The 72,089-nt window shown below is 41.0% G+C and overlaps 4 protein-coding genes and 1 pseudogene across 4 annotated transcripts; 1 reads left to right on the forward strand and 4 right to left on the reverse strand.

Moving 5' to 3' along the window:
* Positions 1–335: 335 nt before the first annotated feature.
* LOC101678025 (olfactory receptor 51D1) lies at positions 336–1,310 on the reverse strand. Its single transcript, XM_004768200.2, has one exon. It carries the CDS (start codon positions 1,308–1,310, stop codon positions 336–338), a length of 975 nt encoding a protein of 324 aa, XP_004768257.1.
* Positions 1,311–19,231: 17,921 nt separating this feature from the next.
* On the reverse strand, positions 19,232–20,763 carry LOC101677721 (annotated as a pseudogene).
* Positions 20,764–25,910: 5,147 nt separating this feature from the next.
* Positions 25,911–37,931, forward strand: TRIM68 (tripartite motif containing 68). Its single transcript, XM_004768198.3, has 7 exons — positions 25,911–25,988; positions 28,802–29,275; positions 30,904–30,999; positions 31,838–32,098; positions 32,486–32,508; positions 33,075–33,175; positions 33,373–37,931. Exons 2-7 carry the CDS (start codon positions 28,850–28,852, stop codon positions 33,921–33,923), a joined length of 1,458 nt encoding a protein of 485 aa, XP_004768255.2. The 5' UTR covers positions 25,911–25,988; positions 28,802–28,849; the 3' UTR covers positions 33,924–37,931.
* Positions 37,932–38,900: 969 nt separating this feature from the next.
* LOC101677445 (olfactory receptor 52I2-like) lies at positions 38,901–39,981 on the reverse strand. Its single transcript, XM_004768199.3, has one exon. It carries the CDS (start codon positions 39,873–39,875, stop codon positions 38,901–38,903), a length of 975 nt encoding a protein of 324 aa, XP_004768256.1. The 5' UTR covers positions 39,876–39,981.
* A 13,198-nt stretch (positions 39,982–53,179) lies between these two features.
* Positions 53,180–53,650, reverse strand: LOC106007365 (60S ribosomal protein L23a-like). Its single transcript, XM_045071381.1, has one exon. It carries the CDS (start codon positions 53,648–53,650, stop codon positions 53,180–53,182), a length of 471 nt encoding a protein of 156 aa, XP_044927316.1.
* Between the last annotated feature and the right edge of the window lie 18,439 nt (positions 53,651–72,089).

Consider the following 72,089-nt stretch of genomic DNA (forward strand, 5'->3'; position numbering starts at 1 on the left):
CAGGGAGCATAGCAAACTGACAGTGCCAGCCACTGCCTCTCAGGCTCTACCTCCATGTTAGCAGCAAGGCCACATTTGTCCAGCCTACCCCACTAATGACTTAGTACTGACCCATTCTTGCTAATGTAGGAGCCTTCTGATGAGAAACCTTTGCTTGGGGCTGTTCCTTTGGCCTAGCCAAAACTTTCTCAAATCCACAGTTCTGTATTGACACATTCCAGATATCTGGAAACAGACAGCCCAGTAGGTTGGCTGCTCCAATCACTAAGACTTTCACAAGGTCATAATCCTCTCAGCTTTGGCAGGGATTGAAGGCACTAGGGAGGTTATTCTGCTCACCTACCACCCTGTGAGAACATATGGAGAATCCGTGAACGGATCTCCTTGGTCTTGGCTCCATAAACAACAGGGTTGACCACAGGTGGTAGTAGTAGATAGATATTAGCCATAATCACGTGGAGCAGGGAAGTAGGGCCCCCCAACCTGTGTACCACTGATAGCCCAATGAGGGGCACGTAGAAGACCAGTACAGCACAGAGATGGGAGACACAGGTGTTGAAAGCCTTGAGTGCTGCCCCCCGAGAAGACAGCTCCAACACAGTCTTCAGGATGAGAATGTAGGAGAGACCAATGAAGAGGGAGTCCACACCCATCACTGAGAGAATAATGAAGAGTCCATACACTACATTGACTATGGTGTCAGTACAGGACAATTTCATGATATCTTGGTGCAAACAGAAGGAGTGTGTGACGGTACGTGTTTGGCAGTATGACAACCGCTTCAGGAGGAAGGGAAGTGGGAAGAAGAAAACAAATCCTCTGGTCAGAGCAGCTAGTCCAATCTTAGCCACAGTAGGCCCCGTAAGCACAGAAGCATGCCGCAGTGGATGGCAGATGGCCACAAAACGGTCAAAAGCCATGGCCAGCAGGACAGCTGACTCCATGGCTGACAGAGCATGGATGAGGAACATCTGGGCCAGACAAATATTGAATCCTATTTCCTGGATGCCTGTTAAGAAGAGGCTGGCCATCTTAGGCATGGTGACAGAAGACAGGACTAGGTCAGTGGTGGAAAGCATAGCCAGGAAAAGGTACATGGGCTCATGCAGGCGCCTTTCCACACGGATGATGAGGACAATGGCCAGGTTGCCCAGGGTGGCCAAAGCATACATAAAACACAGTGGAAAAGCCAGCCAAAAGTGTATGTTGGGCCCCAAGCCAGGGATGCCCACCAGTAGGAAATATGCTGGGTGTACCAGAGTTCCATTTGGAGTGGCTATGACAGGAACCAAGCACTGAGGCTTCTGCATTCCAAGACCAGGGTCTATGAAGGGGAAAAGGAGAAACACCATTTAGTCATGGTTCAGAGGAGACTAAGGACTTACCAGGAAAGAGTACCGGAGTCGTGATGACAGTAGCAAACAGAAGATTAAGTACTTATAATTCTGAACTCCAGTCTCTCTGTGCTCTGTGTCCCCTTATACACATTTCCTAGAGGTCCCATTAATCTCAGTGTGTGACAATCCACTCAGAAAATATGCAACAGCTCTTCTTTCCAGAGCTAAAGCTGTGGACAAGGCACTGCTCTTAAGCACTTCTCCAACATAGTGGACCTGCCCAGAATGTTCCACACTGACCCCAGCTCTGCTGGTGCATATAAGGTTAAAGTTCATTTGGGTCCCAAGCCTAAGGCTCAGTCTGTGATTACTTTTAAGTTCCACTCTAATCTGATTTAGGGCAAAAAGCAGGGGTTCGGTCTGGTATGGGGTTTCAAGAGACAAGTTTGTGTTTAAGCCTGAAGAGCATTTCCCAAACTTACCTGATAGATTCATTTGAAGTAATTATTGAAAACCCTATACCCAAAGTCTGATTCCAGGCCCAGATAATCAGAATTTCCAGGACAGGGGGGTCCAGGATTCTGGTTAAAAAGAGTAATTCCCTTTCTCCCCAGGTGATTTTTGTTTTTAATCAGGGAAATTTGTGAAAAGCAGTTCTGGTGTTCTGGGAGGTAGAGAGATGGGGGTGAAGAAAGATTATAATTTCTAGCCCCCAATGAAGAATAGAACAGAATTTTTCATCAGATCTCTGGAAAGTTGCATGAGAGTCAGTCCCAGACTGTGGCTTGGCTGCGGTGTGACATGGAAAGGACATACACCTGAGATATGGAGAGAAAAGCAGTCCATACTGAAGCTGGTACTTTGTGATATCCACAGGCATGCCCCCCTTCCACCACCACTCTCCCTGGGGATCATATAACCACCAGGCTCAACTTCCTTTGGCTCACATACACTCTTTTCTAAGCTTCTGTCCTGAGATCCAACCCTATAAGCTGCTGCCTCTTTGTACTTCTTCTTGGATAGCCTATGCACCTCACACTTATCTTACCCCAAAAGGAACCCCTTCCAAATGGTACCACCCACTCATCCAAGTCATCCAGGTCAGGGCAGTTTCTTCCCAACCTCATTATATTATCCACTCTGCTCTGATTATGAAAGGAGCTTCCTAATTCACCTCCTTGCCTCCAAACCCACATATTTCAGTGCAACTTCTGCATCACTGTTATCTAAACAGCAAAACTAGACATGTCAGGCTCCTGTCTAGCAAGTTACTGTTGACTCCCATAGTGCTCAAAGTTGAAACCGTGTGGTCTGCATTCAAGGTCCTTCATAAGGTGGTTCATACGTAACTTTAAAGCCCAGCTTCTCAGTTTCCTTTTTCATTATGGATCACCCACCACCGCTACCACCACCACACATCTATTTGTCCCCCACATGTAATTTCCCTGGATAAATTCATTTCCCTTGCCTTGTTTCTTAGGTGAAGGGTAGGAGGCTGGAACTGGGGAGTCCTTCCTGGCTCAAGGGATAAACATAGTTTGGAATGGACCTCACAACATTTGAAGAAACTCCTCTTTGGCTGATTGCTGAACAAGGTCTGGGATCCCAGGCACTGTAGTCTGGAAGTGCATTCGCAGACAGACTTCTCCAAGAAACCAAGAGAACAGAGCAGAGGCCAGGTTTCCTCCTGCAGTGCTTCCTGCCTGGATATGTGGCCAAGACTCCCTGTCGAGTCTACCCTCCCCACCCTTCCCTTTCCCTCTCCAGGGCTGAGCCTGGCTCACTCAACAACAGAGCCTCTGCCCAAAGCCAGAGCAAGTTTATAACTTCTTCCCGACCCTAGGGAGTGAGAGGATAATGAAGAGTAAATTAGCCTGGGCTCCCTGGGACCTACACTCCACTCAGGCACTCCTACTCAAAGTGGCTGTGCTGTTACTTGTTCTAAGTTTCAGAAGACTAGAGGAAGGCGAGTGCCATCGGGCGGAGAGAAGAGGGATGACCTGCTGGAAGAAAAGGAGCCCTGAATGGAGGTGTGGGTGTGTACTAGAAAGTGCACAGCCATGGATACTTCAAATCACACTCCCAAAGGCATTATCCAAGCGGATCCCGACTGTGCTCCTTGACAGCCTAATGCTTCTTGATGCTGCCCCCTTATGGTCATGCCAGAAACCTGCAGCTTCATGGTAACCAGGCCACAACTCTAAGGATGCCCAAGGACCTAACTCAGTGGTCTTGAATTTGAACTCCTTCCATTGCAGTATGCTGCCCCTTGGCTCACCATCCCTCTCGGGCCAACTCTTTCCTCCTTAAGCCATTAATCATAGCTCACCTGTCACACCAGAAATGGGACAGTGTACACAGGCTATTTAAATGTGGGGCTCTGTCAGGAAACAGTTGTGTCCAAATTGGAGTACAACCACTTGCTCATGGTGTGACCACCTTTAGCCTTCATGTGAAAAATAAAATGAGATATTTGCAATTCTCCAGTGAATGTCTGTGTTCATTATTATTACTCAAAACAACTGGAAGAACAAAAGAAATAAGAAATTCAGTTGAGATAGTGCTACAACAACCAGAGGAAGAAAGCACATTGGGGAGGAAGAATGGACAGTAGTACAGAAGGCAGCTGAGAGATCAAGCACTATCAGGACTGAAAATAAAAGATCACTTGTTACCTTGAGAAAGTCATATGGGAAAAGAATCTTGAATTCAGCAAGTGAGGAGTAAGGGGGTTGGGAAGAAAGGGAGAAAGTGGATGTAGACAACTCCTGGAGTAAGTCTGCATGTGAAGAGAAGGAATGAAATGGGAACTATGTGAAACACTGATAGCTCTAAGGAGTTTTTAAATGTGTATTTGACCTACAGGAGATTGAACACAAGTGTATGGACTTGGTAGGGAAGCTCCCTCCTCTTAACATTCCTGGTGGGGATCTTTAAGGCTATGACCCTTCAGCCTCTATAAAGTAACCATGAGAAATCTTACCTGTGCTCATAGCTTCTTTACCAAAACAGGCCTGACTAATATTCTGAACTGCATATTTTCTACTGGAAATCACCATTTTGGTGTTCCTCAGGCACCTCAAACTCAGTGCCTCCAGCTAAGCACATTATCTCTGATCCCCAGTCTATGTCTATGCCCCCAATCTATGTTTTCTGTTGCCTGTCACAAAATGACTCTGTTACCCAGTAGTAACCACTCCATTTTAGGTATTGCTTCTACAAGAAAACCTCTCCAGTAAGAAAATGTTCTCTTGGGTGCGTGAGTGGCTCAGTCAGTAAAGTGTCTGCCTTTGGCTCAGGTCATGATTCCATGGTCCTGGGATCGAACCCCAGATCAGGGTCCCTGCTTCTCCCTCTCCCAACTCCCCCCCTGCTTATGTACGTGGGTGCACACTATCTCTGTCTCTCTCTCTCTAAAAAAAATAAACAAAATCTTTAAAAAAGAATGTTCTCTTATTTCCAAGGGTATCCAAATTCCATTTGTAGATGAATAATGCCATTGTCTTTCATTAGAATATACTAACGGATGTGTCAATACAAAGCCACAAACACCCACCATGAAAGGAAAGCATGGTTTTACCTGAAGATAAAAATGATTTCTTGTATTAACAACCTGTAATAAGGCAAGAGAAAGAAAGGTATGCTATGAGATTTAGAAAAAAAATTAGTAATTATTTGTGAATTAATGATTTTATATATATAAAAATCCAAAAGAATCCATTGATAAGTAACTTAAATTAATAAGAAAATATATAAATTCTGAATACTGATCATTTGAATTAATAAGTAAATATATAAAGGTTGGTAAATACAAAGTCAATATACAAAATTCTACCATATTTCTTTATAAAATACACATGATTTTTTTTAAAACATTTACAATGGCATAGAAAAATCACATGTCTAAGAGTAAATCTAACAAAGGATACAGAGGACCTTCTATACAGAAAAGCATCTTTAAAAGAAGGCATCTTTAAGAGAAACTGAAGAATAAAACAGAAGAAAAAACTATGTTCTTTTATAGGAAAACTCAAAAATGTGAAAAATTTAATTTTCTCCCCAAAATTTTTCTTGAAGAATGGAACCAACATGAGGAAATGTGATATATCAAATAGCAAGACATTATAAAGCTACAGCAATTATAAAAGTGTGATATTGGTGCCCAGACAACTGGGCCAATGAACAGAAATAAAATCCCATTTAAGGCCAGTTGGGTTTTTTGTTTGTGTTTTTGTTTTTTAAGATTTATTTCTTTATTCAAGAGAGTACAGGAAAGCACAAAACCCAGAGTGGGGTTAGAGGGAGGGGGAGAATTTCAAGCCAGCTCTGCACTGAGTGCAGAGCCCAACACGGGGCTCAACTGCAGGATATGGAGATCATGACCTGAGCCTAAATCAAGAGTCAGACACTTAACTAACTGTGCCACCCAGGCACCCCAACAACCAGTTATTATATGACAATGGTAGCACAACAGAGCAATGAGAAAAGGATATTTTTAATAAATGATACTGGAACTGCTGAATATCTATAGGGAAAAAATGAAATTTGAGCTCAAACTCATATCACTCACAAGTATGAATCCTTCATAAGTTATAAGTAGAACTATAAAAAGCAAAGCAATTAAACTTTCCAAAGTAATACAAAAGAGTATTTCCATGGCCTCAGGTAAATACTGATTTTTTAATGCCGGCTAATTCATTCATGAATATTTATTTGTATGTGACAGCCACTCATATAATTGATGAAAATATATCAGTGAACAGAACAAATAAATGCTTTTGTGGAGCTAACATACTACCCACTATGACTTAGCATTACTTTATAGATATATCTGTCTAAATGTATGCCAAATAGTCTTCTTTCCTTAGATCTCAGAAATCTTATCTGAAATTATCTAGGTATGGAGCTTTCATTTTATGAGTGAGCAAGCATCTTAAGACTTCGGTCTTTATAGAATTTTTTTCCTAGCTATTTCTTTGATTATTGATTTCATTCCATCTCCATGCTGCCTTTCTTTCCTTCTGGAATGTCTATATTTGCCCCCATGTCTCTTCTCTTTTCTTTCTCAAGTCTATGTATTCACTGAAAAACAAAGAACTATGCATGATCAATTTGAGAGATATTTCCCAAAACACTGTGCCAAAAGACAATGGCTATTCTGTTTCTATTCACTTTCTCTCTCTCTCTCTCTCTCTCTCTCTCTCTTTAATTTACACCTTGGAGTTTCAGGGGTTTAAGAAAATGTTCCCATCTCTTCTCTTTCTTGGTTCAAAACAACCAAACATTCCCCACAAAATTTGCACACTATACTTTGTTGTTATGATTTCTAATAATTTGCTATTGTTTGCACATTGCATTTCTTCTGTAGTCATCTTCTTGTTTTAAGACAATAGGATATTATCACCTCTCATTAATGTTATGCTTTCATCTTTTAAGTTTTTCTCACTGCTTCCCTGTTTTTTACTGGGTTATTTGGTTTGATTTCTCATGTCTGTTCTCTTTTTTTTTCAAACTCTGATATTCTTCCACATTCCTAGCTTTCTATTCCTGGTTATGAATGATGTTTTGACAAATCACTCTTCATAGCTGACATATATTCTCATAACGTTCTGCATTTTCAGTGAATGTAGATTGGGTTTCTTTCTAGGAGGGTTATGAGGAACATCTCAGGTGATCTGGCCACCAATAGTCTAAGACCCATAGAGACATGAGTCAGAGTTCTTTCCACAGGTGCCAAATACTGGAGGCTCTGAAGTGAGGGACTCCTTGTATGGTTTCATGACAGCTTTCCCTCTATCTTATTCTCAATAGATTCACAGGATTAACAAATGTGAGAATGAATTTTTCTCTCTTTTGCATGACAAGACTGTAAATTCTTGATAAATTTTATCCTCTTAGTTGAACTTCTGGACACACGAAATTAGAAAGCAGAAATCAAAGTTAAGTTTCCATATTCCCCAAACCTTCCTGGATGCAGGGTTGTGGAGCCAGGAAATCACCTTGGAAGGCAGGAAACTTTTTCATTAGATCAGATGGTAAGAATGGAATAACTCTAAGTAGGCTAAGAATGAATTAATCCCAAAGTCAGTTTTGATTTAGTGAGGTCATTTTAGGTCTCTAGGATGTTTCTACTATGAATTAGCAAACAGCATTACATACAATTCCCCAAATTTTGGTTGTTTTCTTCTTTAAGCTATATCCAGGATTAAGGTAGGACTAACTTTTAAGGAACTGTGTATCTTGTCCAAAATCTGTCTCTGGGCATTGTCTATGTATCAAAAATCACATTTGGTTTCATTCATTAGTTAAGCCCTGATCAAAGCTATTGATTTCAGAGACCTGGAATGTAGTTCCAAGATTAATAAATGTCATTAATAAGCAGATAAGAAGCAGCCTCATTTTAAATTCCTGGAGGGCAAGAGGTGTGAATAAAATCATTATAAATCCTCAAGTCAATAAATAATTAAAGGAAATCTATAACAGGAATGTCATTGCTTTGGTAATCAGATTGGCATAGAAACCACAGTGGCAGTTATATGCTCATCTCAGCAGGTAAAATAATGATGGTATATATATTAACGATGAGATAGAGGGATACCTGTGAACTTTAGAAGTGATCATAGACAAAGTAAGGATGTGTCATAATTTGAAGGAGGAGAGGATCCTCCTTTGGAATTGAGTTGAAAAAGCAAGTGAGGGAACCCTAGGAAACATTCTGATCTGGTAAATGCATTGTTTCTACAAGTGGTAGAGAAAATATAGAGTTAATGTTAGAAGTTTTTTGGTTTTTTTTTTAATGCTGAACTTGCTTGAACTGACAGGGGAAAAAGGGGGGGAATAGAGTCATATCTTACTAACCAGGAAGAGGTAACAACATTTACAGACGTTCTGGAAAATATAAGAGCTCAATGAGAAAAAGTAAGAATACAGGAAGACATAGCTAGACCAAGATAGGCCATTCTGGGCTCCTGAAGACTTAAGCTCTGGAAGAAAACAGCAGCTCTGGTTCAGGAATGAGCTGGTCATGAATATGCATATGAATATAAACAATAATGGGGAACCACACAAGAAAGTCAAACTCACAAATCTAAGGAAGTCCAGCAGCACATTAGCCACTTTGGTGAGAGCTGGAGTCCTTGTAATCCTACAGTAGCTACAGAGAAATACCAAAAAATAAATAAATTAATAAAAGCAGTTAATCAGGATTGTGGAAAATGTTGGGTCTTAACCTTTGACTGAAATTTTTTTTTGTTGAATGTCATGCATCCTGCTCAAAAGAAAGTAGATGTTGTATCCTCAGAAAAAGCATACTCTCCATTCTGCAGCTGGGATGCTTGGAAAGTATGGGGACAAAGGAGATAGGAAAATATAGTAGTTTTATAATACACATAATAAAACCTAAGGGAAGAATGGAACATTGAAAATTCCTAAATTGAGAAGTTTTTAATAAACCATTCTCAAAAGAAAATTGTTTAAGTAAGTGAGTGAGTGTTTGTTTGTTTCATGTTGTGTGAAAATCATAGCATCACTCTTCTAACTTCTTAATTAGGGACAATCCTGAGTCTGGTTGTATACACCAAACAATGGGCACTGATTGACAAAAAACAATTTCAAAAACGTGAAATCATCAATCCTTTGTTTTTCCTTTTTGACCCCTCCATAGATGACATTATATTTCTCTGTAAGGACTATGGCTGGTGATGGCAACATTCATGTGAACATCCTTTGACCAAAAAAAATGCTATTATACAATGTGGTGGCCACATTTTGCTCTGAAAACTTATGTGTGTTTTCTGATTTTTATGAATGTAGAGTTGGTATATGTAGTGGATATTTGTCATTCACTGTAGCCACTCAGCATTTGGATTGGTCTTCCTCTTTGAGGAATTTTCCTCCTTATGATTCTACATCCTTCCAAGATGGAAGCCATAAACTCAACTTCCTGGCTATATAATCAATTTTTCTACCATGATAAAAACTCCAAAATCACAGGGGCTTACAACAAACATTTTTCATTCATCTGTCATGTCCTCAGCTGCAGGTAGACTATTGGGACTCTGATCCATAGGTCTTCTCATTTAGGACCCTAGCTGAAGGAGAAGCTCTTCTTTGAGACTTGTCTTTACAGTAGCAGAGGGAAAATATGAAGAAGTGGTGCAAGCATGTCTCATCAATCTTCTGTAGGAAACTGAAACACACCCTTACCTCTCATTCCAATGATCCAAGACAGTCATATAGCCAAGTCTGATAATGGCCTGGGGAAGTATTCTCCACCTATATAGAGGCACTCTGGGTCATAAGGCCATGGATGGGGTTGCATATTGCCCTTACAAGAAAATCAATGGGAACAATAATCCAATCTACTACCATGGGTGAAAACATATGATCTAGTGCTGTCAATCATGTAAACTTGCAAGAAGCAGACATGGAAGCTAAGAACATAAAAAAGCAGATGCTACATTAAATTGTGCTGGTAAAAATCATTAATAGAAGACTCAATCTTTGGGAGGAGTTAAGATGGCGGAGGAGTAGCAGGCTGAAATGACATCAGGTAGCAGGAGATCAGCTAAACGGTTTATCAAACCATTCTGAAAACCTACAAATCCAACAGGAGATTGTAGAGAAGAAGAGCAGCAATTCTTTTTTTTTTTTTAAAGATTTTATTTATTTGACGAGAGAGATCACAAGTAGGCAGAGAGGCAGGCAGAGAGAGAGAGAGAGGAGGAAGCAGGCTCCCCGCTAAGCAGAGAGCCTGATGCAGGACTCGATCCCAGGACCCTGAGATCATGACCTGAGCCGAAGGCAGCGGCTTAACCCACTGAGCCACCCAGGCGCCCCAAGAGCAGCAATTCTAAAAACAGAAAATTGACCACTTTCTGAAAGGTAGGACCTGCAAAGAAGTGAATCCAAAGTGATGGGAAGATAGACTGCAGGGTGAGGGGCCAGCTCCTGGCAAGCCGTGGAGCAACAGGGCACAAAATCAGAACTTTTAAAAGTCTGCTCCACTGAAGGACATTACTCCAGAGGCTAAGCAGAGGTGGATCCCTCTGGGGACAGTGTGGTATCAGGTCCAGAAGGATCACACAAGGATTGGGGGTGTCTGAGTGTAGCAGAGCTCACAGGTATTAGAGCGGGGAAGCCGGCTACAGAGACAGAGCTGAGGAGTGAGCTCTCAACTCGGGGTTACCTTAAACTGTGATCTGTGGCACAGTCAGACCACTGCTCTTTGAGCAGGGATTCCACAAGTGGCAGATCCAGGGAGACCACCCTGGAAGAGTGGCAGGGATCTGCTGGGTTTGGAGACTCCAGGTAGGGCTGTGTGCCAGAGACAGAGATGCTCAGTCACAGGCTGGGTGAGCTTGGCATGCACAGGGATATGGGAGTGATAGAGCACTCTTCTCGGAGGGTGCACTGAGGAGTAGGGCCCTGAGCTCTTGGCTCCTCAGGGCTGGAGATTTGGAGGCCGCCATTGTCATTCCTGGCCTCCAGAACTCTACAGAAAGCGTTCAGGGAACAAAAGCTCCCAAGAGGAACTGAGCAGATTACTTAGCTCGGCCCCTGGCAAGGGCAGTGCAATTCCACCTCGGGCAAAGACACTTGAGAATCACTTCAACAGGCCCCTCCCCTAGAAGATCAGCAAGAAATCCAGCCAAGACCAAGCTCACTTATCAAGGAGAATAGCAGAATTCCAATGGAGGAGAAAGCAAAGCATGGAATTCATGGCTTTCTCCCCATGATTATTTAGTCTTGCAAAGTTAATTGTTTTTTATTTTTATTTTTTTCTTATTCTAATTTTTTTAACTTTACTCTTTCTTCTTTTAATGTTTTTAACTAGTTTATCTTAACAATACCTTTCATTTAAAAAAATCTTTTTGAACCTTCATTATTATAGTCATATTTTATCCTTCATTGTATCTAACCTTATTTTTTGTACACACATAGGGTTTTTTCTTCTAAAAAATTTTGGGATACAACTTCTTCTAATATAACAAAATATACCTTAAATCTAGCACAGGGCTTTGTTCTAGTCTCCAGCCTAAGCAAATTATCTCCACTTTCTTCTTTCTTTTCCCAGCCAACTTATCAACTCCTTTTTTAGAATTTTTTAAAAATTCTCATCCTTACAGTCAGAATATGACTTCCCGTCATTGTGTTTACCCATATTTTGTGTGTGTGTGTGTGTGTTTTTCTTCCTTTAAAATTTTTGGAGGTAGTTTCTTCTAAGAGGACAAAATACTCCCAAAATTAAGTGAGTGGCTCTGTTCTATTCACCAGTCTAATATATAAATTTTCTTTTTCTTTTTTTTTTCCTTTTTTAAAATTTTTTTTAACTTCTTTTTATCCCCTTTGTTCCCCCCATCATATGGGGTCTCTTATGACTTGGTTAATGCACATTTTTCTGGGGTCTTTGACACCCTTTTTGTGTTTTATTCTCTTCTTCATATATTCTTATCTGGGAAAAAATGACAAGGCAGAAAAACTTACCACCAAAAAAAAAAAAAAAAAGATGCAATACCAAAGGCTAAGGACCTAACCAATACAGACATTGGTAACATGTCAGATCTAGAGTTCAGAATGACAATTCTCAAGGTGCTAGCTGGGCTCAAAAAAGGCATGGAAGATATTAGAGAAACCCTGTCTGGAGAAATAAAAGATATTTCTGGAAAAGAACTAAAATCTAACCAAGCTGGAATCAACACAGCTATTAATGAAGTGAAATAAAAAATGGAGGTTCTTACTGCTAGGATAAATGAGGCAGAAGAGAGAATTAGTGATATAGAAGACCAAGTGACAGATAATAAAGAAGCTGAGCAAAAGAGAGATGAACAACTACTGGACCACGAGGGGAGAATTCAAGAGATAAGTGATACCATAAGACGAAACAACATTAGAATAATTGGAATTCCAGAATGCTACTTCCTGACAATGCACAAGAGAATAATGAGGCACAAACAAGTCACCTGCAAGAGAAAGGAAGCAGGGGACAACAGTAGGAAAGACTGTTGACCTGAACAACTCCTCAGTCCCATATTTATTAGATATAGACAGTAATCACCAAAAAAGCTGAAGAAGGCTAACTATTAAACATATGCCTTGTAGATAAGCAAGAAGGCAGGCAAAATATATCTGGTCAAGCAGTATAAAGTTTACAGTTGAGAAAGCACATTCAAAGGGCTCATCTAATTAGCCACAGGTGCTCTCAGGGGAATGGGAAATAATGGAAAAATGAAGCAGGGGGTAAGGGGGAAAATAACGGAAAAATGAAGCAGGCAGCATTCCACCCTGAGTGGGCTGGGTGTTCCTAGCTGCTTGGCTTCCATGAAGCAGGGGGCATTCTGCCCTGAGTGATCCAGGCACCCCCACCTGCTTGGCTTTAAGAACGTATATCATGGGGCACCTGGGTGGCTCAATGGTTTAAGCCTCTGCCTTCAACTCAGGTCATGATCTCGGGGTCCTGGGATCGAGCCCCACATTGGGCTCTCTGCTCAGCGGGGAGCCTGCTTCCCCCTCTCTCTCTGCTGCCTCTCTGCCTACTTGTGATCTCTATCAAATAAATAAATAAAAATCTCTTAAAAAAAAAAAAAAAAAGAACATGTATTGTCCTCTCCCCCAGAGGCCTGTTGCCAGTATATGTTTTTTTAAGGCTATATCTAAATGTGCTTGGTAAATAGTATAATTTCTCATGAGTTATACTTTAAGTAACACATTGTTCTGAGGGACAGTTACACAGAAAAAGAAGAAAGAGAGGGGAGCAGAAGGTATATTGGAGCGAATTATTGTAGAGAATTTCCCTAATATGGAGAAGGGAACAAGCATCAAAATCCAGGAGGCACAGAGAACCCCCCTCAAATTCAATAAAAATAGGTCCACACCCCCCCAAATTCAATAAAAATAGGTCCACACCCCATCATCTAATAGCAAAATTTACAAGTCTTAGCAACAAAGAGAAAATCCTAAAAGCAGCCCAGGACAAGAAGTCTGTAACATACAATGGTAAAAATATTAGATTGGCAACAGACTTATCCACAGAGACCTGGCAGACCAGAAAGAATTGTCATGATATATTCAGAGCACTAAATGATAAAAACATGCAGCCAAGAATACTATATCCAGCTAGGCTATCATTGAAAATAAAAAGGAGAGATAAAAAGCTTCCAGGACAAACAAAAACTGAAAGAATTTGTAAACACCAAATCAGCTCTACAGGAAATATTGAAAGGGGTCCTCTAAGCAACAAGAAACCCTAAAAGTAGTAGACCAGAAAGGAACAATGACAATATACAGTAACAGTCACATTACAGGCAATACAATGGCATTAAATTCATATCTCTCAATAGTTACCCTGAATGTAAATGGGCTAAATGCCCCAATCAAAAGACACAGATATCAGAATGAATTTAAAAAAATCAGTATGTTGTGTACAAGAAACTCATTTTAGACCCAAAGACACCTCCAGATTTAAAGTGAGGGGGTGGAAAACAATTTACCATCCTAATGGACATCAAAAGAAAGCTGGGGTGGCAATTGTTCTATCAGATAAATTAGATTTTAAGCCAAAGACTATAATAAGAGATGAGGAAGGACACTATGTCAAACTCAAAGGGTCTGTCCAACAAGAATATCTAACAATTTCAAATATCTATACCCCTAACATGGGAGCAGCCAACTACATAAACCAATTAATAACAAAATCAAAGAAACACATCGACAATAATATAATAATAGTAGGGGAATTTAACCCCCCCCCAACTGAAATGGACAGATCATCCAAGCAAAAGATCAACAAGGAAATAAAGGCCTTAAATGACACACTGGACCAGATGGACATCACAGATATATTCAGAACATTCCATCCCAAAGCAACAGAATACACATTCTTCTCTAGTGCACACAGAACATTCTCCAGAATAGATCACATCCTGGGTCACAAATCAGATCTCAACCAGTACCAAAAGACTGGGATTGTTCCCTGCACATCTTCAGAACACAATGGTCTGAAGCTAGAACTCAATCACAAGAGGAAATTTGGAAAGAACCCAAAATACATGGAGACTAAAAGCATCCTTCTAAAGAATGAATGGGTCAACCAGGAAATTAAAGAAGAATTGAAAAAATTCATGGAAACAAATAATAATGAAAACACAACAGTTCAAAATCTGTGTGACACAGCAAAGGCAGTCCTGAGAAGAAAATATATACTGAAAGAGGAGAGATCACAACCAACACCAAAGAAATACAAACAATTATAAGAACTTATTATGAGCAACTATACCAGCACATTTGACAATCTGGAATAAATGGATGCATTCCTTGAGACATATAAACTACCACAACTGAACTAGGAAATAGAAATAGAAAACCTGAATAGACACATAACCAGTAAGGAGATTGAAGCAGTCATCAAAAATTTCCCAACAGACAAGAGACCAGGGCCAGATAGCTTCCTAGGGAAATTCGACCAAACATTTAAAGAAGAATTATTTCCTATTCTCCTGAAACTGTTCCAAAAATAGAAACGGAAGGAAAACTTCCAAACTCACTTTATGAGGCCAGCATCACCTTGGCCCCCAAACCAGGATCCCATCAAAAAAGAGAACTACAGACCAATATCCTTGATGAACACAGATGCGAAAATTCTCACCAAAATACTGGCCAATAAGATCCAACAGTATATTAAAAGGATTATTCACCATGATCAAGTGGGATTTATTCCAGGGCTGCAAGGTTGGTTCAATATCTGCAAATCAATCAATGTGATACAATACATTAATAAAAGAAAGAACAGGAACCATATGATACTCTCAATAGATGCTGAAAAAGCATTTGACAAAGTACCACACCCCTTCTTGATCAAAACTCTTCACAGTGTAGTGATAGAGGGTACATACCTCAATAGCATCAAAGCCATCTATTAAAAACCCACAGCAAATATCATTCTCAATGCAGGATAACTGAAAGCTTTTCCCCTAAGGTCAGGAACTCAGCAGGGATGTCCACTATCACCACTGCTCTTCAATATAATACTAGAAGTCCTAGCCTCAGCAATCAGACAACAAAAAAGAAATTAAAGGCATCCAAATCAGCAAAGAAGAAGTCAAACTATCACTCTTGGCAGATGATATGATACTTTATGTGGAAAACCAAAAAGACTCCACCCTAAATCTGCGAGAACTTGTACAGGAATTCAGTAAAGTGTCAGGATATAAAATCAATGCACAGGAATCAGTTGCATTTCTATATACAAAGAAGACAGAAGAAAGAGAAATTAAGAAGTGGGTCCCATTTACAATTGCACCCAAAACCATAAGATACCTAGAAATAAACCTAACCAAAGAGGCAAAGAATCTGTACTCAGAAAACTATAAAGTACTCATGAAAGAAATTGAGGAAGACACAAAGAAATGGAAAAATGTTCCATGCTCATGAATTGGAAGAACAAATATTGTGAAAATGTCTATGCCACCTAAAGAAATCTACACGTTTAATGCAATCCCTATCAAAATACTATCAACTTTTTTTCAAAGAAATGGAACAAATAATCCTAAAATTTATATGTAACCAGAAAAGACTTCATATAGTCAGAGTAATGTTGAAAAAGAAATCCAAAGTTTGTTGCATCACAATTCCAGACTTCAAGCTCTGTTACAAAGCTGTCATCATCAAGACAGTATGGTAGTGGCACAAAAATGGACACATAGATCGATGGAACAGAATAGAAAGCCCAGAAATAGACCCTCAACTCTATGGTCAACTAATCTTCAACAAAGCAGGAAAGAATGTCCAATGGAAAAAAGACAGTCTTTTCAACAAATGCTGTTGGGAAAATTGGACTGCCACATGCAGAATGAAACTGGATGATTTAATTACACCATATGTGAAAATAGACTCAAAATGGATGAAGGACCTCAATGTGAGAAAGGAATCCATCAAAATCCTTGAGGAGAACACAGGCAGCAACCTCTTCAACGTCAATCGCAGCAACTTCTTCCTAGGAACATCACCAAAGGCAAGGGAAGCAAGGGCAAAAATGAACTATTGGGATTTCATCAAGATCAAAAGCTTTTATGCAGCAAAGGAAAATGTCAACAAAACCAAAATACAACTGACAGAATGGGAAAAGATATTTTCAAAGGACATATCAAATAAAGGGTTAGTATCCAAAATCTATAAAGAACTTATCAAACTCAACACCCAAAGAACAAATAATCCAATCAAGAAATGGGCAGAGGACATGAACAGACATTTCTGCAAAGAAGACATCCAGATGGCCAACAGACACATGAAAAAGTGCTCCATATCACTCGGCATCAGGGAAATACAAATCAAAACCACAATGAGATATCACCTCACACCAGTCAGAATGGCTAAAATTAACAAGTCAGGAAATGACAGATGCTGGCGAGGATGCAGAGAAAGGGGAACCCTCCTACACTGTTGGTGGGAATGCAAGCTGGTGCAGCCACTCTGGAAAACAGCATGGAGGTTCCTCAAAATGTTGAAAATAGAACTGCCCTATGACCCAGCAATTGCACTACTGGGTATTTACCCTAAAGATACAAACGTAGTGATCCAAAGGGCCACATGCACCCGAATGTTTATAGCAGCAATGTCCACAATAGCCAAACTATGGAAATAACCTAGATGTCCATCAACAGATGAATGGATCAAGAAGATGTGGTATATATACACAATGGAATACTATGCAGCCATCAAAAGAAATGAAATCTTGCCATTTGCAACAACATGGATGGAACTAGAGCGTATCATGCTTAGCGAAACAAGTCAAGCAGAGAAAGACAACTATCATATGATCTCCCTGATATGAGGAAGTGGATGCAACATGGGGGCTTAAGTGGGTAGGAGAAGAATCAATGAAACAAGATGGGATTGGGAGGGAGACAAACCATAAGTGACTCTTAATCTCACAAAACAAACTGAGGGTTGCTGGGGGGAGGGGGGTTGGAAGAAGGGGGGTGGGGTCATGGACATTGGGGAGGGTATGTGCTTCGGTGAGTGCTGTGAAGTGTGTAAACCTGGCGATTCACAGACCTGTACCCCTGGGGATAAAAATATATGTTTATAAAAAATTAAAAATTAAGAAAAAAAAGAAATGAAATCTTGCCATTTGTGACGATGTGGATGGAACTAGAGGGTATCATGCTTAGTGAGTAAGTCAATCAGAGAATGACAATTATCATATGATCTCTCTGATATGAGGAATTTGAGAGGCAACATGGGGGCATTGGGGGGTAGGAAAGGAATAAATGAAACAAGATGGGATCAGGAAGGAGATAAACTATAATCTAACAAAACAGAGGGTTTCAGGGGGTGGGGAGGGAGAGAGTTGTTGGGTTATGGACATTGGGGAAGGTATGTGCTATGGTGAGTGCTGTGTGTAAACCTAGCGATTCACAGACCTGTACCCCTGGGGCTAATATTACATTATATGTTAATAAAAAAATTAAAAATTTTAAAAAATAAAAAAAAAAAAGACGACTCCATCTTCTAGAGAAAGCAGAGGTAGAGATTATAGTGACAGCTTCTTTTTTTGTGGTTTGCCCTTTTATCTAATCAAAGACTGGTGGATAAACATAAATACAGCACAATTAATTCAGATCATTCTTCGTATTGTATATACACAGGCCAATGAACATAATCAGAAAGAAACATGCAGTTGGCAATGAAATGAATACAGATTTTCCTTCCCCCACTCAAAAAAATTTAAAAATGCACAAACTTAGAATTTATCAGCACATACTCTCCTGTGACATAAATAATGGGTGCAAAGAAACTATATGCTAACATATGTAGAACCTTTGGGGGTTTTTTTTTTTTTTTTTACTTTTCTTTATTATGTTACTCACCATACAGTACCTCATTAGTTTTTTATGTAGTGTTCCATGATTCATTATTTGTGTATAACACCCAGTGCTCCATCTAATACTTACTCTCCTTAATACCTGTCACCAGGCTCACCCATCCTCCTGCCCTCCTCCTCTCTAAAACCTTCAGTTTGGGGACACCTGGGTGTTGCTTAAGCGACGGCCTTTGGCTCAGGTCATGATCCTGGAGTCCTGGGATTGAGTCCTGTATTGTGCTCCCTGCTCAGCAGGGAGTCTTCTTCTCCCTCTGACCCTCCCCTCTCTCATGCTCTCTCTCTCTCTCAGATAAATGAAATCTTAAAAAATAATAATAAAATTAAATTTAAAAACTTAAAAAAAACCTCAGTTTGTTTCCCCCTCTGACTTCCCCCTCTTCATTTTTCCCTTCCTTCTCCTAAGGTCCTCCATGTTAGTCTTTATGTTCTGCTAATAAGTGAAACTGTATGATAATTGACTTTCTCAGCTTGACATATTTTGCTTAGCATAATCTCCTCTTGTCCCATCCATGTTAATGCAAAAGTTGGGTATTCATCCTTTCTGATGGCTGACTAATATTACAGATAAAGTACTGATAGCCAAGATCTATAAAGAATGTCTCAGACTCAACACCCAAAAAAAAAAAAAAAAAAAAAAAAAAAAAAAAAAAAAAAAAAAGTCAAGTCAAAAGATGAGCAGAACACATGAACAGACACTTCTCCAAAAAAGACACATGTAACAGATACATGTAGAACCTCTGTTAATGAAAACCCAGAAGCAGCCATAAGGATGAAGATATGTTCAGTGATTCATAATGAGTTGTGCCCTGAAGGGGCACCATCAACAGAGATTGTGTTGTGGAAAAAAATCTATGTACACACACAACCAGAAAATAAACAGCAAGATCAATGCATGCATGTTTAATACTGGAAAAATCATGGCCTTCCAAAATTTCTCCATGTTTCTTATAAAAGCATTCCACACTCAACTAAAATTAAAATGATCTTTAAAGGATAATACTTGTAAAGTTTACTTAAGTCTTTTTAGCCACAGAAACTACAATGGAAATAAATGTCAAGAGTCATTTGTAAAACAAAAACAACATCTATTCTTCTGATAACATGCATGATTAAAATGTCTATGCAAGATACACTGCTCTACATTCCTAATGACCAGGGGGAAAAAACCTTAAGTCAATTTTTAGTTTGCAGATGATCAAAGGATTTTGTATTCCAGCAGAAGTTGAAATCCTCTGGATCTTTTCAGCAACAACTACTGGATGTTCTTTTCTGGTTTTCTCCACAGCATCAGCTTTGTAAGAGCAACTGTGTACACTGGAGTCACGGTGTACGCCCCACTGAGCATTTCCACACCAGCATTGAAACCCAGTAAGTTGCACTTTCTTCCTATACATGAAACAGTGATTATATTTTTGTTTTGGTTTTTCAAGAGCCTTACTTTGCTCTTCAGATGGTCGCCTTGCCATATCTGACACTGATGCTTGTAGGTCTTCTGTTTCAGGTACTGCTTTGTCCGCAGATGCACTGTCCACCTGGGAAGATGCTGCAGATTACGATAAAGGTGACTAATTTGATACAGCACTTGGCTGCACAGATGCAGACGTGGATTCTAGCGGAGACTGAGCATAGGTGACACTGCCATCTGCGCACTGGGATGGGTAAAAATTGAGGCAGACTACTGACAGAAGCTGTGGGTGGGCTTATTCTACCATTAGTGCTATTCCGTCTTTGAGGATGTCCTTTAGAGCACACTGAACACATGCCCTTTGTACAAGGTTTTCCATAAAATCTGCAGCCAGCAGAACAAAGCAGAGGCACTTGGTTTTGCTTAGTTTCTTGAGCGATGTTCCTCTGTTGCACACCACCAAAACCTCCAGTTTTCTGTTTGCTTCCCCTCAGATTAACTTCACTTGAAGCTATCACAGTGACAGCTTCTAGTGCCCATGTTTGAGAGTGAGATCCAAGGTAACCACACACCATGGAAGTAGTAGTGACATCTCTACCAGAGTGGACCTACAGAGTAATTTGATGGTGTTCCTGCCTGCATCATCCATGAGCTACCTAATATTCCTTAGTAAGTCCTTTTTCTGATTAAAATACATTCCTGGAACTTTAAACTCTTGTTATTAGTCAGCATTTTGCTGGCTAGCTCCTGACTCAGTCTTCCACTATCCACATCCAAGGCAATGAGTTTGGCCAGATACCTCTAAACGCTACCACACTCTGATAAGGAGACTCTATCAATTTAATCTTTTCTACTGTAGAAATATACTTCCTTTTCCAAAACCTACTGAATAATACTATATTTATATGGTTGGCCATAAAATATTTTCCCAAAGGCAGGTTGTAAGGGCATTTTAAAAATAAATTTTTATGCCATGGGGTCATAAAATAAGAGCCAGTCAAAAAAAATTATAGGTGGCCCTTGAATAATATGGAAGTTAAGGGCACTAGCCACCCCACATATACCCTGTAGTCAAAAATCCACATTTAGGGGCGCCTGGGTTGCTTAGTGAGTTAAAGCCTCTGCCTTCGGCTCAAGTCATGATCCCCGAGTCCTGGGATCAAGCCCCACATCGGGCTCTCTGCTCAGCAGGGAGTCTGCTTCCTCCTCTCTCTCTGCCTGCCTCTATGCCTACTTGTGATTTCTGTCTGTCAAATAAATAAATAAAATCTTAAAAAAAAAATCCACATTTAGCTTTTGACTCCCCGCAAATTTAACCACTAATACCCTCCTGTTAATTAGAAGCCTTGCTAATAACATAAACTGTCAATTAACACACGTTTTGTATGTTATATGTATTATATACTTCATTCTTACAATTAAGTAAGCTAAAAAAAAGAAATATTATAAGTAAATTATAAGGAAAAGAAAATACATTTACATTACTGTACTTTACAAAATCTGTGTATAAGTAACCCACACAGTTCAAACCTGTGTTGTTCAAGGGTCAGCTTTATTTATATAATTAAAACTTCACTTGTGGGGCACCTGCGTGGCTCAGTCATTAAGCATCTGCCTTCAGCTCAAGTCATGTTCCCAGGGTCCTGGTATCAAGCCCCACATCAGGCTCCCTGCTCAGTAGGAGGTCTGCTTCTCCTTCTCCCACTCCCCCTGCTTGTGCTCCCTCTCTTGCTATGTGTGTCTCTGTCCAATAAATAAATACAACCTTTAAAAAAAACAAAACTTCACTTATGGTGACCATAACATAATATAAAGACTTGTCAAATCACTGTTACACACCTGAAATCAATGTAACATTGTATGTCAACTATATTCAGTTTAAAAAAACAATACCTAATTCAACAATTTCTGGAGAAAACTAAATTCAAAATTGTAGTTACAGTTTATTTAATGACAATGAATACATCATTAAATGTATGAAATATAGTCTGACATATTTTAATTTAGAGAAAACTTTACACTCCCCAATAAATAAAAAGTAATGCAAGAAGAAAGGGGGGGAGGAGAATGAGCAAAAGGAAAATACAGTAGGGATGAAATCGGGAAAAAAAGCAAGTTAAAATAGCCATAAATTAACAGGTACCTTGAATGAACATAAATTAAACAGACATTTGGCAATAAACATAAGTCCCTTGGGAGGAAAAAAAAGTAGTGGTAAGCACATACTATTAGAGATCATAATCAAGAAAAAGCCTAGAAATGGAGAAAAATAAAAGTTATTTTAATTTAGATTGCTGGACCCAATCTCAACCTCTGAAGGAGTGGGGGTTGTTTTTCCACAGGAACAATCAATTCCCAGACATGAGCAGGGTGAAAATTCAACTCAATTCTGACACTGTCTACCTGAAAATAGCATCAGATCCACAGGTTAAGGGATCAGTCCTACAAGACTGCCCCCCAACCATCACCTACACACAGGTTGTTACCTGTATTTCTACCTACTGGCTATAAACCACAGATTCCTCTTTGGGTTCAATTAATTTGCTAGAGCAGCTCACAAAACTTAGGGAACCATTACTAGATTACTGGTTTATTATTAAAGTATATAACTCAGGAAGAGCCATGTGAAAGAGATGCAGAGGGCAAGGTACAGGAAGGGGCGCAGAGCCCCCACGACCTCTCTAGGCTTGCCACTCTCCCAGGACCTCCACAGTTACCAAACCAGAAGCTCTCCCAACCCTGTCCTCTTGGATTTTTATGGAAGCTTCATTATGTAGGCACAACTGATCAAATCATTGGCCATTGGTGACTGATTCAACCTCCAACCCCTTTCTCCTCCCCTGGATATCAGAGGTAGTGGGGAGGGTATGACTAAAAGTCACAACCCTCTACTCATAACATGAATTCTCCTGGCTACAAGCCCCCCTCAATCCTTCAGTGAGGTCCAAAAGTCTTCTCATTAACATAACAAAAGACACCTTTAAGGCTCTCATTACACACAAAATTCCGAGGGTTTCAGGAGCTCTGTGCCAAATGCAGGGAAGAAGACCAAATATGTATTTCTTATTATAAACCATAATATCACAACTTTGTATAATTACACACTCATAAATTATGTTAACACTGACATTTTGAAGATAATAACTTACTAAAACAAATTAAAGTTGAAAGAAATCTAAATAAATACCAATACAATGAATGTAAAGCTATTTCTTCTTTTTTGTAATCCAACACAACACTGATATCAAAACCAAGAACAGTATTTGTCTGGCTCGTTCTTCAGCCAACCATCCAAACACCTTGCCATTTGTATATATTGTTATATTAACAGTTGCCATTGTGTAATATATAGTTATATTCTCATATATAGACAACGAAGATATAAACATATTTCAGTAACTATAAATAAAAAAATAGAAATACATATTTATTTTTGAGAACATCTCACACACACATCCATACTCCTATATTCCCAGCCGTGGCATCTCACATTGAAGTAGGTCTTCTTCATACTATTGCTCCTTTCCTTTGCCTCTAGAGCTGCTCCCTTCTCTCTACTCCCTGTTCTCAGTATCTTGGGATAACTAATATACACTCTCAATGATTCCTCAGTCAGTTTCAGAGGCCTTCAGTGACTCAGGAACACTTCCAGAAAGGCTCTCCATGTCCTCTAGACAGAACTCTAGAGTTTTAGCTTCTAAGCTCTTTCCCTGCCTAAGTGAGAGTATTAACAAAGGTCTGCAGCTTTGCTGCTCTGATCCGGGACTTCTCTCTTAGCTTGGGCTAACACTGAGGGGATGCGGGAAGAGGACCTAACTTCCCCTCCTTGGGACTCTGAAGAAGTATCAGCCTTGCTTTCTGGAAACCAAAGACAATCTAAAATACTGGAAGAACAGGAGGCTTTATTCTATATAAAAGGTCCAGAAAGAGACTTTTGACGTAGAGTGGGGCAACTAACATTGTCTGGGGTGTACTCCTCTTAGCCTCCACTTAGCCTCCACCCCTCACAGGTTTTCTTCTGACTTCTGTGCCACTATCATGGGCAGCTCTCTTCTGAAGTTCAAGCCTAAGCCTGCATGAAGCTTATTGAGGCCCCAGGGTTTGCACTGGCTTCCTACCCCTTCCTTAGCCCCACTTCCTCAATGCCCTCACCTTCCTCCTTGCCCCCCAGTCAGTTCTCAGTCTTTACTTCTTTTATGGTAACATTCCTCACCCACAGTACAGACAACATCTCACAGATAGCCACTCACCTTGTTGTACTGGTCTGTGCTGGATTCAGGCAGAGGGTTGTGGTCTGCACTTACAGCCATGGAATATCCTCTGAAACAGAACCTCGCCTGCAAACACATGTCTGCCTTTCACAGCAAACAAGGCACCCTGAGTGAGGTTGGGAAGGACAGCTTCTCTGGAGGGGTGATGGGCTGATAGGCCTTCAAAAGCTCTCTGTCCAGCCTTCCCTTGGTGAACACAAGCCCTCTCCCCCAGCAACCCTAAGGTGCCGCTTTGCCTGGGCCCTTGAGAGTCAGTCATGGTCATGGACAATTGCAAGTTACAAATGAAAATGATCTCCCCATTAACTATTTTAACTTCACAGAATGTTCAAAATACAACCAACTTGATTCTTAGCTCCTGAAGAACAGAGACTATGTGGCTCATAGTTATACCAGCACCCAGTACAAAATGTTACAAAAAGCTGGTGCTCAATAAATGTTTAAAGTGGCTTGGTTAACTCAACCCACTGACTCTTCTGTTATGGCAGCAATTTGTCCACATCCTGGTGAATAAGATGATCCAACTGAGACATCAGTTACCTCTTCTTTTTGTTTTTTTGCTAATGGCCCCATTTGTTTCAGGAATTTTCTGGTCCTCACTCTTCAGAATTTTAACTATGGTCTGAGTCCGGACATTGGCATGAGGATCCAAGGAGTCCCAACAATGAAATCATCTGGAACTGGGCTTCAGTTGCAGCATTTCCTGGTTCTATTCCATGTCCACACTACATATGCCCTTATTTGCTTATTCCGTAAACACCTAAATATCAGGAGGAAGACAGGTGCTGTAAGTGCCAAGAAAAACCCAAATCACTGCCTTAAGTAGCAGTTTGTGTGTGCACGTGACCAACTCTATGTCTCTGGGTGCGGGGTGGGGGGGGGGGGCGGCAGTCATTTAAAATTTACAAAATAGTAATAATAATGACAATTTATAACCAGGGATTCCACTTCGACTCTACCAGATCCCAGAATGTTTCTTTTTTTTTTATTATTTTTTTTAAGCTTTTATTTCACTTCCAGTTAGTTAGCATACAATGTTATCGCTTCAGGTATCGGACAGTGATTCAACCGTTCCATACAGCACGGGATGCTCATCAGAAAAGTGCACTCCTGGGGCGCCTGGGTGGCTCAGTGGATTAAGCCGCTGCCTTCGGCTCAGGTCATGATCTCAGGGTCTTGGGATCGAGTCCCGCATTGGGCTCTCTGCTCAGCAGGGAGCCTGCTTCCCCCCCCCTCTCTCTCTCTGGCTGCCTCTCTGTCTACTTGTGATTTCTCTCTGTCAAATAAATAAATCTTTAAAAAAAAAAAGAAAGAAAAGAAAAGTGCACTCCTTAACTCCCATTTCTGTTTCTAACTTTAAAGTGGATTGTGGCAATAATAAGAAGCTGCCTGCTTAAATATCAAAGGACAAAAGTTTGCCAGGAAAACATAGGAGGGCTTGGGGGGGGGGGGGGGGGGGGGGCGTGTTTTTTTGTTTTGTTTTTCACTAAGAACCCAGTATCTGCAGCTGGAGCCAGGAGAGGTCGCTCATCTTACAAGAAACTGCACTTGAGCGCTCAGCCCCGCGCTAAATTGGGGTCACAGAACCAGACGCGACTGAGCTCATAGGCTGAGTTTAACACAGAAAACTGGGAAAGGAGTAGCGTTAGGTCTCCGGTGCTATTACCTGGAAGGAACAAGGCTCGCTCTGTCGTCAGAGCAGAAGCGTGAGACTGAGTGTGTCCCGTGGGTCGAGAGTCAGCGGGGCCTCCGCTAAGGCTGGGCTCCAGCGGTCTCATTCGGGAGCCGACACTCCTCCCACTAACGTGGGAATGACTCCTGACCCCTTCACAGTTTAAATGACTCCGAGTGGAAAGAGCCAGAAAAAACGACGTAGCAGAGAAAAAACACCGGCACGCCGAGACCCTATCTCCGATTGGCCAGAGTTGTCTGGATCCCTGTCTGTGATTGGCTGTTCCCACAAAGACGCCGGCGGCGTGCGCTCCGGCGAACGGGCCCTGCCCGCCGCTCATTGGCTCCGGACCTGTGGGCGGGGCCTGGGAGCCCTGCGGGAGCAGAGGAACCGGGCGTTTTGGGGCCTTCATCTTCCCCGGGCGGTAAGTGCTGCGGTGGCTTGACCGGGCGCTTGTGCCGCCGGGAGCGCTCGGCGGTGGCAACCGGGGGTCTCCACGTTCGCTTTCCGCCACGGGGCGCTAGACCCGGCTGAGGAGGGAGGTGGGTGGACAGCTGTGCCTGTTCTAAAGTCGGAAGTCCTGCAGGCTCACTTTCTTCCGTCCGCACCCGTCGGCTGTCCGGCGGTCCGCGGGCCCTGCTCCGCCTTCTGGTGGCCGGGAGGTCACCATCCCCCTCCGCTCCAGAACTCCCCGCGGGTCACGGCCGCCCTCGCCCCTCGCTTCACTCTGGCCTCTCCTCCCCAGGCTTTTCCACGCTCTGGTTCCACGCCCTGAAATGTGTTTCTCACACTGGCTCCCCACCCTGGTAAAAGCAAGGTCGAAGCAATCAAACGTTTAATAATTAAAATTTTGTCAAAGCAATTCATGTGTAATAAAAACTAAATCAATAAAGCCGGTGTTATATGGAAGAGCAAAAGTAGCTACGTGACCCTAAGTCCTTCTTGCGGAGGCCACCACTTTGAACTTTTTCACGTTTAAATCTTTATGACTCAGAAATCTAAAATATGCTTTTGCCTCATTTCTTGATGTATCGTTTTGATATTTCTTACCTCACCTTCCTACTGCCACCATCTCAATTTTCAATTTCTGTTGGTGTTCTCCTGTTGATCTTTGTGGCTTTAAATCATAGATCTCAACTTCTCGTGTCACCCTTAGGTGGCAGCTCTTAGTGCCCCACTGGATGGTGATACTTCCACTCCCAACCTACTATCAGACCTCAACGTTTACACTTAATTCTTTCATATTCAAAAAATGTTTGTATTTGAAGCACTCTCCTTTATGTTGGGGATATAGTGGGGAACAAAGTAAGAGAATATCCCTATCCTTTTCAAGCTTCCGGAGTGGAAAGTAAGATGATAAACGTGGGCGTATCAGATGATGTTAAGAGTAGAATCATGGAGAAGTCATTCCAAGCTGTGAAAACAGCAGGGAACCAAGTGAGGTAGAATAAATGGACATGGGGGTCTGTAAGAAAGTGAAAGTTTCTCTCTTTGCTTAACTGGGCACAATTGCTGTTTCAGGGTTAAAGAGAGAGCTTCCCTATTGGACTGATGGTGGGGAACCAGGAGAGGACCTCCATAGGTTAGGGATTTCACAAAACTAGGTTTGAGGATACTGGGTCCTGCATTTTGGCAGTGATAGTGGGAGGTGGACAGTCAGGAGGCACGGAGTCCAATGAGAAGGTGTGGCCTGCTGCTAGCCTGTTACAGAGAGTCCTGCAAAATCTGCATACTACTCCAGGTTCTTCAGGAAGCCTACTGGACTACCCTAAATCACAGTGATTTCACTCTCTCTCTTTTTTAAAAAAGATCTTATTAGGAGAGAGAGAGTGCACACAAGCAGCGGGGAGGGGGGGAGAAGAAGAAGCAGACTTCCTACTAAACAGGGTGCCTGATGCAGGACTTGATCCCTGAGGACCCTGAGGTGACATGAGCCAAAGGCTTAACCAGTTAAGCCACCCAGGCACCCAGTTTCTCTCTCTTGAATTTTTATTCTACCTCAAAGGTAGAGAGGTTAAGTAATTTGCCCAAGATAGAATGGTGGGCCCCAGGACCAAGCATCTGTAAAATGAAAATAATAGAATAATGGTTTTGATTTAGAGTTGTGAAATAAACTGAGTTAATCTGTGTAAAGGGCTCAGAATATTGCCTGGCACACAGTGTAAGTGCTTGAGGAGTGTTTGCTATTATTTTTACTGTATAATATGCTGTCAGCTACCTAACAAATTATAAAAAGATTTTAGGTCTAGGAGCTGTTTCCTGTCTGGCTAGTTTGTTTATTCAACAGCAGCAGCATGGCAGGTACCGTTTAAGTGTGGAGGATACAGCCATGACTAAGCTACAGGGTTCTTCCCTTCATAGATTCTAGCCAGTAGCACAAACTTGGATAGTAAACAAAGAAATACTGTCTACTGAGCCAAGAGCCTGCCATTGATCATTCAAGTTCCATATCTCATATCTGGTCCAGACAGAAATCTCGGGTTTCTTGCTGAGGTAGTGACTTCCATCAATATGGGTTTGACTATCATCAAATGAGCTGTGTTTTTATCTTCCATTGGGTGTTGTTTCATCTCTCCTTCTAAACATATCACTGAAGGTGAAGGAGAGTGTCTTGGCAACTTAGTGAATGCTAGTGCTAGAGAAATGGGCAGGGGTTTAGAGGCTGTGGAGAAATTTACATATATTTTATATTTATACTCAAGTGTGCAACACAGGAGAACAAACAGCATATAGGCAATGGTCTTCCAGCGTATTACCTCTTATGCACCTTGAAATATATATACATATAAACATACTAGAGAATAAGGCTAGGGGTATTTCTGGCCTTATTTTGAATACTAAAACACCACATTTTGTGGGACCTTTCCCAAGCTCAAGAGAAACAATACTGATTTGGAGAGTGTGATTGAAGTAGGGTGGAAATGGTCTGGTGAGTAAACTCAGAGGAGATTCAGAGATGTCCAAATGAATGAAAACGGAAAACTCCCAATATCCACTCACTTAGGCATCCCCAGATGTCTCTACAGTGGTATGGGTAATGTGACCCAGTCGGAACTTCAGTTGGGAAGGCCACCACTATGTTAACCAAGGTCAATAAAGGACCCAAAGGAGGAAGTTGTTGGGTTGTTGGGTTTTGTTTTTTTTCCTCAGTCACTAATTCTCCCTTTTGCTGATCTCTGTGCTCTTTAACATAAGAACATTTTTATCTTCTTTCTTTCTTCTTTTTCTTCTTCTCAGCCTTGACTACTTCTACCTGGCTGTCTGAGGACAGAGTGAGAAGGAGTCATGGATCCTGCAGCATTGGTGGAAGCCATGGTGGAAGAAGTGGCCTGTCCTATCTGCATGACCTTCCTGAGGGAGCCTGTGAGCATCGACTGTGGCCACAGCTTCTGCCATGGCTGTCTCTCTGGACTGTGGGAGGTCCCAGGAGAATCCCAGAACTGGGGTTACACCTGTCCCCTCTGCCGGGCTCCGGTCCAGCCAAGGAACCTGCGACCCAATTGGCAGCTGGCCAATGTTGTAGAAAAAGTTCGTCTGCTGGGGCTGCATCCAGGAATGGGACTGAAGGGTGATGTGTGTGAGCTCCATAAGGAACAGCTAAAGATGTTCTGCAAAGAGGATGGACTGATCGTTTGTGAGGCCTGCAGCCAGTCTCCTGAGCATGAGGCCCACAGTGTCGTACCCATGGAGGATGTCACCTGGGAATATAAGGTGGGAGATGGGAGGCCAGGCATCCCAGTCTCTCCCTTCCCCATTCTTGGCTATCTCCAGATCTAGAACTTGACCCCAGAGACTAAATGAAAGCTGATTCCTTTGGCTCCTCCCACCAGCAGATCCTGGGGCCCTGATGCAGTTTAGCCACACCTCTCCTTGCATGGGAATCTCCCATGTCCACACCCCTTCCCTGATCCCAGCATGGCTAATGCCTAATTCAAGCATGCTTTCAATGCCAAGAATTTGAAGGAGGCCAATTTGAGTTAGCTCCCCCAAATGCCTTGGAGGAGTTTGGGCATGAGATAGTCAAGGCTGCAACCTGCAGAACCCACAGACTCCTCACTCTACCACCAATAGTCATTTGGCAGTTACTTCAATTCCCTCTTTTATCAACAAAACTGAAGCTTAGAAATTTGAGGGCATGATAATTGATTTTAGAGCTGGAAGGGACTGTGGCTGAATTATTTAGGATTAAATGGGAATAATCTAACTTCGTAAGATGCCTCTGACTTTAAGTTAAATTAAGTAAAGGAAGATCAAGGGCCAGGACTCAGGTCTTTCTCTTCAGCCAGTGTTCTTTCTCCTCTCCCTACCTTTTCTTTTTTGGGGGGCAGGGGTCATTTCTGTCACACCTGCTACTCCGTTTCTGTTGTTACCTTCATCCGCTTCCAGATGTCCGCGCTGACATGTCTTTATCAGATTCATTATTCCAGTGACTGTGATCTATTGATCTAGTACTGGTCTTAATTCTCTTTCCTGAAGTTAAGGTTAGAAACTAAGAGTGCATGACAAATCCCCTGAATCAGGTGTTTTTCTATGCATGAATAATTTCTAAAACATTACAAGTATTTACTCACTCATTTTACTTTGAGTTTTAAAACAGGGAGGCAATGAAATATAGGCGTAGCAGTTAGAGAACTAGGTTAAATCCCAGCCCGACCATGTATTAGCTGAATGACTGGGTAGTTCACTCACTAAGCCTCAGTTTTCTTATCTATAAAATAGGGATAATACTTAAAGGGTCATAAGTACTAAATGTAAGTTTAGTGCTGAAGCCACATATGGCACCTGGTAAATCTTTAATAAAATGGTTAATATTTTTATCAGAACACTTTATGGTTTCCAACAATATACTACTGTTGCAGTATTTTAGGATAGTGCTTCTTTCCTATAATTTGCATGCAATCCACCTGAAAATATTGCTAGAATTCAGGTTCTAATTCAGTAGTCCTGGGGTGAGGCTGGGGTTCTGCATTTCTGGCAAGCTCTGTGGTAATGTGGTTACTGCTAACCCTCTTGGACCACACTTTGAATAATAAGGTTTTAAGATGCTTTGAGATAACAAGGCAGATACGGATAAAAATAAGCATGGATAGGAATGTCTAAGGTTGGAGATGGACCTTTTCTTATACTTCACAGAAACTTAGAAACTGTAGGAGTTGACAGGATTGTGGGTTGGAAAACTGCCCTGGACGTCAGCTGGGCAGGAATCACTCCCCCTGTAACATTCATTCTGGCCCATTGCCCAAAGGATGCTTATTTTCCGATCACCTGCCAACACTAGGAAGCCTCATCATCAACCTGGGCTGCCTGATGTGTCCTCACAAGGTTTTTACTTCTTTCAGTGGAAACTCCACGAGGCTCTGGAGCATCTGAGGAAAGAGCAAGATGAGGCCTGGAAGCTGGAAGTTGGTGAGAGGAAACGAACTGCCACCTGGAAGGCAGGTTGCCACCTGGGGAAGGAAGGCTGGATGGTCACTGTGTTGTCCGGGAGCTGGCCTGTGGTCGCTTCTTCCTTGTCTCTGTGAGGCAGAATGTGGCGTTGAAGTCAGAGAGCCTGGGGGTCTCCAACCAGCATGCTCTACCATAGGCAGGCTATGTACCCTCCCAATTCCAGTTTCTTGGGAGTGATAAAGGGATAATCTCTGGGTTTATGTCTGCGTATGTGAGAAAGGAAAACCATGTGACTCAGGTATGTGTTGTTAGTTCACAGTGGTAAGAATTATATAATGCTTAGTAAAGCCTGGTTTCTGTTTCACTTTCCCCAGGTAGAGCATTTTTACTAAAAGTTATTAAAATATTAGAAAATCATCCCTGTAATAAATATGAGGACAAGAATGTTTGATCCACAGAGGGTAACACTCTGCCTGCCTAAGAAAGCATAGTGAACTGATAGGGTATCAGTAAGGAGTGAAGCTCACATTGTAGTTAAGTTACACTGTCTTAGAGGCTTAAGTGCAATCCCTCTGGTCATTATTCTGAAAATGGAATATATTATTTTGAGACTAGAAAATAGTCTAGAGCATATAGTACCAAAATAATATTCTAGGCCCAACTAGGCCCAGTAAGAGTAGTGATAGGGACCCAGAAGCATGTGCTGGAGCTCTGGGAACAGAGAGGTAGGTAAAACAGTCTCCTTTCTTGTGGCTTCTGCAGTGCCTGATACATGGCATCCACACATTCCAGAGTGTGTGTGTGTATATGCATGTGCCAGTACCCTCAGTCCTGGGGGGTCCTACCAGAATCAGTGCTGATTTCTGGTCCTGCCTGGCCCTCCAGATACAGGTGGAAACCCGAAAGCAGAGTATCATGTGGGAGTTTGAGAAATACCGGCGATTACTAAAAAAAACACAGCCTCCAGGTCGGCGGCTGGAGGTGGAAGCAGCCGCAGCTCTGGCCAGCCTAGAGCAGGAAGAGGCAGAGACTGTGCAAAAACTGGAGCAGAATCATAATGAGCTCGTCCAGCAGAGCCAGGTGCTGTGGAGGATGATTGCAGAACTGGAAGAGAGGTCTCAGAGGCCTGTCCGCTGGATGCTGCAGGTGAGTGGCGGATTTTTCTGGGCACTCTAAAAGAGAACTGAAGATGGTGTGGGGCTCTAGGAGAGGATTAGCTAGTCTTCAGTGGGACCTGTCAGCACTGTGCCCAGCAGACGTGGATCCCATATACTGCCCCCTCCACTATGCTGCTGCTCTACCCCTGGCATGGCCTCTTGTCGCCTGGTAGGTGGGACAGCACTTGGGCAGCTCTGGCATACCCACCCCTACCCTCTGGCCTGGGAACCAAGGTGGAGCCTGAAGTTAAGAAGTCCAGCCTTGCTCTCTACCTCCCTTTCCCTCAGAGAAACCCCCTCCCAGAGCTCATTGCTGTCTGGTCCATCTGAGGAATAACACATACTCATATGCTGCTTTTTTTGTCCTTCCTTCTAGGGTATTCAGGAAGTCTTAAACAGGTATGTTCCATCCTTGGAGCCCCTAAGCAGCCCTATAAGGGGATAATGGGCCCGGGCCAGAGGCAGAAGTGGGAAAGGAACATAGACCCAGTACCCACAGAAAAGTGGTTCATAAGCATCATCTTTCATTATATTTGCTAAAGAAGCTTTGTTCCTCATTCTTTTTCCTTTGTACTCAGTCAAGTTCATTTCAAGTGTTAAGAATTTCAGACAAAGTTATAAATTACGCAGTCTCAGGTGAATTGCCCAAAAAAGGAACTAAGACCACAGATGTCTCCAGTTGTGCTCCAGCCTGAGTATCCGCCTTCCTCCTTTGTGGCACACTGCTTCCTCTCCCAGTGCCAAATGCACATCTGCCTCTCCCCCCAGCACGGGGATGCCAGGGTTCTCTCTGTGCCACAAACCGTTCAGGCTCAGTCAAATAATCACATCTCTGCTTTGCCTGGTGTTGCTGGGGAGGAGCACCCCACTGACTATCTCTGGCCAAGCCTGTCTTTCCTATAGTAAGGAATGCCCATATAGCAAAGCAGGACTTCTGGCCCCAAAGTTTACCTTTTCTCTGCCAGGAGCAAGTCTTGGAGTCTGCGGAGGCCAGAACCAGTCTCCCTGGAGCTAAAGACAGACTGTCGTGTGCTGGGGCTAAGAGAGATTTTGAAGACCTATGCAGGTAACGAATGCTCGGAGAGGTTATGGTGGGCAGTGGGAGGGACCCCTCCTAGAGAATGAAAATGGTTGAGTGCCTTCTGGATGCCCCCACTCTCCCCCGTCTTGCTCGTCTCTGAGAAACCTGTGGCTGTGTTTATCAGACCATGCCCACACCCTCTGCTGCATGTCAGTGTCTCCAACCAGGATCTTTATTCCCAGCTGACGTGCGCCTGGATCCAGACACCGCCTATTCTCGTCTCATTGTGTCTGAGGACAGAAAATGCGTGCGCTATGGAGACACGAAGCAGAAACTGCCTGACAATCCTGAGAGATTTTACCGCTACAATATCGTCCTGGGAAGCCAGTGCATCTCCTCAGGCCGGCACTACTGGGAGGTGGAAGTGGGAGACAGGTCGGAATGGGGCTTGGGAGTGTGTAAGGAAAATGTAGACCGGAAGGAGGTGGTCTATTTATCCCCCCACTATGGATTCTGGGTGATCAGGCTGCGGAAGGGAAATGAGTACAGAGCAGGCACCGATGAATACCCACTCCTGTCCTTGCCTGTCCCTCCCCGCCGGGTGGGGGTCTTCCTGGATTATGAGGCCCATGATATCTCTTTCTACAATGTGACTGACAATGGCTCCCATATTTTCACTTTCCCCCACTATCCCTTCCCCGGGCGCCTCCTGCCCTACTTTAGTCCTTGCTACAGCATTGGAGCGAACAACACGGCTCCTCTGGCCATCTGCTCCCTAGACGGGGAGGACTAAGAGGGCCACCATCTTAGCCAGAGGCCATGGAGTGTCACCTGCTTTTGGAGGGTCCACCACCACCAAGGATCCCCTTGAACTATGCTGAGTCTAAGATCCAGGGAGCCCTCCGCCTGACCCAGTAGTCTGTTGCTACTGGGCCAAGGTCTCTCACTAACCTACTCATATAAAAAAGCTGAGGTGCAGTCAAATGAGCATGGCACCCCAGTGAGGGAAGCGTGACAGGGCTAAGAGCAAGGATCTGAGCAGTTGTAAGGTAACGTGTTGCTGTGAGAGTCAGGACTCTGTTCTTTCTGTAGCTCATGTTCCTCTTCCCCAGTCCCTGTAGGTGCCATAATTAAGTCAGCAAGGATGATGAAGTTGATCCAACCTACAGGAAACCCTTTGCATAGGGTTTGCCAAAAAGCCAAAAGATACTTGTTCATGTCCAGAGCTGGTTGCTGTGCTGATACTAGTAGAGGATGCTTTGCCTGAGGTTTCCTGCTACTGAGTAACCCATATTTGACCCCAACTCTCTGACCCCCTAACTAGAGAAGTGCCTAGCAGCATTGCACAGGCCACCCCGATATGCATAACCCCTCTCTGAGCATAAGCCGGGAAAGTCACTCTGTCTCAGACCTAAGGAGATCTGTGTCCTGGTCCTGCCTTTTCTCCAAGCGTCAGGATCAGAAAACCTGTGAGCTTTGTTCTTGTGTTCATTTTAAGGATGAAAAAACTGAAGTGGCCTTAAATGCAGTAAATTACTTCTCATGAAACGGTTGAAAAAAGATTGTAAAGCTTATAAAGTATTTCCCACATTCAAATGAAACAAGATGGACAGACTTGCTTCTCAGGTCACCTGTCTGCATATCATTCATTACAGTTGGGTCTGAAACATCCCAGTGTAGGAAGGGTTTTAGGCGTCCTCAATGGAAAAGTGGGTATAGAAATTGCAGACTCTCCTACCTCACAGGGTTGTTTTGAAGATCTCAGATCCATCCTGTATTTTTCCTTTCTCAGGCATGGAGAAAAGCAGGCCATGGATTTTGCCTGCAGTAACCTTCCTGCCTTGCCTGCTTAGAGCCAGCATCCGTACAGCAGTGCCTTTGTTTCATAGAGCCTCTCCTGATAATCTCAGCCAGTTAGACAGAAAGGTCTCTTGCCAATGGCAGATTCTGGGCCACCGTGATATGTTGTGCATCTATTGTATGTGTTATTGTTTGAATTAGAATGGGGACTGTGACATCAGGGTAGAGAATGGAAATAATAAGAAAAATTTAAAACAGATGCACTGGAAAGAAGGCTCACCCACAAGCTAGTTGGGCTAAAGTTTGGATCTTTTTGTCACCAAGGGACTCTTCATGGATCTGGTAACTACATAATAGTCTGCCTTTCTCTTCTCTAAATCTATGACAGAAGAAGGAAAGGGCATGAAAAGCCAACTTAGGAGCCATACGTTATAATGAAAGGGAAGTAAAACTATGTATCTGGGCTGTTGACCTTAGAGTGATGGTTATATGTGCCAAAAATAATACATTACAGGGATTAAGAGTATGATGTGGGAATGCTTGTGCCTGGAGATAAATTGCAAGGCAAGCATGTGGAAACTATTGGCCTTGCCTGTTGCAAGGGGCTCTGATGTGTACATCAACACTGTCTCCATGGTGCTGTGGAACACAACTTCTGAGGTAGTGGAAGCTTGAAAGTAGTGACTGTTGAATCAGGATTGGGCAGCAAAATAATTACCAGGTCAGGTATAGGCAGAAGCAAAAGTAATTCCTGTAATAAAGAAGAGTAAATATTGTCTTTCTACTTTAATTGTGTTGGTTGTTGACATATGGAAGAGGTAAAACAGGCTAAAATGGAGAAATAAACTCATTCTGCCCACCATGCTTCTAAGTCACTCCTCAAGCATTAGCAGAAGGGGAGAAGTTTCCATTCCCTTCTTGGCTCCCTGCTTGGAGAGGAATGATCTGGTAAGTTACAGACCTGGTCTTGGCAAAGGATTGAGCTGACCTACATTAAAGGGACCATATGTCTTTGTATAGGGAGACTCCCTGGGGAATTGTTTATAAACTTGAGAAATCCATTTTTAGGAAGTTCTTCCAGTTATGTCCATTGACCCTTAGCAGAAGAAGCTAGGAAACAAACCAGTGTTGTTCTTTTACAATGGTTTTATTAGGACTAATCCTGAAAGTCTCTTAGAAAAAGGATTTTTAGCTGATAAAATCATTTAAAGGTAGAGTGAATTGAGTAGTGGAATGACTTCATTGTTAACATGCTGTTTTGGGAAGGGTTTTTTTGTTGTTGTTGTTGTTTTTACTTTTATAAGCTGATTTGGGGGCTATGATTACCTGTGAGAAGTACACATTGTTTATTTCATATTGTCTGATTTTTAAGACCAGGCAAGAATCTTGACTCTTAAGTATATGAAAACCCTTTTCTCTAGGATAACTGCTTATACTTCCTTTCTAAGAACGCCATGAAGACAAGAACCTTATTTGTCTGGTTCACAATTTTAGCCCAGCCTAGCACTGTGTGTGTGTGTGTGTGTGTGTGTGTGTGTGTGTGTAAATATTTAAATGAGGGAACTTTAATTCATATGCCTAGAATCAAAACAAAAGTAAGCTTTTGTGTCCTAGGGGTGTGAACAACTATATGGTATTTAATTATAATTCTGTTGAAAAAAAAAACATGATTCAATAGATAATCACAAAAGTGGCCCAGAAAAGGAGGAAGCAGGGGGTCATGCAGAGAAGAGTGTCTGTGCCACTCCCTTGAATGTCTAGGATATCTCCTCCATCTAGGTAAGATCATTTACTGCAAGGCAGGTATAAGCTTTGCCCATCCTTATTCTACTAGGAGAAACAAGGGGTGCAATGAGCCTTGAGGCAAAAGACTGAAAGGGGGAAATAGTCCTGCAGAGAGACAGGGAGAATTCTTGGACTCCCTACAGGAAGTCCAGTCTCCCATTTTTCAAGCAGGATGTATTTTAATCTCTCAAGATCTAAACACTGAGACTCTTTGTGGGTCCTAGGCACTAGTTAAATGGCATATATTGATTAGTGTGAGAGGACATGGGTCATAGCTGATCTATTAGGAGAAGCACGGGATTTCCTGTTTGGGGGTAGCCATGGCAGGAAACTAGTCCACTTTGGAAGTATGTAATTCAATATCTGAGTACCAACAGTGGGTCCCAGTTAGTTTCAGGGAATACCAGTGTGAATGAAACACAAAGCAGGGCAGACTTCTGAGGGAAATGCTGGGGAGAAATTACTGTTTTGAGTGCAGGTTGAACTATGCCTTTGTTGCTCTACATCACATTCTAATATTCCTGTATTTGATGAACATAGTTGTTTGGGTTGCTTATAGGAAAACAACAGTTCTTTAGGTTGCTTATAGGGAAACAAAAGTGTGACTTTTCAAAATAGAAATCTTATCAAATGCATTTAACCACCTCATGATATTGATTTGTTTTTACGTTGAGGAGGAGTTTCATTTTCATACTCTTTGGGAATTCAGTGCATCACTACCAGGTTTTTAGAAGCTGATTCCTACTTCACTGGTATTCAGAAATAGAATACATTCTAGGTAGGCAAATAAGTTTAGTACTGGCAAAAGGTATGGATGCCAAGTTGTTAAGCAGATTGTTTGGAACAGCTATCACATGAGTGTTAACCTACAAAGGAATACACTTTCAATAGTGCCTTGAACTACTCCTTAAAAGTATGGAATTAGAAATTTATTTGGTGTATTTTTAAGTACAGACAATATGTCAGATGTTGTGTATGTGGTTTCTATCAATCATTTCTTTAATCTTTACTATCTTTGAGTTAACATTGTATCCTCCATCAATAGCAAGGAAATAGTAAGACTCAGATATAACAACTTGTTATCAACAGTACTAGGAAATTATGTTTTATTAAGATTTTCAAATGTACCAGAGTCAAATATATGTATCTTTTACATTTGAAATCTTTTTCTTTCAATATACACTGGTTATTCACTTTAAGACTTTCTGAAAGGGAAGATCATGACATGACCTATATTCTATTAACCATCTCATCCCAGAGCATACTTCCATAGTGGTGTCCAGTTGAAAAAAGACGTATATTATATCTGATCCCTTTCTTTTATGCCTTGCAGTTAAGTTATACAGAACCAGACTGGGAAGCAAAGAGAAAGATGTCCACAATCAAACTCACATTGCCTTAGCTTCTGTTACTTCAAAGCAAAAAGCTGGTGATTAGTATCCTGACTCCAATTAGATTAACAATAGGGATCAATTGAAAGAATATAGAAGTATCTTACAGAATTTAATAGCAGGGATGCACCTAGGTGCCCAAAATGAATTGGAATCAGAGAACCAGAGACTCCCATTTCTTCATCTCATCTTGCTAATCTGTTTATCTTGCTGTGGAACATATTTCTCTTCCCAAGTTCACAGGTTAGAAAATGACCATAGTCAGTGATCCCAAATTTATATCTCCTCAGATAAATTGGGACTCAGTTTGACTAGAGGACTCTGGTCCATGTATAAGCACATGACCCAAGTAGACCCAGATTGAGTGGATTCATCACTGGGCCAGAAGGCAGGGTTACATATTAATAGTTGCTTCCATAATAATCACATGAGTAAATTAATAATCCTGATAAAAATCAGTCAGGTGTGAGGGGCCAAAGAGTTGGTTCAACTGATACTCATTTGAAAATAAGAGTCAGAAGCTAAGGAAAGAAAAACCCCAAATCTATATTCTCTGCCCAGACTTAAACACAGATACTAGTTGATTGAAATCATTAAAAATGTCAGAAAATTAATCATTTCATACGCATTCTTGCTAGAAGTCGGAAAATTGGAGAAGAATACACTCTATAGCTTCATCTTAGAACTCTTTATGGTGCTAGGCACACCAAACCAGCTCTACAGATTTCTGAGATGCCTTTGAATGCTTAATCTTGAGTCATCTTGATTGCTCAAGATCTGAACAGAATGTGTGTTTATGAACCCAGTTTGGAGTGGTCTAAGAAGCAGTACATTAGCAAACTCCATGTTCGCTTCCGTATTTGTTTGGTCCTCAGGCCATAAATGATGGGGTTTAAGGTGGGTGGGATGACCAGGTACAAATCAGCTAACAGCACTTGAGTGTGGAGGGGCACTGTATCCTTCCCTAGCCAGGCCACGTAGATGGATGCCATCCCAGGTAGGTAATACAGAGCCATAACCCCCACATGAGAGCCACATGTGCTTAATGCTTTCAGCTGAGCATTCTTTGAGGCGAGACCACATACTGCCTGGAGAATCAGGTGATAGGAGGCAGCAATGAAGGCCACATCAGAACCTACAATAATGGATGAACCAATCACACTGTAGAGACTACTGGGCATAGGGTCAGCACATGACAACTTGGCTACAGCTATGTGCTCACAGTAGGAATGGAGAACCACATTGGAGCCACAGAAAGGCAGATGACTTAACATCCAACTCAATGGAGTCATAAATATGACAGCTCTGACAGTGATGGCCACACTCATTACCAGCATCAATTGAGGTGTGAGAATTCTCTTGTAGTGTAGGGGCTTACAGATGGCTATATAGCGGTCAAAAGCCATGGCCAGCAATAGCCCTGTCTCCACAGATGTGGCTGCATGGACAATATACATCTGAGTGAAACAAGCACTAAAGCTAATGGAACCGTCTCCTGAGAAGAAGATGCTCACCATCTTGGGTACCACAGAGGAGGCCATAACAATGTCCACAGCAGCCAGAATATACAGAAAGCAATACATGGGCTCTTGTAAAGTGAAATCCATCCAGATTACAGTCATTATGAGTATGTTTCCTAACAGAGAGATGACATACATGGCACTCAGTGAAATAGCCAGCCAAAGATGTGAAGACTGCAAACCTGGGATGCCCACAAGGAAGAAGGTGTCAGGGTTTTCCATTGTGTGGTTATTTGGTATCCCCAGCATCACAGATGAAACTGCTTTCCTGTTAACACATAAAACAATGTAAGAAATGGATGTAGTCCTGTAAGACTTATTCCCCCACTGTATAGTGCTAGGGACACCTGGTGGCATTTTCTTTCTTTTTTTTTTTTTTTTAAGATTTTATTTATTTATTTGACAGAGATCACAAATAGGCAGAGAGACATGCAGAGAGAGAGAGGAGGAAGCAGGCTCCCTGCTGAGCAGAGAGCCCGATGTGGGGCTCGATTGCAAGACCCTGAGATCATGACCTGAGCCAAGGGCAGGGGCTTTAACCGACTGAGCCACCCAGGCGCCACCACCTGGTGGCATTTTCAACTCAGTGGACAAGATCAGAAAACTGAAATCTGACCATTTATCCTGTTCCTCCTTCCATCTTAGTATTCTTCACCTTCCTAATTTCTGTTTATTATTCAAGTATTAGCTCATGGCTTATCTCTTTGAGGAGTCTTCTCTACTTCATTCCCCATCCCATGCTGAGGCTAAATTAGGTATCTTTTTCTGAGCTTTCATGGAATCTCCCATGTTGACCTCTGAAGGACGTAAACTGAAAATCCTAATACTCTACCTATGACTTTATTGTATTCAGTTAACTACGTGTGTCTTACTCATGGCCTTATACCAAGTGTGTGACCCAAAGCTGTGATACACAAGTCTATTTAAAAAAAAAAAAAAGATCATAGCAAACAGTTTCCATAAAATGAATAAGAAAACAGAGGAATTTGTCTTCTAACTTTTTATGTTAAGTTTCTGATCCTTAATTATTGAATGAAACAATGAACTTCTTAAGATTGAACACATCACATTTGTGTCTTCAGTACAGTGCCTTGACAATAGATGAATAAAGCATCCTTGAAGAAATAAATTGATGGATTCAGGAAGAGAACAATATTAGTGCTTTCTGTGGGAGGTAATAAACTGTCCAGAAATATTTATGATCCCCACTTTCCCTTTTAATTTTTTGTCATGAGTATATCCCTAAATAATTGGTTATGTCAGATTGATGGAAAGGACTGCCCCAGGATCCCAGACTACAATAGACATTTTCTCTGTTAACCAACTAGACACTCTTCCTGTTTCCCAATCCTAACATAGAACATATATTTGCTCCTTCTATTTAGCCACTAGCACTAATTGACTTCACACACAGGCTTGATGGGAGTCCTCAGAAGTTTTCTAAAAATCCAAATTTCTACGATGGTTACAAACTGGTCTTTATTGAAACCGACAAACCAGCACCACCAACAACAACAACAACAAAAATCCCTAACATAGAAATGCCTTATAATGGAACAGGTTGGATAAAGTACTGAGCTCTGCTTCATGGTCATATTAAAAGAACTTTGCTGTGTATAGCCACTGGGTGAGACATTGTCAGTGATAGACAATGAGAAGACAGTGGAAAGCTTTTTGAAGTTGGATGATAGTAAAGAATGGGGGAAAAAATAATTCATCATATCCTTAAGACTGTCATGTGTTTTCTGGATGCCACAAACTCAGAGTTGACCCATCATTGCTTAAAGAGCTGAAGAGGAACCTGAGAGATGAGAATGCCTCCCCCACCATCCCACTCACCTCGGATCCAGGATTTTCCTCCTCTGGCCCTGCCCTATATGCACCGTTCTTCTGAGGGCTGTCCCAGCTTTCCTTGCTCATCCCTCCTTTATCCAGCCCTGGCAACTTCTCGCTGGGCATACCTTTCCTTCCCTTGAGGGTTTTTGTCCTCATATGTTTTACATCTTAATTAGTACAGCTGGAGGTTTATGTATAATTTATTAATCTTTTCAAATGACAGGACAGGTTAGTTGTCTTTTCATTTCTATTTCATTTTTTATTGCTACTGAAAATTTTCTTGCTAAGATCAGTGGTGGTCCCCATCAATGATGTGTGGCCCATCTAGTAGTTTCTTTCATTATTTATTTTACTTGCCCTACCCAAAACATTTAACATTACTGTTTGTTCCCAAGTTTGTTAAATTTTTATTTGAAGTGTAACAACATACTGTAAAGTGTACAGATTCAGGTGTACAGTTTGATAGATTTTTATAAAGTTAGCACATGAACACACCCACATAGCTACTACCTAGAGCAACATGCAGATAAAATTGCTTCCTGATCGTTGAGGTGTACTATTAAGATAGCTTTGGTCAAGCTCTTCTAAGACTTTTCTAACTCAGAATCTGCCTCTTCCTTCAATCCTGTAGACATTTACGTGAAAACCTGGAGGGCCAATCACTAAAGAAAAGTTTACACAAGTCAACTTCAGTAACTAAATCACAAATACATGGGATTTTTCATTCCTATTTAAGTGTCAGAAATACACAGTTCAAATCTAAATTGTCTTAAAGAAAAAGGCAATAATGCGTAACTTACTTGAATGGAGCCTTTGTGTTTATAATAACCCTGTGCCTCCCCTCTACAACCAAATAAATGTACTCCCAATCAGTCCTACTGCTCAGTTTCTTTTCTCAAAACTCCCCCTTGGACTCTGAAAACCGGCTCTCCCTTATCGAAAGTTTGGATTTACTCCTTCCTTTCTCAGCTTTGAAGCAAAGTAAATGTGTTCCCCATTCCTTCTTTCTCCTTCCCCCCTCTCACCATTTCCAAGTGATGATCTTCATATCAGCACCACCCACCAGACCTGGCCAGCCCTTTACAGTGTGATGGAGGACTTATATCTTCCTTTCTAGGTTGATCCTGGCCTTTAAACTCCAAATCAGCCCCACACCAAGTCCCCAGGTCAGTTACCCACATTGCTGTTGTATTCTCTATTCAGCTTCCTCTGATGTGTCCACATTTCTTTTCACTCAAAAGAAGAGGGATTTATTCAGTACCCTTCAGGAGGAGCAGGAAGAGCCACATAAAATCAAAGATGAACAACAGAGTCACAATGAGGAGTGTTATCACTTTCAAAGATCTCCCACTGGAGTCCTCTTTTCCCCTTTAGAATCTCTATCATCCTGCTTTCCACTTGGACACCCCCGCTTCTCTTGGCCTCTGCCAACAGCCAAATACTGCAACTCCTCCAGAGACTGGTTTTTTGTTTTTTGTTATTTCCCTCTGTGTTCTGGCCTCTGGGGCTTTCCAGATTACAGAAGGAAGCAGATGATTAGTGGATGAAGAGTCTTTTTTTTTTTTTTTCAAGTGCTCAGAAGATACCTAAGAGAATATAGAGTGAATCCTGAAAAGAAAACAAAAGGCCCACAATGAGTTAGATTTATTAAAGCCTGCTTTGTGCCAAATGCCCTGCTAACGACTTACAACGGTGATCTCTTGTTGCATTTTCACAACCCTCTAAATGATCATCACATCAACATTTTATAGATGACACTGAAGTGCATAGAAGGTCATGAAGCTTCTAAGTCAGAGAATCAGGATTCAAATTCTAGTAGTCATAATTCATTTTACTTTGTTGTAGAATTCTTCATGCTGATAGTATACTTAATCTCTCAAAGTTCGTTTCACTGTTCCTCAGTTCTGCCTGGGCCTTTAGGTTGGGCTAAATATATCTCACCTCATTGTGTTATAAAATCTTATTTGACAGAGAAGGGAAAGAGTATAAGGTAGACCAAGGAAAATAAGCTTTTCAAACTGGGGGAAGGGCATGGACCTCAGCACAAAAAGACAAAATATTCTCCAAGCAGAGAATAAACCAGAGAAGATAGAATGCAGGGTACTTAAAAGAGAATGACAGTAGATGAGGCTAGAGGGTTGAATGGACCACATTTTAAAGGCTGTGACTTCTGCCTGGGCATCATGATGGGGCAGGAATGAGAAGAAAGAAGACAAAAAGAGAAGCCCAACCAGCACAGTTAAAATTTCTCTCTCTTTTTTTAGTGGGAAAGGATATAGAGATATTGGAAATCCAAAAAAAATCAAGAGACAATGCTGCATGCTCCCAGCTCCCTAATTCCTCATCAGAGACAGAGTTCTCAGTGATGTGAATGGTGAAGGCATTCTGTTGCCTTTGACAGGAGGAAGGGTGCTTCATGTCTTTCTCAGCCTGACAGCATATTCCTAATGATGACACAGGGTGGTTTAAGTTCAATTTACTAGGTTTAGCATCTATTAGAAGGTCCAGTCTTCACACCTGCAAGAGAATTAATCCCCAAAACTGCTGTGCTAAAAAGTTTAAAACTTGTGGGTCCCTATTGTCTACAGGATAATTCAGAGAACAGGCCAGAATGTAAACCTAAACAACAATGTGGAATACAGGTAGGAAAAGCAGGCAGGCAGTGAAATGCAGGAGACAAAAGGACTGCTAACCCAAGTAGCCCCAATGTGAGATGAGGCAGCTAAGCTGCAACAGTGCCAATTGGGACAGATGGACTGCTTTCCCCTGGGGTTCACCCTGGCCACTGCAGAGGCATAAGTGGCAGTGGTGGATTCTCACAAACAAGGGGTGGCTTTTGGGTCACCACACCCAGACCCACGCAGAAGAGTTCCAAGAGGAAGAAAAGGCACTCCCAAAAGGGCAAAGACCCAAGGGAATAATGATAAAGGAAAGGTATTCTATGTAGAAGCAAGACTTTTCAGCATCTTTTTTTTCTTCTTCCTTTCAGAATGTCATAGCCTGCATAATATGGAAGGATACCCAGCTTTTTATACCACTAATTATTGGACAAAGCTATCACACATATCCTGAAAAGGAATAAAGGTGTGGTACAAGAATTCTGCATTGCTGATAATAGAATTTTATGTCAGTACTTGCAAGGAAGTTAGTCTTTAGTTTCCCTTTTTTTGTGCAGCTTTTATCAGGTACAGCCATCAGTGTAATACTTTGTAAGGAAAAATATGACTGTTTTTCTTTCTCTACAATTTCTCTCTCTCTCTTTTTCTGCTAGTCTCCTATAAAACTGTCTGAATCTAGTGGGGTTTTGTGTTTTGTTTTTGGTTTGTGGAAATGAGAGCAGGGACTGGACTCTGGTCCTCTCAACCCTAACCACCAAGTCCAGCAATCCTTGGTAGCTGAAGCTGTATGTCCCGAGTAATAGATCTTCCAGGATAGCTAAAACTCCATGCTCTTACATAGCATATGTTTCAGGAATGTGGGGGCACCATGCTTACTAAAAGGAGCAGGCTTATAGAAAGGAGAGACTAGACTACAAAGACTGGTGAAGACCTGACCAAATGAATCTCTCCCAAGATGGACCCCACTGCTGAACTATCACCAACGCTTTCCCATCATTTTAACACTAAACATCATGCCCAGGCGTGGAGATTTAACATATTAATTAGACATGCAGCACATGAGGAAGCATGACATTTAAGTGCATAGGTGCTAAGAAATACCCACCTCTCCAGACTTAACATCATCCTTTTACCACCCGTGTTTCTTGAAAAAACTCTCCCTTACCTCTCCTTGGGCAGTCAGTCTGAGGATTCTTTCCTTTGTGCTGCCTCCCTTGTGTGCTAGCATAAACCCAAAAAAGCCTTGCCTGAAACTCCCAATTGGTCTCTTACCAATTTCCATTGTTTAGAGGGCACAAGGGCCCAGTTCGGTATCAGGAGTAATTCGTAACTTTTTTTTTTTAAGTGCAGATTTGTGCTTTCAACTGAGATCATTTTTTTAAAAGATTTTATTTATTTATTTGACAGGGAGAGATCAGAAATAGGCAGAGAGGCAGGCAGAGAGAGAGAGAGAGAGGAGGAAGCAGTCTCCCTGCTGAGCAGAGAGCCCAATGGGGGGCTCAATCCCAGGACCCTGGGATCATGACCTGAGCCGAAGGCAGAGGCTTAACCCATTGAGCCACCCAGGCACCCATACTGAGATCAATTTTGATAGAATGTACTGCATTATACTATATCATTTTCATTTAGGTTTTCTAATTTATGTGCATAGAATTGTGCAAAATGTTCTCTAGTCATTTTTATTTTCTTTAATCAGCTTAAGTTGATATTTCCTCTTGTCCTTTTTTTTTATTTTATATTTTGGGCTATCCCTTTTATCCTTGATTTGATTAGCTATGATGTGGGCAGGCTGAGTCCAAGGACCCAGAGGGGGTCCCACAGAACCTGCTAGGAGAATCCTTGGGCTACATACAGGGGAGAAATCAAACATGAGCCCAGACGGAGTGAGAGCAGAGTTTACTGAAGATATAGAGAGAGTGTAGACCCAGACAGAGCACCTAAGAGACTCCGAAAGGAAAAAGTCTCATCTTTGCTTGGGGTCTGGGTTTTTTTTGTTTGTTTGTTTGTTTGTTTTGAGGATGGTGGTCTGCTGTGTGTGTCCTCTCAGGCTTCCAGAAACCAGTTACAGCAAGGACAATGGTCCAGGTGTCTTTTGTAAGTCATTTATTTCCTTGGAGCCAGGGGGTCTGAACATCAAGATGTCTAGTGCCAGTGGTCTGGAATATGCATGTGATGGTCATCTTTGGATGTTATCTATTTTGCTGGAAGATTCCAAAGAAATCATTAACTCTTTGTCTCTTACAAGGAGGATATACATTGCTTGTATGTGTAAAGTAGGGGTGCAGGTCCTAGCAAGAACAGAAGCAGGAAAAGAAGAAAAACGCAGACTTTTTAATGGAGTCCTTCAGTGTCCCTATTTCAGCTAGTTTATTCTGCTGTGTTCACTGTATTACATAACTAGGATTTTTATGTATTCTATTTATTATTGTTTTTAAACTATATGTATTTACTTATTCACTAATCTTTATTCTTTTTGGTTTATTTTAACTTAATTTGTTCTATCCTTCTAAATTTCATTTTCTTATTTTATTAAAATGGGTATTTGGGGCATCTGGGCACCCTAGTTGATAAAGTGTCTGACTCTTGATTTCAGCTCAGGTCATGATCTCAGGGTGGTAAATTGAGCCCTTTGTCAGGCTCTGCCCTGGGTGTGGAGCCTGCTTAAGATTCTCTCACTCTCCCTCTGCCCCTATCTCTTTCCCTTTGTCTCACTCTCTGTGTCTAAAGAAAATAAAATTTTTTTAAAAAGTGAAGTTTTTTCTTTGACTTCTGCTTTTGTTTTATCACATATATTCTAATGTGAAGTATCTTCAGTATATACCATTTTTTTTGAAATTCTACATTTGTTTAGTTCTTCCTTTCCACCCAGAGTTGTTTAATAAGGAATTTTTAAATTTCCCAGTAGAAGAGTCTTTATACTATAAGAAATTATCAGGGTCTATTAAACTCTTGCTACACAAAGTATGATCCTTAGTCCAGTAGTACAATTACCTGGGAGCTTGTTAAAAATAGGGAGACAAACCATAAGTGACTCTTAATCTCACAAAACAAACTGAGGGCTGCTGGGGGGAGGGGGTTTTGGAGAAGGGGGTGGGATTATGGACATTGGGGAGGGTATGCGCTTTGGTGAGTGCTGTGAAGTGTGTAAGCCTGGTGATTCACAGACCTGTACCCCTAGGGATAAAAATATATGTTTATAAAAAATAAAAAAATAAAAAATAAAATTTTAAAAAAAAAACAAAATTTTGTCTTCCACTTCAGACTCGTTTATTTTATTTTATTTTTTTAAGATTTTATTTATTTATTTGAGCATGAGAGCAGGATGAGGGACAGAGGGAGTAGCAGACTTCTTCTCACTGAGAAGGGAACCCAACATGGGACTCAATCCTGGGACTCCAGGATCATGACCTGAGCTGAAGTAGATGCTTAACCAACTAAGCCACACAGGCATCCTCACTTCAGACTCATTTAATCAGAGTCTACATTTTAATAAGACCTTCCAGGTGATTTACATGCATATTAACATTTGAGAAGCTCTAGTATGGCCCACTCTTTTGAAAAATCTCATCAGGGTGCCTGAGTGGCTCAGTCAGTTGGATGTCTGTCTTTGGCTTGGGTCATGATCTCAGAGGCCTGGGATGGAGCTCTGCATCCAGCTCTCTGCTCAGCAGAGTGTCTGCTTCTCCCTCTCATTCTTCCTTTGTGCTCTCTCTCCCTCTTTCAAATAAATATATAAAATCTTTAAAAAATAAAAATCACATCAGGGGTATGGCTTTAAGTCCCAGAGTGCAGCCAGGAAGGAGAATGTAGAGGCTAATGATTTAGCTAATAATTTTTTAAAATAGCTACAATCAAAAACCTAAGAAATACCAAGTGTTGGCAAGGTCATAGGAAAAAGGGAACACTCATGCTCTGTTGGCGGGAGTGCAAACTCTATAGCCACTGTGGAAAAGAGTATGGAGTTTCCTCAAAATATTAAAAATAGCATTTCCATGTCATCCAGTAATATCACACTACTGGATATTTAACTAACAAAAATGAAATCATTAATTTAAAAAGATATATGAACCCCTATGTTTATTGTACCATTATTTACAATAGCCAAATTATGGAAGCAGCCCAAGTGTCCATCAGTAGATGAATGGATAAGGATGTGATATATATACAATGGAGTATTACCCTATGGTCTTTTCAAAAATAAAAATCTAACACTTAACTGGCCTAGGATACATAAAATAAGAAAGTAGAATGTGAAAGGAAGAGAGGGTTTAGTCAACAGGTGGATGGATTTTAGGCAGTAGTGGGAATCTTCACGGACTGCAGGCATTGAACCTCAGAAGTTATGTTGGAGGAACTAGGAAATTTTGTCTACAGTTCATTAGGCCAAAGCTTTGTTTGGACATAAAACCTAGGCATAAGGGCAAATGTCAGGTGTATATGTGCAGGAGTGTTTGTGTGTGCATATGTGTATACTGACAAATAAGTACTGATACACAATCCCATTTCAATCACACAGCTCTTTTTGCTCGAGATACTATTCATTAGGACCCTGTTGTACCTTCCAAGGGAGGAATTTCAGTTTGTGGCATTAGGAGCCAACCACAATGCCACCTAATAAAGATTTCAGTTGTTTCTTCACCAAAACTGTCTCTTTGTATAGAAAATGAAGCAGAATTTTCCAAAGAGCAAAATAATCCTCCTTAGAGTTGGATCAGTTTAATCAGTCTCTTGAGGTCAGGGTGCAGTTAGAGACATCAATTACTAAAGATCTTTGGCTCCTGCTATGAGAATCTGTTATTTCCAGCTCTCTGTATGGATCCCTCCCTAAGGTTTCCATTGCTAGAAAGCTAACCAATAGTTGACCACAGAATGAAGGGTCTGTTTCTGGATTCTCTATTCTGTTCCATTGATTTTTTGGTCAGCTGATCTTCAACAAAGCAGGAAAGAATATCCAATGGAAAAAAAAGACAGTTTCTTCAATAAATGGTTCTGGGAAAAATGGACAGCCACATGCAGAAGAATGACACTGGACCATTCTTTTTTAAAAATTATTTTTATTAACATATAATGTATTATTTGCCCTAGGGGTACAGGTCTTTGAATCATCAGGCTTACAGATTTCACAGCACTCACTGTAGCCCATACCCTCCACAATGTCCATAACCCAGCCATGCTATCCCTACCCCACAACCCCCAGCAACCCTGTTTGTTTTGTGAGATTAAGAGTCTCATGGCTTATCTCCCTCCTGATCCATCTTGTTTCATATTTTTCATTCTGTACTCCCCTCAAGCCCATTCCCTGCCTCTCAAATTCCTCCTATAGAGAAGTCATATGATAATTGTCTTTCTCTGGTTGACTTATTTCACTCAGCATAATACCCTCCAGTATCATCCATGTCATTGCAAATGGCAAAACTTCGTTTCTTTTGATGGCTACATTTTATATATATAGATATAGTAGATATGTATAGATATAGATACCTATAGATATAGATATCTATAGGAATCTATATCTATTCTAATTCTGCTTCATTTTCTATACACATAGAGACAGTTTTGGTGAAGATATCTATATAGATATCTATATCTATACATATATAATATGTATAGATATATAATATATGTAGATATCTATATAATATATCTACATATACATATATATGTATATAATATACCACATCTTCTTTATACACTTTATCCACTCAACTGTTGATGGAAATATAGGTTCATTCCATAGTTTGGCTATTGTGGACATTGCTGCTATAAACATTTGGGTGCACATAACCCTTTGGATCACTACATTTGTATCTTGAGCGTAAATTCCCAGTAGTATGATTGCTGAGTCATAGGTTAGCTGTATTTTCAGCTTTTTGAGGACCTCCATGCTGTTTTCTAGAGTGGCTGCACCAGCTTGCAATCCTGCCAACAGTGTAGGTGGGTTCCCCTTTCTCTCCATCCTCGCAAACATCTGTTGTTTCCTGACTGGTTAATTTTAGTCATTCTGAATGGTGTGAGGTATTATCTCCATGGTTTTGATTTGGATTTCCTTGATTCCCAGTGATGTTGAGCACTTTTTCATATGTCTGTTGGCCATTTGGATGTCTTCTTGGCAGAAATCTTAGTTCATGTCTTCTCCCCATTTCTTGGTTGGATTATTCTTGGGGTGTTAAGTTTTGGTAAGTGCTTTCTAGATTTTGGATACTAGCCGTTTATCTGATATGTCATTTGCAATGATCTTCTCTCATTCTGTCAGATGTCTTTTGGTTTGTTGGCTAAAATTAACAAGACAGGAAACAACAAACGTGAAATCCCAATAGTTCATCTTTGCCCTTGCTTCCCTTGCCTTTGGCAATGTTTCTAGGAAGAAGTTACTGTGGCTGAGGTCAAGAAGGTTGCTGCCTGTGTCCTCCTCAAGGATTTTGATGGATTCCTTTCTAACATCGAGGTCTTTCATCCATTTTGAGTCTATTTCTGTGTGTGGTGTAAGGAAATGGTCCAATTTCATTCTTCTGCATATGGCTGTCCAATTTTCCCAACAGCATTTGCTGAAGAGACTTTCTTTTTTCCATTGGACATTCTTTCCTGCTTTGTTGAAGATGAGTTGATCATAGAGGTGAGGGTCTATTTCTGAGTTCTCTAGTCTGTCCCATTGATCTATGTGTCTGTTTTTGTGCCGGTACCCTACTGTCTTGATGAGTACAGCTTTGTAACAAAGCTTAAAGTCTGAAATTGTGATGCTGCCAACTTTGGTTTTCTTTTTCAACCTTCCTCTGGCTATTTGGGGTCTTTTCTGGTTCCTTATACATTTTAGGATTATTTGTTCCATTTCTTTGGAAAAAAAAAAACTGATGGTGTTTTGATAGGGATTGCGTTAAATGTGTAGGTTGCTTTAGGTAGCATAGACATTTTCACGAGATTTGTTCTTCCAGTCAATGAGCATGGAATGTTTTCCTATTTCTTCATGTCTTCCTCAATTTCTTTCATGAGTACTTGATAGTTTTCTGAGTATAGATCCTTTACCTCTTTGGTTAGGTTTATTCCTAGGTATCTTGTGTTTTGGGGTGCAATTTTAAATGGGATACATCCTTAATTTCTCTTTCTTCTGTCTCTTGTTATTGGTGTATAGAAATACAACTGATTTCTATGCACTGATTTTATATCCTGACACTTTACTGAATTCCTGTATGAGTTCTAGCAGTTTTGGAGTGGAGTCTTTTTGGTTTTCCACATAAAGTATCATATCATCTGCAAAGAGTGAGAGTTTGAATTCTTCTTTGCCAATTCAGATGCCTTTTATTTCTTTTTTTGTCTGATTGCTGAGGCTAGGACTTCTTTTAGTGGTTGATTTTCTGTTCCTAGAATAGCTGCTCTTCTATCTCCTGTTGAGTTCGTAGGTGTTCAGAATGGTTTGATAACTAGCTAGCTGAACTCCCGGGACCTAATGCTATTTCAGTTTCCTACTCCTCCACCGTCTTGCTTCTCACTGGACTATTCTCTTATACCATACACAAAGAAAAACTCAAAATGGATAAAAGACCTCAATGTGAGAAATCCATCAAAATCCTAGAGGAGAACACAGGCAGCAACCACTTTAACCTCAGCTGGAGCAACTTCTTGGTAGAGACATCTCTAAAGGCAAGGAAACAAAAGCAAAAATGAACTGTTGTGACTTCATCAAAATAAAAAGCTTATGCACAGCAAAGGAAACAGTCAACAAAACTAAAAGGCAACCTACAGAATGGGAGAAGATACTTGCAAAGGATATATCAGATAAAGGGCTGGTACCCAACATCTATAAAGAACTTCTCAAACTCAACACCCCAATATCAAACAATCCTGTCCAGAAATGGGCAAAAGACATAAACAAACATTTCTATAAAGAAGACATACAAATGCCCAACAGACATATGAAGAAATGCTCAACGTCACTTGGCATCAGGGAAATACAAATCAAAACCACAATGACATACCACCGCACTCCAGTCAGAATGGCTAAAATTAACAAGACAGGAAACAACAAATGTGGGCAAGGATGTGGAGAGAGGAGAAACCTCTTACACTGTTGGTGGTAATGCAAGTTGGTACATCCACTTTAGAAAACAGTTTGGAGGTTCCTCAGAAAGTTAAAAATAGAATTACCCTATGACCTAGGAATTGCACTACTTGGTATTTACCCCAAAGATACAGATAAGTGAGAAGAAGGGGCACCTGCACCCCTAGTTCATAGCAACAATGTCCACAATAACCAAATTGTGGAAGAAGCCGACATGTCCTTCAAGACATGAATGGATAAAGAAGATATGGTTTATATATACAGTAGAATATTATCAGCCATCAAAAAGGATGAATGCCTACCATTTACTTTGACGTGGATGGAACTGTAGACTATTTTACTAAGTGAAATAATTCAAGCAGAGAAAGACAATTATGATATGGTTTCACTTACGTGGAATATAAGAAATGGTGCAGAGAGAATCATAGGGGAAAGGAGGGAAAACTAAATGGGAAGAAATTAGAGAGGGAGAGAAACCATGAGGGACTCTTGACTCTGGAAAAAGAGTTGTGGAAGGAGAGGTGGGTGGGGGCATGGGGCAGTTGGGTGATGAGCATTAAAGAGGCCATGTGATGTGATGAGCACTGGGTGTTATACACTGATGAATTCTTGAACACTACATCTGAAACTAATGATGTATGTTGGATAATTGAATTTAATTTTTTTGACAAAATTTATTAATTTTAAGTGAATATTATCATACAAAATCTTTTTTTTAATTTTTTCACTGTTCCAAGATTCATTGCTTATGCACCACACCCAGTGCTCCATTCAATATATGCCCTCCTTAATACCCACCACCAGGCTCACCTAATCCCCTCTATCCTCCCCTCCAAAATCTTCAATTTATTTCTCAGAGCCCACAATCTTTCATTTAAATTAAAACAAAAGAAAGTTAACCAATCAATACAAAAGAAATTATTTGATTTTATTTTCTGAACTTATGCATTTCTCATATTTTAGCTGTAATAGTTATATCTCATTTATTTGTATCTTTTTTTTTATCATGAAAAAACTGTATTTAGATTTAGCCAGCTGGACTCAGTTTAGATGATCCCAATTTTGTTGGCAACATCCAAAGCATCATAGTCAGGGGCCAGCCGAACGTATGCCTTCTTCTCTCCATCAGGCCTGATTAAGGTGTTGACCTTGGCTACATCAATGTCATAGAGCTTCTTCACAGCCTGTTTGATCTGGTGCTTGTTGGCCTTGACATCCACAATGAACACAAGTGTGTTGTTGTCTTCTATTTTCTTCATGGCGGACTCAGTAGTCAGGGGGAACTTGAGGATGGCATAGTGGTCAAGCTTGTTTCTCCTGGGGCCGTGCTTTCGAGGGTATTTGGGTTGCCTTCGGAGACGCAGAGTCTTGGGTCGTCGGAACGTAGGTGATGTGTGGATCTTCTTTTTTTTGTGACTGTGGACGCCTTTCAGCACCGCTTTCTTGGCTTTCAAAGCCTTTGCTTTGGCTTCGGCTTTGGGAGGGGTAGGGGCTTCCTTCTTAGCTTTCGGTGCCATCTTTCTAAAAGGCTCATTTATTTGTATCTTAAAAGTAACAATCAAAATTGAGGTGGATGTATTGTTGTTATAATGTCTGTTTACATTCTTTCTCTGGGATTTTTGTCTATTTGTTTGGTCTTAATAATATCTTTAAAAACTGTTTTCACTTTTATGGTATCTATTTCATGATTTCTTAACCAAGAAGAAATATGATATTAAGCACAGAAGCAACAGTAGAAGAATCCATTCTCCAACCAGGAAAACTTTTAAGGGTTTATTTCCTCACCCACCTCCAAGTCCCCTCAGAAGACTACTTAGTTATGAACATTCCCTAGTTCTAGACTGCAGAGCAACACACAGATCCCCCTGCAGGGTTGAAGCATTTCACTCAGTAGCTAGGAGTGTTGACCACTGAAGGCTCACAGCTGCATTCCTTTCCAGAAATTACCTTCAGCCAGAGGATACTCCATCACCTTAAATTATGCACCCTCCTAATGCAATGACTATATCCAATGTCTGCTTGATCCTAGGTATAAGGATTTGTCCCCCTTACCCAATCAAGACAAGTGTACAGGGCTATCTCCATTCCAAACTACCTCATAGGATCAGCTGAGAAGTCTGGTGAACCTGTTGTAATTCACCTTCTGTCTCTGTATAGTTCACACCAGGTGTTCATCCTGAGTGTATTCCATGAAAAACTTTGGACATGAAAAACTCTCAGAGTCCAAGACGGTTGATGGCAAGAATGGCCATAGAAAGTAGATTCAACTGGGATTACAAGCTGGCAGGCTGAAAACAAGGCCCACAGACTGCCCTCTCAGCTGGCCTGGACACTATTCCAGTTGGAGCTCTTAATATATGGCACAATATGCTTCCCTTTTCTTCTTCTCTTTCTATATTAAAAAGTACTTTTTTTAAGAGTAGGAAAAGTTAATTAAAAATTAACTTTTTAATTATATGGGGGTGCCTGGGTGGCTCAGCTTGTTAAGCATCTGACTCTTAGCTCAGTTCAGGTTTGATCTCAGGGTAATGAGTTCAAGCCCCTCAGTGGGCTCCATGCTGGGCATAGAACCTACTAAAAAAAAAAAAAAAGAAAGAAAGAAAAGTTAACTAATATGAGTTGTGTGTCTTTATTCTGAGTTGGTTTTAAATCTGATCATGGACATTAGGGTTTAAGCAGGAGAATGTGGTAGGCAGCCTCTAAAATGGGGGCCAGTGACCCCTACTCCCCTGGTATTCATGCTCTTGTGCAATTACTTCTCCTTGAGAGTGAAAATACCTAGTGACTTATTTCTAACAAGTAGAATGTGCCAAAAGCATTGAAATTGACTTTGAAGATGAGGTTACCGAAAAACTGATTTCCGTCTTTCTGACCTTCTGATTTTCTCCCTCTCAGAGCCTCTTTTATGGAGAATCAAGTCAAACTTCCATGTTTTGAGAAGCCCTTTGGAGATGTTCATGTGGCAAGGAACTGATGTCATCAGCAAGCAGCCAGAGAGGACCTGAGGCTGAGCTAGATGAATGAGCTTAGAAACGGATCCTCCCTTAGTTGAGCCTTGAGATGACTAAGGCCTGGATGACACCTTGACTGCAGACCATCCAGCTCAGTCATGTCCAGATTTCTGACTGCTGTGACATGATAAACATTTGTTTTAAGCTACTAAACCTATAATTTTAAAGCTTCAGTGAGCTATAATTGACAAACAAAAATTTATATCTATTTAATGTATACATTTTCTTCAGTTTGGATATGTACATATACCTGTCATACCATCATCACAATCAAAATACTAAACATATCCACCACCTCCAGAAATTTCCCTATATCTGTATGTTTGTGGTAAAAAACACTTAACATGGAACTGTTCTCTTAACATGCGTTAAAGGGACATATACTTCATTGTTAACTATGAATATTATATTGTACAGCAAATTTCTAAAACTTTTTCAACATGCAGAACTGAAATTGTGTATCTATCCTGCACCAGTTCTCCATTTCTCCTCCCCCCAGTTCCTGGTAACCACCATTCTATTCTCTGCTTCTGTGAGTTTGCCTATTTTAGATACCTCATGTAAGTGAAATTATGCAGTATTTATCCTTCCATGCCTTCTCTTATTTCACTTGGCGTAATGTTCTCTAGGTTGATCCATTTATCACAAATGGTAGTATTTCCTTCTTTTTAAGGCAGAATAACATTCCATTCTGTGTATATACATATTTTCTTCTTCCTTTCAGCTGTTGATGGACAGGTGGGTTGTTTCCATATCTTTACTATTGTGAATAGTGCTGCAGTGAACAAAAGGGTGCTGATATAACTTGAAGATCTTGATTTCAATTCAGAATAAACATTATATTTATATAGGGTCGTTAGTTATACAGCAATAGGTAACTAAAACAGAGGGTTGATACTTCTTACGGTATACTTTCCCCTAGCCCTATTAATATGAGCCTTTCCAAATCAAGTGCTAAGCATAGAGCCCCAGAATCTAGTGATAAATTGCATGTTTGGAATCATATAAAAAGGACATGGCTTTGGGGTTAGGATAGTAGTGGATAACTGAGTACTGTATTTCCTCACAAGTTGACTTCAAAGACATCTGTCTCTAAAAATAGTGTCATTCATTTTCTTTTTGAATGTTTTATGTATTTTTTATTAAGTTCAATTAGCCAACATATAGTACATCATTAGTTTTTGATGTGGTGTTCAATGTTTCATTAGTATTCACTTTTAAACAAGCATGAAAGCGAAGTTGATGGAGTGGTAGGACAATTTTTTCAACTCCATAAAACATTTTAAATATGCATAATCATTGAAATAGTACAATGAATATCAGTAAACCCCCCACCTAGATTAAATTAACATTTTGCCATATTTGTTTTAAATGCACACATGGATAGGTGTATGAGTGTATTTATATATAAACCATATCTTACACATACGCTTGATACACATATGAAGACAGAGTACATTTACTCCAACGTGCATCTCCTAAGCATAAGGACATTCTCCTACATACTAGCAGTATTCCTGTTGTACTCACTGTGGTAGAGGAGCTGGATATGATGGGGCATGGGTAGATATGCATGGTGCAAGGAATGCAACATATCTAACTCTTTGTACACACCATTTTGGATCCTCTCATCATCAGCTGTCCCATGGAAATTTGTTTGCTTGTTTCCTTCCATCCCCAGCTGTAGCAGCTTCTCCATGTGGAGCCTGATCAAGTTCATGTGTACACTAGCAGACAGTTCTTGCCCAAAAGAACCTATCTCTCACTTCTCATCTCTGGTTTTTCTTATTGACACTAAGTCCTAAGATCCTATAAAATCTGCTTTGTGCTCATACAGGGACAATGCAGAGCAGCATCTGTTAACTCCTAAAACAACCAACCTTTATTTTTTAACAAGATATGGAAGCTAGCAGATAAATTCTCCTCCCTCTCTCCTTATTCTGAGTAGGTTTTCTAAAATGACAAGATGGTACCATGATGGTAACATTCAGTCACACTTGTTTCAAAATGGTAACCAGCTTGGTATAACATTATACTGACTTGCCTATTTTGTCTAATCATTTCCCCTTTCTGTCTCTCCTGTTTGCCTGAAATTACAACCCTCAATAAAGCACTAGTAAATATGCTGATGACTTGGGCTTTCCTTCCAGTGGAACCCAGGCAAAAACACTTTTCTTAAGCTTCTACTCTAGAATTGTCCTCTATACAGGCAGGTACTATGTCTTTCTGGTTTGCCCCCTTTTTCCTCAGTAACATTCTTATCAAGTAATAGACAGTTAAACATGAGTTAAATAACTGAAAGAAATAGTAATTTTGTGTTAATTCTATTAACATAATTGAAAGGAAATGATATTTTAAGAATTAAAGAAGCTGGAGGTGGAAATGTTATTTAAAGATTCAGGCAAAAAAAAAAAAAATTCATGGGCACTCATTCTGCTTTCTACCCATGAATGAAAATTTTGCCTAATTCGCATGGAGTTTGGTTCAAGAAGATAGAGGAGCTGATGCCTGTGAACATTCCCTTGTAGGACACACATAAAATTAGTGCTTGTTACTTTTTAAACTTTCCTCTTTTTTTTAAGATTTTATTTATTTATTTGACAGACAGAGATCACAAGCAGGCAGAGAGGCAGGCAGAGAGAGAGGGAGAAGCAGGTTCCCTGCTGAGCAGAGAGTCCAACCCTGGGATCATGACCTGAGCCAAAGGCAGAGGCTTTAACCCACTGAGCCACCCAGGTGCCCCTTTAAACTTTTCTTGAGTGGTGACATAATTCCCCAATCTAAGAGGGCAGGTGCAGCAAGGTTTACGCTTCCATATATGGGGAATTTTAAGTACTGCTAATAGGATCCCTGGCAGCTGTGAGCCCCCCCCCCACAGAAACCTTTTGAAATATGATGCATCTACATCTTCTCTGGGTAGACACCTAACCTCTGATAACTTTCTGCAACCTAGGAAAAATAAATCACAGATTTAAAATAACCATATAGTAACCACCCCTGAGATCTCTTTATTCTTGTCTGAAACCTGCCAGGAATAGTTAGAAAAATGAATTGCATGAATAAGTACAGATAATAATTGTACTCCTGCTGCCTTCCTTAGAGATTTCACCAATTTTCCTAAGTTCGGTGCTGAGGACGTGGATTTATTGTTGAGAAACAATCTCAAACATGAAGCCATCTGCTTGAGACCGCAAAGTGACTGGATGGCCACTACTTCCACATTCTTGTTTTGTCCAAATATGTTTCTGGAGGAAGTTTAGTCTTCTTAGAAAAGACTTTAAAAAGGAGGTGTTGGCAGTGGTCTCTGTTTACGCAGAAAGTTATATGACTTGGGTCATCTGAAGTAATAAGGAAAAAATATTTATGGTTTTTCATGTGGAATAGAGTCCTATCACTATTTATTGAGTTTATTTTCTTTACTACCAAATTTCAGATTCAATCCTATTTTTGATAGTTGCAACATTTTTACCTCCATGTGAATCCTGAGAATAAATGCTGGAGAGTTAATTATTTTTGAGGTGTACACATTGAGGGGGTCTCCCAATTTAAAAAAAAAAAGACACAGGCTAAAAAGACACAGGAAGCTCATTGGCTCATTGGCTCCAGCTTCCAACTCTGCCTAATCACGTCCTTTCACCTTTTATTTAAGTGAGACTTCCAGAGTCCACTAGGGTCTTTGTGGGCTAACTAAGGTGAAGGTTGAATGTGGGTGACTGGATCTATCAGTTAGTTTCTCTTTTCTGTTAGTGTCTTTCTCTCTGCTTTTCTCTTTCTGCCTTAAGAGACCAGGAATTTCCTGCTGCCTGGCTGTGGGAAAGATAAGCAAGATGAACGAGACACCTAGACTTAATTCCCTTTATCTCACTAAATCACAAAATTTATTTGAGACCTAAGCAGTAAACAGCACTTTATTTTCACTAACATCGGAGCAAAATTTGGTATTGAGTTGAGAGAAGCGCTTTGAGCTGATCAAATACTAGAAACCATTTTAGACCAGATGGAGCTCATTTTCCTATCCGGGCTTCCTTTACTTTGCTGTTGTGGGGTTGCTGGAAAACCTGGGACAGGAACAGTGTCTAAAGAATATTAGAGGTTGATGCTAGCTACTGGTTGGGATAAGAGAATTAACCCCCCTTTTATTAGGAAGGGTATTTCTAACTCCTAGATTTACTGTGTTTTACAATGCAAGGTTACAGGAAGGACTTTCTTTAGTTGTTTCAATCTTTGGTTCTAACTCTGGCATAATCTCTTAAAGCAACCCTCCCTCATTCTTGATAGTGATACTGGCTGTTATCTTTCCTATTCTGACTTAAAATATCTCATGTCAGAAGAGTGCTTTACTTGTAGCCCATTATCCTCCTGGTGCTTTCAGTAGGCTGGCTTTATAGCTACTTTCTGCCTCCAAGCCATCCTAACCTTCTTTGAGGAATGATCCATAATGTCCAGAGAAAGCTATAGGATAACTGCCTTGGCTTTTACTGGGACCTTGTTCTATTCCTGTTCAGTTCTCCTTTTCTTTGAAGCTCCTGACCTGGTATTTATTTTGTCCTCATAAAAGTATATGGTCCCTCTTGTGTATTTCCTGGGCCCCTAGCTGTTCTAGTCCTTGAGATTTTATTTCCGTCCTAAGTGGCCTCATTTCAATCTTTCCTGCCCTTGGGGTTTAGATGACGGTAGATCATAACAGTCCTTTAAAGTCCAGTCTTCAGTGTTTTTGTGGGATCCTAGACCCAAGAGTTCCCTTTCCTACTTCCTCATGTTGAACCTACAGATATTTCAAAAATCTGCCTGAGAACTCCATTTTCTCCTAGGGCTTTGTATTCAGACATTGCTCAGCCTAAAGGGTCTCCACTTAACACCAATTTAAGCAACAAGATTCCCAGAATGTTTATGAGCTGTAGAGATGATGGAACTGAACCAGGAGATGGGATTGTGATGCTGATCTTAAAACTTCGCTCGTTCCCTCATGCTACTTCTGTACACAGGGCATGAATCCTGATACAAGCAGAAGTAGCCATGAAATGCATTGAGAACCTATTGAGGGGTGAACTCTAAGGGCCCTTTCTTATAGAAGAAATCCTTTGTCCCTTATAGGGCATTTTAAGGTTATTTTTTCCTTGAATTATACAAGCACTTACTCCTGTCTGAGGGATGAGCTGTGTCCTTAATTCAGAAACTTAGATGCTGTTCATCACTCATTAACAAGACAACCCAGCAGAGTTGGATCACCTCACTGTGGCTGCTTCCCTGGAGAGCTTATGCTGATTCAGTGTAAAATGAAAATTCCTGTTTTGTGACTCATGATAGAAATATCTTAGGATCTACTTCCTAGTAATTGTCAGAGGTTTGGATCTAAAGATGTCCTACAGCAGACAAACTACCCCCTAACAATGGCAATTAGAGTGGTAGAAAGTGCAAGCTGACCTTTGGGGGGGAAGGAAGGTGTTAAAAACCTGGATCAAATGTTGAAGGAGTTTGGAGCAGGGAAGACAAGGGTGGGGACAACCCTCTGGCTCCAGGAGGTCTTCCTGGTAGTGGGGCACCATGGCTGTCGGTGTCTCAAGGATTCCCTTGGGGAAGTGCAGCAGAGCACCTGGAGTTGCTGCTCAACCTAACACATCCTAGTGCTGACACTTAGAGACATTACATCCCAGTGGAGATCTTCCTGTTTTCCGCACTGGTTCCCAGTATTGCTTTGGTCTTACCATAGAATTTTTTTTCCCCTCCTATGAACTGAAGGTTGATGGTCTAATTGGTGGTTCACAAGATTTCTGTACCTGAGTAATGTCTTCAGCTGAAAATTATTCCAGTCCCCTGGGAGTTTTTTGTTTATAGTTCTGACTTGATGGCTCCTGAGCTGGATTCAATTTAGGATGCTTTTTTAAAAAATATTTTATTTATTTATTTGACAGATCACAAGTAGGCAGAGAGGCAGGCAGAGAGAGAGAGGGAGGAAGCAGGCTCCCTGCTGAGCAGAGAGCCCGATGTGGGGCTCGATCTCAGGACCCTGAGATCATGACCTGAGCCGAAAGCAGAGGCTTTAACCCACTGAGCCACCCAGGTGCCCCCCTAGGATGCTTTTTAAAGCCCTCTTACACCTGGGCTGTTTGGTCTTATGACAACAGTCAAGGTCAGGGCAAGGTGAATGGTCAGTTTCAGAAAACATGGCCATGGTGACCGCATCTTCCTTCAGTTGTCATTGCTGTGTTCTGTCATGGACAATCCCAAATCCCATTCAAAGGCTCCCCAGGGTTTGCATATCCTGCATTTGTACTAAGACTTCACTTGAGTAGATGGAGATAGGAAGCAGTCCTTCTGGAAACAGGTAATCCCAGATTCCCTTCACTGACCTACACTAAAGGCCTTTCTGCAGTGAGATACCTGAATTTCCTGTAGCCCTTACTAATGACTGCAGTACATGTATCTTTGAACCCATTCTTCTCACCTTCAAAAATGCTTGATTTCAGGTTATATTCAACTAGCATAGGAGAAAAACTCATAATGCAAGTTATTTTTCTCCTCTCTTTTCCTAAAAGCAGACTTGTGATTATGTGCTTTACTCCAAGTTTTTATAGAGCTAATGGCATTAACAACCATGAAGGATGTGTTGGTGGGAACATACAGTTAATACAAATGTAGTACTTTTTTTTCTTTCCAGCTGCTGTTACTTGTTGCTTTGTCATATTCGTAATCCTGCAATTACTTTAATAATGCACATTCTCATTTATTCTTCTACCCACTTCTATCACTTTGTCAAATCACAAGACACAAACACCCATCCTTTTAACAGTAGCTCTTATAAGCAGTCCCTTCATCAGTGATGGACGCCTAATGTTCAAAATATTTCTTATCCTTGCCCACAAAAATCATCTTCAGACTTAACGAGATTCTTTTTTTTTTTATTTTTTTTTTGCATGTTTAATTTTTTATTTTTTATAAACATATATTTTTATCCCCAGGGGTACAGGTCTGTGAATCACCAGGTTTACACACTTCACAGCACTCACCAAAGCACATACCCTCCCCAATGTCCATAATCCACCCCCTTCTCCCAAACCCCCTCCCCCCAGCAACCCTCAGTTTGTTTTGTGAGATTAAGAGTCACTTATGGTTTGTCTCCCTCCCAATCCCATCTTGTTTCATTGATTCTTCTCCTACCCACTTAAGCCCCCATGTTGCATCACCACTTCCTCATATCAGGGAGATCATATGATAGTTGTCTTTCTCTGCTTGACTTATTTCGCTAAGCATGATACGCTCTAGTTCCATCCATGTTGTCGCAAATGGCAAGATTTCATTTCTTTTGATGGCTGCATAGTATTCCATTGTGTATATATACCACATCTTCTTTTTTTTTTTTTTACTGATAAACTACATGAAATTTATTTTTATTTTTATTTTTTTTAATATAATTTTTTATTTTTTATAAACATGTATTTTTATCCCCAGTGGTACAGGTCTGTGAATCACCAGGTTTATACCACATCTTCTTGATCCATTCATCTGTTGATGGACATCTAGGTTCTTTCCATAGTTTGGCTATTGTGGACATTGCTGCTATAAACATTCGGGTGCATGTGGCCCTTTGGATCACTACGTTTGTATCTTTAGGGTAAATACCCAATAGTGCAATTGCTGGGTCATAGGGCAGTTCTATTTTCAACATTTTGAGGAACCTCCATGCTGTTTTCCAGAGTGGTTGCACCAGCTTGCATTCCCACCAACAGTGTAGGAGGGTTCCCCTTTCTCCGCATCCTCGCCAGCATCTGTCATTTCCTGACTTGTTTATTTTAGCCATTCTGACTGGTGTGAGGTGATATCGCATTGTGGTTTTGATTTGTATTTCCCTGATGCCGAGTGATATGGAGCACTTTTTCATGTGTCTGTTGGCCATCTGGATGTCTTCTTTTAGAACTTTGCATGTGGTTCCTGAAATTGGAACTTTGCTTAAGTCTCTAGTCTTCTGAATGCACAAACTCTGGTGTACTACGGGAATCCCATTCCTGTTTGCCTCCACTGCTGGATCAATGAAAAGATGACCACTTAATCTCCATGTCCCTGAAGTCTGACCTCTACACCCCCATGAAGAGAGCAGCACTGGAAACCACCTGTGACTCCTCTCTACCACACTGGCCCTTTCACAAGGGATGCTTATCAATCCATCAGCTTCATGGAGATGGCAAAAGCCAAGTACTGGTCCACACTGTTCTAAGCCATTACATCTAATCCTGGTGCCATCTGTAGCCTGCAATAAAAGGGGACTTCTTGGGACACCTGGGTGGCTCAGTGGGTTAAAGCCTCTGCCTTCGGCTCAGGTCATGATCCCAGGGTTCTGGGATCGAGCCCCACATCAGGCTCTCTGCTTAGCAGGGAGCCGGCTTCCTCCTCTCTCTCTCTCTTCCTGCCTCTCTGCCTATTTGTGATCTGTCTGTCAAATAAATAAATAAATATATATATTTTTTTAAATAAAAGGACTTCTTCATGAAGTGGACTAGTGTTTTGTTCAGCCCGCTCAACTATCCTTTTGGATTGAGAAGCAGATGGGTAGTGAATGGCTTTAGGTCTTGTTCCCATACTCCAATTCAGGTGAATCCATCAAACCAATACTTCAGTTCCTATGGTGAGGCAGTTGTGTGTTAGAAGCCTGGATGCTGGTGCCAGACTATCTGGGCTTGATTCACAGCTCTCCTACTTAGGACTTGTGTGTCCTCTGAAACTAACCTCTGCTCCTCAGTGCCTGTGAAACAGGGTGATAGTACTTAGACTACAAGATGGTCATGAAAACCAAGGGAGTACATGGATATAAAGAGCTTAGAGTATCTAAATGATAGCAGGCACTAAAATATTGGTTCACAGCTGCTAATTGTTTAAGCACCTATAGGAGAAGGAATGTAACTATCACTTGGGAACCCCGGCTCTTCTATAGTTTATCCACACCAACTCTGTTACCAAGCTCTGTCCTTCTCCATATCTTCACACTTCCAGTTTCTTCAGTCTGGAAGCTCTGTGACAGAGAGAAATCACAAGTAGACGGAGAGGCAGGCAGAGAGAGAGAGGGAAGCAGGCTCCCTGCTGAGCAGAGAGCCCGATGCGGGACTCGATCCCAAGACCCTGAGATCATGACCTGAGCCGAAGGCAGCGGCTTAACCCACTGAGCCACCCAGGTGCCCTGGAAGATTTCTTAATAGGTGTAATTTTGTCTTCTATCACTTAGCCTTCAGCTATCACTTGAAGGAATCTTGCTTGAAGCATGTTTTTTTGAGGCCCTTTCTCCTGCTAGACTAATTCCTATTGTGAGATATGTTCACCTCTATATGACCAATAGCTGAAACCTTGTAGTGGCAGAATATATTTCAATATATTGGCTGAGTGAAAACGAATGCAGGAGTATCTCACCACAAGACCGGAAATGAGAGGTCAAGAATGATACCTTGTTTAATGGGATAGTGAGGCAGCACAGAGTTTGGGATCGGAGGGGAAGGTCCGGGAAGGTCTGAGATCCAACCACTCTGTCTCTTGGGGCCGTCTCTTACAGAGAGAGCGACCACCCCCAGCTTCACAGACTAGCTTTTATAGAGCAAAGGCCATGTGGTCGAGCCTGGCCAATGAGATTGTCTCCACTTGGCCTGACTTGTCCTTACATTCTGGGCTTTGTTATCTCTACCTGACCTGACCTGTCCTTGTATTTTGGCTCTGTTATCAGGGACTGGTTGACCATATTTTACTGGTTTCCCAGACTTGTTTTTAAGTAAGTTCGTCTGGGGGTAGGAGGGCAGGGTCCGTTTAAGTTTTACTGCACAAACAACAAAATGGCTGTTTAACCAAGATGGAGTCGCTCTGGCTAAGTAGGCCCCTACAGGTTGAGCTAGGTCATCAGACTCAAATTCCAGAACAGATTCATAACTGTATTTTGTTAAGAAATTCCAGAACCCCCTCATCCCTAAATACAGCAGCTCAAAAATGGCTTTCCACACTTCCGGAGACTGTTGACCCAGCAGGGTTAGATTGTCCTCACCTGTAGCTACCTTCCTTTAGCAAACTTCTCTGGATCCAGAGTAACTCAAATGAAATCTTCTGTGTCGGGCTGTGATGGCCCTTCATCAGGCATGTCTAGGATCCTGTGATTCCTGCCACATAAGAATGGAGCAAATCAGCCTCTTTGCCATTCTAAGCTCTCTGTGCTCCATAATCTGAAAGGAACAGATGAAATCTAACAGCTGAGCAGACTTCATGATGTTGCACAGAGTAACTCATTAAACAGGTGGGAATAGAGGTTATCAGCCCTCCCAGAACACAAAACCTCTCCTTCCAGAGGTTGTCATTGACAATGGAATCAGCACAAGCAACCAGATCAGAATAGAGCATCAGCTTTATGAACATACAATCAAATATTTTCCTCTTGGGAAGGAATAAGTCCAAGAAGGAACAAAAATGTTCATTTCTGGGAAAGAAACCCTCACGGGAGAAAGCACAAAAGACAGGCAACAGGGGTTTCCTCCTGCTCTCCTGACCAAAGCTGTTTGTTTTTCCAACTACTGAGCTTAATAGCAATTATTGTTCCATTTTATTTCTCTCTAGAAGGGACCAGCTGGGTAATCGGATACTCCTATTTCTAACATGACTTACTAAACAAATTGTTTAGTTGTTTAGTAGTTGTTTACTTCCTAAACAACTATTTTTATATATTCTAAATATATAAATACTATATAAATATTTTATAATATATAAATATTATATAAATAATATATAAATATTATATAAATAAATATATACTAAACAACTTGTTTAGTTGTTTAGTAGTTGTCTACTTCCTAAACAATTATTTTTATATATTCAAACTAGTGATGTTTGATTCCTTTGTTCCTAAAAAACCTCTCAAATCAATAAACAACTTGGACCAATTAACATAATGCTGCCTACTTGTGCATAGCTCTAGAAACTTGGAGTCCCATACACCATTGATTTCTAGAGCACATGAAACTCAGTTGATTTTTTGTTTTGTTTAAAATGTTTTAAAATGTTTTGTTTGAAAATGCAATCCTGGCTTAAAAGCGGTAAGGAGAACTATGCTGTTGGCAAAAATCCTTCTGCCAATCCTTAAAACAGATGTACTGAAGTTTTTAGGCTCCTACACTCCATGTGGGACTCAAGGCCCTAGGAAAGTATGACTGCCCATTCAATCCAAGGTCTGAAGAAGAGAGGATTCTGACCCCAGGATATGCTTTCTTCCTCCACACTCTCCCTCACCCACAAGGTAAGGGTAACTTCTTTAGCTTCATCCCCCATGAAGTTAACCAAGACACTTGAAGTACAGTCACTGAGTTTCTGGGAACAAAGCCAGGATATTCTGTTACCTAATAATGGTTCAGTGCTGTCCTCTAACCTAGAATTATAATTACATGCACAGAGGCTACCCACAGAGCTTCCAGTTGCCCCCTCCAGTGGAGTGAGACAGCACTAACTTTCATGGCAACAATGTGACTGACTATACAGGGGTACTTCCCGGAAACTTGTGTCCAGAGATTTTATTAGAGCTTAGTCACATAGATCAGACTGACTGCTAATGTGACCAAATTCAGTCTCCTGTCCCTCTTGAGATCAAGATAAGTGTGATCCAAAACCCGACCCTAAGCCACATTATCAAGTGAGGTCCAAAATGTCCCCCCATCCCACCTCCCTCACCTGGTAAACAAAGACACAGGCATGGCTTGCCAAGAGCCCAGAGGAAAGGCAGGCCCTCAATTTGGGTAATCAATTCTTCACTCATTAGAATAATTTCTCAGAATTTTTCTAAAACGAGAGCTTTTTTTTTTTGCTTTTTTTTTTTTTTTTAAATTTATTTATTTTCAGCGTAACAGTATCATTACCAGTGCTCCATGCAATCCGTGCCCTCTGTAATACCCACCACCTGGTACCCCAACCGCCCACACCCCCACCACTTCAAACCCCTCAGATTGTTTTTCAGAGTCCATAGTCTCTCATGGTTCACCTCCCCTTCCAATTTCCACCAACCCCCTTCTCTCTAACTCCCCATGTTCTCCCTGCTTTTTGTTATGCTCCACAAATAAGTGAAACCATATGATAATTGACTCTCTCTGCTTGACTTATGTCATTCAGCATAATCTCTTCCAGTCCTGTCCATGTTGATACAAAAGTTGGGTATTCATCCTTTCTGATGGAGGCATAATACTCCATAGTGTATAGGGACCACATCTTCCTTATCCATTAGTCCATTGAAGGGCATCTTGGTTCTTTCCACAGTTTGGTGACCGTGGCCGTTGCTGCTATAAACATTGGGGTACAGATGGCCCTTCTTTTCACTCCATCTGTATCTTTGGGGTAAATACCCAGTAGTGCAATGGCAGGGTCATAGGGAAGCTCTATTTTTAATTTCTCGAGGAATCTCTACACTGTTCTCCAAAGAGGCTGCCCCAACTTGCATTCCCACCAACAGTGTAAGAGGGTTCCCCTTTCTCCACATCCTCTCCAACACGTGTCGTTTCCTGTCTTGCTAATTTTGGCCATTCTAACTGGGAGCTTTTGAATTATGTGGAACTGGCTGTGAAATCTCATACTCAAAGATTCTCAAGTTAAATTTTTAGCTGAATTTGAAATCTAGCTATTGTTAAACACATGTAATAAGGTAAGTTTAAAAGGATTATTTTGCTTTCATTTAGTCAACATGAAGGCCTCTGTGAGCTTTTTACTGAAGTACATTTAAAAGATTTTATTTAGACATGAGCAGAGGGAGAGGAAGGGGGGAGGAGAATCTCCAGCAGGCACTGTGCTGTGAGTGGTCAGGGAGCTCAGTCTCAGGACCTGACATCAAGAGTCCGTTGCTTAACAGACTGAGCCACCCAAGCACCCCACTATTGAAATGCATTTAAAAGTAATTGCTATTTTTAAAGGGTCAAATATGGCTACTTCCTGAAAGCGTTTTCTACCTGAACTGTAAAAATATGTATCCTTCTTTGAAAATGAGTTTTGATTACCAAAAACTAGACCAGCTAAGCCAATATCACCTATGGCATCTATAGTAAACATTGATTTTTCTCAACCCATGTAAGACTCCCCTAAGCCAGCTCAACTTGTACTCAACTTGTACTTTCAACAAGTTTACTGAGTATGTATAGTCAAGTCTGGGATCTGCTCCAAGTGAAAAGGATACACTGACTTCTTCCTTGAAGTGTTTACACAGCCATGATAAGCAACACAAGAGCTACAGTTAATTTGATATTCTAGGCTTTTGGTATTTTGGTTTTCTTATAAACAGAAGTTACACTTTAACAAGTGATATTTATTAACATCCAATGTTCCAAACTCTGCTTTTAACACAAACTCCTATAAAGAATGCAGTTGTGTAAAGTTGCTTATGGAGGAAGCAAGTCTTCTAAAACTAGTTTTAAAAATTCTGGTTTTCTGACAAGAGATCAATTGAGCCCCAGGAGTCCCCTCTAAATATGGAATGTATCACTAACTTCTAGCTTTCTAGAAAAAGAAACTTTAAGGATATGGAAATTACTGTTTGTCTCCTGGAGTCGTGTTTGGGTGTATAATTAGGCAAAGCCATAATCTCCCTGCCAGGAGCTGAAATAACAGGTTTGCATACTTCTAAACCTGCTTAACACAAAGAACCCCACTATATGTACTAGTGCATACATATTAGCTAGTATGAGAGCTGAATCTTGACCAAAATACCAACTGCATAACTAGTCCTCCAAATGTATATTTGCTAATTAACTGAACATACAGCTTTAACTACTTGGAATATAAGAATATCCTCTTAGTTCCTTCAGTTGGGTAACACTGACATGTGAACTAAATGTGCATTGATCGCAATTGTCAATTCTGACAAGCTATCTATCTGCTGTAGTCTGCAGAATTCATACAGGGTAAGACTTGGAACTCCTATGTAAACACATTGTGTAAGGAGCACAGATAAGGTATTTAAAATAAATGTTGGGGTGCCTAGGTGTTTAAGTCACTTAAGCATCCAACTCCTGATCGCAGCTCAGGTCATGATCTCAGGGACCTCGGATCAAGTCCCACTTTGGGTTCCATACTCAGAGGGCAGGGAGAAGTGTGCTTGAAGATTCTCTCTCTGCTGCTCTTTAGCACACTTGTTTGTTCTACTTATTTTTTTTTTATGGCTTAAGTCCTCCTGTGGGAGGCACATTGTTCACACTTCCACAATCTCTAGGTAACCTTGGGGCAACTAGCATACAGGTCTTTGGAGTGCTTTAAGCTGCACTTGAAATTGTCCTCCATAGCATTTTCAAAGCTCTAGACTGTAATGAGGGTGGGAGTCAAGTTAAAACAAAACAAAACAAAAAACCTACTAAAACCAAGAAAGGTGGCATTTTGCCAAGAGCCTTAATGAAACACGGGTCTACTACATAATCTGAGTCTAAAAACAAATCAGGGGCTGGAAGTCAAGTGATTTAAATCAAACTTGTTCCAATACAATATTCAGAGTACTTTACAAACTAATAACATTTATTATGGCAGGAGATGCTTGCTTAATTCTGTGAAAGAGGTTGTATGACCCTGAAACAAGTGATCCAATTATAATACCATCTCCCAGAACTCCTTGCAATCCAATATGAATAAAATGGGTCACTGCCAGATTGGATCAGAGCATTTCCTAATGTCAGATAAGTTATCTTTCATGGATAATATTAAACCCATTCCAAACTGGGAAAGTCTTCCTTATAACTAAACTTAGTCTGAGAGATTCTGGTTGAAGAATATGAGCTACCCATAAGAATCTGAGATACCCATAAATTTAGCATCCTGCAGCTAGGATTCTGAGGGTTTGTATTGTCTAGCTGCAACTCTGCTTTGAAGTCTCAGGAAAACAGAAAAACACAATGTCCTGGCAACAGAACCTCTCTACAAAGGTAGAAGAGAGAAGTTCTGAATAAATACTAGCATGTGATGCACATGACAAGCAACAGTCATGATTACAAAGACAGATATTACAAATTACTAGAGATTACAAATTACTAGAGATTACAAATACAGAAATACTATACACTTAGCATGCATGTAATGGGGTATATCTACTTAGCTATCAAGATAGACAATAATGAAGAACTTAATAGCATTCTGGCCGCCTCATCCTAAATTCACCTGGTGGTTAAGATAGCCACCTGTGCTTAATTGCCTTTATCCAAAGGAAAAATTTCTATCTTCAGAATGAGAAGTAGATTTGCAACATGGAGACAAGTATTAGCTGAAAAGTGCAGCCATGAGCATCTTTACATGTCTACTACCATACATGTTGGCCTCTTGGCACTCTTAGAAGTCAAGGTATAGCGTAAACAAAATCAGAACATCCTCTCCAACTTTTAATTTTAGACCTTTAATTTTCAAAAACTAATTCACTACAATTTTGATGTATATTTCTGAGCATGAGTCACTTCTCATGTATTTAAAGATTTTCTTCTCTGTGAAATAACTTGTCATTTTTGTCTCTTGATATTGATTCTTCATGGTAGTTCTTTGTAAGTCATTTGTGTATATCCTGAGTTTCCATTTGTAACCTCTCAATTTAAGGCAGTTCTTGAGAATTTAGTCAGAAGTTCTAACTTTCTTGTAGATCTTTTTTGAAAAGTTCATTGATCCCAAGGTCTGAAACTTATCCATATTTCATTACCAAGAATTGAATTGTTATTTTCATATATAAATCCTTAATATGTGGAGCTTATTTTTACATATGGAATAAAGTAAGTCATCCGACTTACTATGTGAATGATTTTTTTCCCCAGCTGGACTAATTGAATAGCCCTCCTTTCAGTAAGTGGCCTTACTGAGTTAAGAGAATATTGTGTACAAAGAGCTGATGGTCTTCTTTAGGAGTATGCTGTCTGAGACTATACCTGGACTTGGGGGCCTGGGAGACTGGTCTTGGACCTGTATAGCTGAAGTAACAAGACTCTCATAGGAAATCTATGCTGTGATCTATACCAAGATGGAATATAACGTTTCAGCATCATCCTTAACAACTCTTCATACCCCTGTGGGTATATGGGATCCAAGAAGCTGCAGATATAGAATGTACCAGTGGGATTGAGCATGGTGAGCTGCTTTATGCCAGGTTAAAATTTATTTTGCCTTATGAAGATACTAATCAAGTGTGTGTGACTGCTGCTAGTAATGGTTCATCTGCTCTAATCCTACTTCAGTGGGTTGTTTACCTACTGGATTAGTTGTTTCTTAAACATCTTCTGCTCTGTGAGTTCACTTCCCTGGTGGTATCGGCTACTATCAAACAATGTGATTCACATGTCACTGCAGATTCCCAGAACCAATGAGCAGGTGTATACGCCCCAAAACAAGTGCCCAAGGTTCAAATTTAGATAGTAAATCTTTTCCTTTCCCACAAAAGTCTAAACCTTCTGTGTTCCCTAGGGAGAAGACTTAAAGGAGAAGTCTCCTTGAGTAACTTGTCAATTTTGAGAATGTCAGAGGGTGGGGATGCAGGTACTTGAGGTTAGTTGTACCCTACCTGTTTCTCATGTGACCTCATCAGCACAGAGCTGCTCTATGATGGGACTTCTGAGGACAACAGAGTCCACGCAAACAAGTGTTAACTAGACACTGCTTATTCCAAGGCAATGCAGGGGAAGAACAAGACCCAAGATCCTGCTGTCTGTTATTGATTGCATTTTCCCACAGCCATGCTTGGAGGTCTATCTTCTATCTCAGGCCAAAGTTACTGTCCCGAACCTGCTGGTTATTTCCCATCCCAACCTCCCCCAGAGTTTCAATTTCTTAGTTTCCCATATAGGGTAGATACCTTTGAGATTAATCTTGGAAAGCAGCCAGCAGTTATACTGGTCTACCATTTAAGATTAAGAGCCCTGTGGATCTCACACCTGGAAAGACCTTCTCAGATGCTCAGGAGGGTGTCTTAATCTTTCACAATTACCCCTGTGGTGCT

The sequence above is a fragment of the Mustela putorius genome, unplaced genomic scaffold (assembly GCF_011764305.1).
Source record: "Mustela putorius furo isolate JIRA1106 unplaced genomic scaffold, ASM1176430v1.1 tig00003987_pilon_pilon_pilon, whole genome shotgun sequence".
In the NCBI taxonomy this organism is placed as follows: Eukaryota; Metazoa; Chordata; class Mammalia; order Carnivora; family Mustelidae; genus Mustela; species Mustela putorius.

Coding starts and splice junctions, on each gene's coding strand:
- LOC101678025 (XM_004768200.2), bottom strand. CDS start 1,310: ATGCAGAAGCCTCAGTGCTTGGTTCCTGTCATAGCCACTCCAAATGGA.
- TRIM68 (XM_004768198.3), top strand. CDS start 28,850: ATGGATCCTGCAGCATTGGTGGAAGCCATGGTGGAAGAAGTGGCCTGT. Junction 29,276..30,903: donor ATGTCACCTGGGAATATAAG/GTGGGAGATGGG, acceptor TACTTCTTTCAG/TGGAAACTCCACGAGGCTCT. Junction 33,176..33,372: donor GATTTTGAAGACCTATGCAG/GTAACGAATGCT, acceptor CTTTATTCCCAG/CTGACGTGCGCCTGGATCCA.
- LOC101677445 (XM_004768199.3), bottom strand. CDS start 39,875: ATGCTGGGGATACCAAATAACCACACAATGGAAAACCCTGACACCTTC.
- LOC106007365 (XM_045071381.1), bottom strand. CDS start 53,650: ATGGCACCGAAAGCTAAGAAGGAAGCCCCTACCCCTCCCAAAGCCGAA.